The sequence below is a fragment of the Gigantopelta aegis genome, chromosome 1 (genome assembly GCF_016097555.1).
Source record: "Gigantopelta aegis isolate Gae_Host chromosome 1, Gae_host_genome, whole genome shotgun sequence".
Lineage (NCBI taxonomy): Eukaryota > Metazoa > Mollusca > Gastropoda > Neomphalida > Peltospiridae > Gigantopelta > Gigantopelta aegis.
Window position 1 is genome coordinate 40165253 of NC_054699.1, and position 72089 is coordinate 40237341.

Below are 72089 nucleotides of genomic sequence, written 5' to 3' on the forward strand. Positions count from 1 at the left end.
CGAGATGTGTGTGCCCAGGACAGCGTGCTTGAACCTTAATTGGATATAAGAATGAAAATAAGTTAAAATGAAATACTGAAAAACACTGACGGTCATGTCTCTATATGAAATAAGCAGGTCAGTATTTGTATGACCCCAGTGACAGGAGTTACAAATACACACTGTTGTTTTGCTCCAAATAAGTAAGAGTATTGTATTTAGTAAGAAAGCTCTTTCCATAAATAGACGTTGAGGTTCGGGCGGAACAAATCCCCAGAAGTGTTGAATTCAAGAAAATCAACAATGTGAAACGGGCTTTGGTAGTTTAAAGGGACATTCCTGAGTTTGCTGCATTGTAACATGTTTCCGACTAATAAAATATTTCTACGATTAAATTTACGTATTAAATATATTTTCTTGTTTAGAATATCAGTGTCTGTATATTCAATGTGTTTCTGGTCGTGTTAATATTTATAAGAAGCCCAAACTAGATTCTGTCTTCAAATAATTTCGTATGAACGAAAAAATTATATTTTAGGAAATAAAATTAATTTAACCTAGTATAAATATTAAAACGATCAGAAACACGTTTAATATACCACCACTAATATTTTATGCAGATAAATATATTTGATATGTAATTACAATCGTTAAATAGTCTCTGTTAGTCGATAACATCTTAAAAATTGCAGCAAACTCAGGAAAATCCCTATAATAAATGTTTACCGTCCAGAGAAATGTGTACGCTATACTAATATCTGTTTACTAACGCTGATGACGGTTATTTATTGACGAATTTAAAGTCACTTTATCATCCCACCGCGTAGCGGTATTTAACTCAGTCGGTTGAGTGCTTGCATGAGATATTTGCGTCACAGGATCGAACTAACTCGGTGGATCAATTCAACTGATTGGGGGTTTTTCCCGATCCAAGGCCGTGGTATGTGCTATTCTGTATGTGGGAAAGTGTATATAAAATTATCCCTTGCTACTAACGGAAACATGTAGCGGGTTTCATCTGATGACTATGAGTCAGTCTGACATCCAATAACTGATGATTAATTAGTGTGCTCTAGTGGTGTCGTTAAATAAAACAAACTTTAACATTATCTTTATCGTCGCTCATGAATGGAACTAAAGACCAGGACCCCGTTCCACGAAGCGATCTTAACCCTAAGATCAACTTAAGTGCATAGGGTAGCTATGCGCCTAAGGTAATCTTAGGGCTAAGGTCGCGTCGTTTACGTCTGCTACTAGCAGTTATACCGGAAGTACGTTTGCTCGTGTTTGGTATCAATTTCACGCAGAAAATTACATCATTACGAAAGATGGAGCATTTTAAAGACAAAAGAAAATTAAATATGTGTTCTTCAAACTATATTTGTTGAACTATATAGTAATAAGAATTGTGGTTTAGTCGTAGATTTACGATCACGTGCAAAACTAGGCTTACGATGTTTTGTGAAATCGGGCCCTGAAAAGAAGTGATGTGCTGATAATCGATGATAATCGATAATTGGTCGGCTTGACTCTACCACTGTGATGATCGATTATAAAATCCGTAATCGTTTGTGTGGGGAAAATGTTAATTGTTCTTCCAGTTTAGATGATGGACCTGATATATTGAACTTCATGTTCGTTTCCATGTAAAGATAAAGTAAAACGTAATTATATATTTATTACAGGTAAAGCTAGCCATTTAGATCGGGACATGGTCCTTATGATTCAAATCCTTCTTATGTTCATATAATTCTAACAACCACCTCATTTAATTAATTAATTAATTTATTTATTTATTAATTATTCAAATCCTTCTTATGTTCATATAATTCTAACAACCACCTCATTTTATTAATTAGTTAATTATTCAAATCCTTCTTATGTTCATATAATTCTAACAGCCACCTTTATTAATTAATTAATTAATTTATTTATTTTGTCTGTTTATTTTATTTTACTTTATTAGTTTGTATGTTGGTTTATTTAGTTATTAATAGATTAATTTATTTATTTGCGCAAAATGACGCACATCGACGCAGATTGATGCAGATCGACGCAGATTGACGCACACTGATGCAGATCGAAGCACACTGGTGCAGAATGACGCTCATGGACGCAGTCTGGTGGGGACTGAAGCAGACTGATTCATATGGACGAAAACTGACGCAGACTGATCCATATGGATGCAAACTGATTCACATGGACGCAGACTGATTTATATCGACGCAAACTGACGTAGACTGATTCGTATCGACGCAAACTGACGCAGACTGATGCAGATCGACGAAGACTGACACAGATCGACGCAGACTGATATAAATTGACGCAGACTGACGCAGATCGACGCAGACTTGTGTAGATTGACGCAGACTGATATAGACTGACGCAGACTAATGTAGACTGATGTAGATTGAAGCAGACTGACGCAGATCGACGCAGACTGGTGTATATTGACGCAGACTGACGTAGATTGACGCAGACTGGTGTATATTGACGCAGACTGATATAGACTGACGCAGACTGATGTAGATTGAAGCAGACTGACGCAGATCGACGCAGACTGGTGTATATTGACGCAGACTGACGTAGATTGACGCAGACTGGTGTAGATTGACGCAGACTAGTGTAGATTGACGCAGATCGACGCAGACTGATATAAATTAACGCAGACTGACGCACATCGACGCAGACTGGTGTAGATTGATGCAGATCGACTCAGACTGGTGTAGATTGACGCAGACTGATGCAGACTGACGCAGACAGTCTGCTGCAATCTGTGACGGATCGGGGGAGATGAAAGCTGCTGAAACCAGCGTCTGCTTTTATGGAAACCAGGGGCATGTTTCTCAAACAGTAAATAGCTTAACCAGTGGTTAATAGAACTTTTTCAAAACCAAGGACTGAATTAATCAAATAATAATTGAAAACACAGTGTTGAAACTTGAGTTATGAAGTTAAAGTGTGTTTTGTTTAACGACGTCACTACTTGAGTTATGACAACCAAAGGTATCCATACATAATGAAAGCTAAAGTTAAATTTCTATTTCTGCACAAATAATTAAAAGGAAAATATTACGCTAAACCAAGGTTAATTTAACCATGCTATCAACAACTGGGCACATATTTTACTGTATAACCTTGGCCTTATTAAATTTGCCAGATTCTTTTGCAGCTTGCCGCGTCAGCATTATGCAAAGCTGGGGTATAGACAACGGGACAATGCGATATAAATATAGCCTTGTAGCCTTCTAACTCGGCTAGTAGTAACAAACAAGTTGTTTTTAGTCAACAGTGGGCAAAATATGGGCTTATTAGATTCAAAGGACATCTATACCGAGAATCAGCCAACATTTAAAACAGATGAGTGAATAATTAGTTGAACATTGATTTTGCTTTGATTTTGTTTTGTAAAAAGACTTGTATGTAATATTGATGTTTTCACATTTATTTATATTGCGATTTATCATTGCTATTGGACATTATCACGTTTAACCGGCCTCGGTGGTGTCGTGGTTTGGCCATTGGTCTACAGGCTGGCAGGTACTGGGTTCGGATCCCAGTCGAGGCATGGGATTTTTAATCGAGATACCGACTCCAAACCCTGAGTGAGTGTTCCGCAAGGCTCAATGGGTAGGTGTAAAACACTTGCACCGACCAGTGATTCATAACTGGTTCAACAAAGACCATGGTTTGTGCTATCCTGCCTGTGGGAAGCGCAAATAAAAGATCCCTTGCTGCCTGTCATAAAAGAGTAGCCTATGTGGCGACAGCGGGTTTCCTCTAAAAAAACAGTGTCAGAATGACCATATGTTTGACGTCCAATAGCCGATGATAAGATAAAAAAATCAATGTGCTCTAGTGGCGTCGTTAAATAAAACAAACTTTTCTCTTTTTTTCTTAAATCTGTGACAATATGCTTTTAAGCATTTTAGCAAATAATGCAAAATAGAAACTGTTTCACCATAAGCGTATACAATTATATATGTGTATCTACTGTGTTCGGATCCGACGCCACATAACCGTAAATAAAATGTGTTGAGTGCGTCGTTAAATAAAACACTTCCTTCCTGATACTGTGTACGGAGGTGGGGGTGGAGTGGGGAGGGGAGGGGACGCAGCTCAGTGGTATAGCGCTCGCGTGATGCGCGGTCGATCTATTCCCGTCGGTTGGCCCACTGGGCTATTTCTCGTTCCAGCCAGTGCACCACAACTGGTATATCAAAGGCCGTGGTATGTATTATCCTGTCTATGGGATGGTGCTACTAATGCAAAAATGTAGCGGGTTTCCTCTCTGATGTCAGAAATATCTAATGTTAGACACCTAATCCCAGATGATTAATAAATCAATGTGCTATAGTGGTGTCGTTAAACAAAACAAATTTTAACTTTCATTCTCGCTTTGTAAATAAGGTACACACAAAGAGCGAGAGAGAGAGAGAGAGAGAGAGAGAGAGAGAGAGAGAGAGAGAGAGAGAGAGAGAGAGAGAGAGAGAGAGAGAGAGACACACACAAAGAGCGAGAGAGAGAGAGAGAGAGAGGGATACGAAGAGAGAGACACACACACAAAGAGCGAGAGAGAGAGAGAGAGACGGAGAGAGGGATACGAAGAGAGAGACACACACAAAGAGCGAGAGAGAGAGAGAGAGAGAGAGAGAGAGAGGGATACGAAGAGAGAGACACACACACAAAGCGAGAGAGAGAGAGAGAGAGACGGAGAGAGGGATACGAAGAGAGAGACACACACACAAAGAGCGAGAGAGAGAGAGAGAGAGGGAGGGATACGAAGAGAGAGACACACACACAAAGCGAGAGAGAGAGAGACGGAGAGAGGGATACGAAGAGAGAGACACACACAAAGAGCGACAGAAAGACACAGACGCGCGCGCGATCACACACACACACACACGCACACGCATACATACACACACAGACATACTCAGACACACACACACACACACACACACAAACACATACACAAACACAGATAGACACACACATATATAGACACACACACACACACATACACAGAGAGAGAGAGAGAGAGAGAGAGAGAGAGAGAGAGAGAGATACACACATACAGACACACACACAAACACACTCACACACAGAGAGAACACACACACATACACGCACACACACAGACATACAGATATACACGCACACACACGCATACACACAACACATTCATACACACACACATACGTAGACACCACACACACATACATACACACACAACATACACACATATATATTTAATAATCTCTGTTAATGTGTTTGTTATATACTACAGTATCTCGTTTCATTTCAACTTATTTTCGTGCTTATATCCAATTAAGGTTCAAGCACGCTGTCCTAGGCACACACCTCAGCTATCTGGGCTGTCTGTCCGGGATAGTGGGTTAGTTGTTAATTGTTAGTTGTTAGTGAAAGTGAACAGTATCCTGTAATATCCCGGTGTACAAACAGGAACAACATAGTGTTTTTGAGTCAAGAATTCGATTAATCCGTTAATCTGGCGAAAATCCTTTATCGTGTTTCACAAACCTGGGTGAACGTTCTCAACAATGACATTAAAAACACAGAAACAAAATGTGTTGACCGGAGAGGTGACTTTTAGAAAGTGATTCACCCCTTGCATAAAAAAAACCCCTCCTTTTTCACAAAACACATTTACTGTTATTCTCATAAGCGTGCGATACAGGTTTTAATCGACCCCTAGGGAGCGGGAATTAGCTCAGTAGGTTGAGTGCTCGCTTGAAGTGCTTACGTCGCAGGATCGAAACACCTAGGTGGATCCATTCAACTGATGTTTTTTTTTTTCTCTCATTCGAACCAGTGCACCACAACTGGTCAAAGGCCGTGGTATGTGTTGTCCTGTCTGTGGGAAAGTGCATATAAAAGATCCCTTGCTGCGTTAGGAAAAATGTAGCGGATTTCCTTTGATGTCTACGAGTCAGAATTACCAAATGTTTGACATCCAATAGCCAATGATTAATTAATCAATGTGCTCCAGTGGTGTCGTTAAACAAAACAAAGTTGAACTTCAACTGTATCGTCGTTAATGAACTGGAGGAGCGGGACGTAGCCCAGTGGTAAATCGCTCGCTTAACGGACACCTAGTGCTAGAGTAAATCCACAAATTCGGGCCACAACAATATATTTGAGACATCAAACGTTGGTAGGCTGGTAGGTACTGGGTTCGGATCCCAGTCGAGGCATGGGATTTTTAATCCAGATACCGACTCCAAACTCCGCAAGGCTCAATGGGTAGGTGTAAACCACTTGCACCGACCAGTGATCCATAACTGGTTCAACAAAGGCCATGGTTTGTGCTATCCTGCCTGTGGGAAGCGCAAATAAAAGATCCCTTGCTGCTAATCGGAAGAGTAGCCCATGTAGTGGCGACAGCGGGTTTCCTCTCAAAAATCTGTGTGGTCCTTAACCATATGTCTGACGCCATATAACCGTAAATAAAATGTTGAGTGCGTCGTTAAATAAAACATTTCTTTCTTTCTTTCAAACGTTGTTAATTCAGACATGGAGTCTCGCCCCACACCGACCGCGCATCAAGCGAGCGCTTTACCACTGGGCTACGTCTCGCCCCACACCGACGGAGATCGATCCTAGACCGACCGCGCATCAAGCGAGCGCTTTACCACTGGGCTACGTCTCGCCCCACACCGACGGAGATCGATCCTAGACCGACCGCGCATCAAGCGAGCGCTTTACCACTGGGCTACGTCTCGCCCCCTCTATTGATTGTGATAAATTGTATTATACAGGATGTATGATGTATTGCAGATCTAATGGAGACCCCCCGCCATGAAATCGTGGGCTGGCGGTGTCAGAACCCGAATCCATGGCGGGCGTGCCTGAACCGTAAGGATGTGGGCACGTTAATACAGTTCCCTTCCTTCTCTAATGGAGATACAGAATCAACATAGAAAAGTAAAACGTCCCAAAGTACAAGCCATCTGAGAAGATGTGGAGGATTTGGTATGTGTGTGAGGGGGGGGGGGGGGGGGGGGGGGCTAAGGGTTTTAAAAAATGTAGGCATAAAGATTGTAAACAATAAAGGTGCGTGACAACGTCATACATTTGTTTTCAAATATTTATTAATCAAAGGCGTCGAAAGAAGGGGAAAGACACAGCACCCCCCCCCCCCCCACACACACACACACACACAGCGGCGGCGCCGGATGTATAATGTATTTATGCATCCTGCGCCGCCGCTGAAAAGTGAATTAATATATAGCACTCACACGCGCGCATATACACATACACACACTCACATGCGCGCGCACACACACACACACAGAAGGAATTAACAAAACTCCACTTCCCACTAATACATAATTTAGTTCCCATTAATCAAAGCCGTTGATAGAGGGGGGTGGCAGAAGGGCACTGTCACCCCCCCCCCCCACCCCCCCGAATATTATGCACAGTCTCCCCATCACCGCCGCTGAAACGTGAATTAAAATATAGCACCCTCGGCTCCCTCCCCCGCCGCTGAAAGGTGAATTAATATATAGCACCCCCTCCCCAGGCATTGTTATCTACCGATGCCAATGTTAATCATTATGTTCATGATGTCACATATTAATGAGTTGGCAATTAGAAAACAAAAAGAAACAATAACTCGACTCTATACCAATATGTAATTTATTTCCCATTTTAAGCATAGGCGTCGACAGAGGGCGCTGGTATCTTGCGACGCCCATGCTAATCATTATTCTATCACACCTTAAGTTGGCAATTAGAAAAGGAAAAAAAAAAAAAAAGGCGAAGGAGAAACACCAACTCAGCTTTGTAGTAATACATAATTTAGTTTCATTCTTTAATATCAATGTTTGTCAATCACGGGAACGGACGTCACGGATCGGGGTTTTTTATCTAGCGGCAGTTTCACCGTGCTCAAGAATTCCTTTATTTTCGCGATGTCCGATGGGTAGATCCTGCAACATCCGCCGATCCACCTGGCGCCCAGCTGAATCCACTCGGCCACTTTCGGGGTCAGGTCAAAGTCCGCGGGCCGCCCACACCAACTGAAAATGGGTAAACCTAGGTTTAGTTTATCCTAAATAAAGGTGCGACCATTCAGCACAACTCTCTCTCTCTCTCTCTCTCTCTCTCTCTCTCTCTCTCCATCGCGCTCACCCCCTCCTCTCTCTCTCTCACTCACTTCTTCCATCGCGCTCACTCACTCCCTCTCTCTCTCCTCTTCCTCCCCCCCCCTCTCTCTCTCTCGCGCGCCACTCCACCCCCCTCTCTCTCCTCACTCAACTTCTTCCATTGCGCTCATCACATCCTCTCTCTCTCAACTTCCTCCATCGCGCTCACTCAACTCACTCCCTCTCTCTCTCCTCTTCCTCCCCCCCCCTCTCTCTCTCTCTCGCGCACTCACCCCCTCCTCTCTCTCTCACTTCTTCCATTGCGCTCACTCACTCCTCTCTCGCTCACTTCCTCCATCGCGCGCTCACTCACTCCCCCTCTCTCTATCTCTACCTCCCCCCTTTCTCTCTCTCTCTCCACTCTCCCACTCTCCCTCTCTCTCTCTCTCTCTCTCTCACTCACTCCTCTCTCTCTCTCACTTCCTCTCATCGCGCTCACTCACTCCCTCTCTCTCTCTTCTCTTCCTGCGCTCACTCCTCTCTCCTCTATCTCTCTCGCGCACTCCTCCCCTCACCCTCCTCTCTCTCTCTCTTCTCCACCCACTCCTCTCTCTCTAACTTCCTTCCATTGCGCTCACTCCTCCTCTCTCTCTCACTTCCTCCATCGCGCTCACTCACTCCCCCTCTCTCTCCTCCTCCCCTTTCTCTCTCTCTCCCCCCCCTCTCTTCTCTCTCCCCCCTCTCCTCCCCCCCCCCCCCCCCCCCTCCCTCTCTCTCTCTCTCTGTCCGTGGTGTTTGTAATGAAACGGAAGGTTGTGGTGCGATAATCGATGATATGTACCAAGACATGTTTAACTATATGTGTAATAATAAATGCTTCTATTTTGTGTTTCTAAAACAGCTGGCTAATCGTTTGAATAACTGGTCCGAAAATATCAATACAGGAGTTCTTGTATATGTGGTCTTGTGGCCTTACATGTAATGAAATCATTGAATACACGCGCGTTTGTTTTGGGCGGGGCTTTACTTGCTAGGTAGAGAATTATCTTCGTTTGAAAGCCAAATTATCTGGCACTTTTTGACCATTTAAAATAGATAATCTAACCTTAAGTTGTTGTTGTTGTTTTTGTCTTTTTAATTTTTTTTTTTTTTTTAAAGCTGGCGTTCGAGGCGGGCGTTTTCTTGGTCTATGCAACGACATTTTAATATCCAATAATTTTCCTAAATGGCTGACCAAAAAAAATAAAAATAAAATAAAAATGCTTGACTTTGTATTATTCTGAAGAATTCTTCGTACAAATACGGTCTTTAAATGATTAGTACCAAATGCATCCTCATAAAATGTAATGCACGAAGTAAAACGAGTTTAATTCATTGCTTGCTTGTAACCCCCCCCTCCCCAAACAAAAAAAACAAAAAACAAAACAAACCTACAAAACCCCCAGAGAACATGTTATCAAGGAACATATAGAAATAGTTCTGCTTGCCAATATAACGACAATTTTTTATTTTTTTTATTTTTTTTTATTTAGAGCATAATTAATTAGTTCCAGAGTGGGTATGCTAAGTATTTTAAAATATATTTTAATACTTGGAAATTTCTCTTTCAGGTGTTAAAATACGGTAGTTTCAGCCTTCAGAGCACAGCGTGTGCGATGCGTGCGTGTGCGTGCGTGCGTGTGCAGTGTGTGCGTGCGGTCCGGCTAAAAACAAATCGAAATACATTAGGCCTAGTTTCAATGAAAAAAAAAAAAGAGAGAAAGAAATGTTTTATTTAACGACGCACTCAGCACATTTTATTTACGGTTATATGGCGTCAGACATATGGTTAAGGACCACACAGAACCGAACCGAACCGAACTTTATTCACTCAGAACATATATATACAATACAATATCACACAGATATGAGAGAGCAAAACCGCTGTCGCCACTTCATGGGCTATTCTTTTCGATTAGCAGCAAGGGATCTTTTATATGCACCATCCCACAGACAGGGTAGTACATACCACGGCCTTTGATATACCAGCCATGGTGCAATGTCAGGTACCAGAAATAACCCAATGGGCCCACCAACGTAGTTTCAATGACAGCGTCTAAACCGAATGCGTGTGAAAGAAAGAAAGAAAGAAATGTTTTATTTAACGACGAACTCAACACATTTTATTTACGGTTATATGGCGTCAGGCATATGGCTATGGACCACACAGATTTGGAGAGGAAACCCGCTGTCGCCACTATATGGGCTACTCTTTCCGATTAGCAGCAAGGGATCTTTTATTTGCGCTTCCCACAGGCAGGATAGCACAAACCATGGCCTTTGTTGAACCAGTTATGGATCACTGGTCGGTGCAAGTGGTTTTACACCTACCCATTGAGCCTTGTGAAGCACCCAGTCGGGGTTTGGAGTCGGTATCTGGATGAAAAATCCCATGCCTCGACTGGGATCCGAACCCAGTATCTACCAGCCTGTAAACCGATAGCCTAACCACGACGCCACCGAGGCCGGTGAATGCGTGTGATGCGCGCGTCTGCAAATCGAATGCGGCCAGCCGCAATGAAATAATCGTATATGGTGTATAGGCCCAAAAACGCAAACCACAAATGCACGCACGTCCCGCATTCAGTCTATAAGGTAAGCTAAGATCAACTTCATTGCATGTAAACATTCCACATTTGGAACTGGGTGCATGGCACAAACAGAACTGTAACGTGGAAAGGTGTTTGGAGGCATGATCCTCCCAACCCCTCCCCCACCCCACCCCTACGTTCCTCGGCCCCCAATTATTGCAGCTGTCCCGTATTTCGAGGGCGTTGGTCCAACCGTTATTGTCTAGCACGGCATCCCGGTATTAAATGTCATACAAATGTTTGCAGGTTGTGACCCGCGGGTTAGCGATGACGTATGGATCCGTCATCTAACAGGGGCGGCATTGTGCAATTGAATGTCAGACCGTACTCATCTTTCGGGTGAACGGCGAAACACCGGCTCAAAGCCACGTACGTGGACCCGAGCGAATAAAGAGATGCGTCACGGGTTAGCATTTTAATTACACACTTAAAAGGCGTTTTGTCACAGACACTTGACCTATTTAATGACCCATCGAAGTATTACCTGAAAATATATATGCGTTTGATTTGTCCCTAAAAGTATTTTATTTAACCATAACCACCATATCCCACTTATTAATGCTATTTAATAAATAAAATGGAATTATGTCGACGGTCCATAATTAAAAAGACCAACAACAAAAAAACAAACAAACAAACAAACAAACAAAAAATACCTAAAATTGTCGAGAGGGTTGACATGGAGTTCCCAACATTACGGTTTAGTTTGGAAGATACAATAGCGAGGTTTGATATCACAAATGAATGTAATTTTCATTTATTATCAATTTTGAGAGAAATGGGGTCGTTAAATCCGTGACAATATGCCTTTAACGGTGCTTCATACGGTTTTCACGTGCAGAACTTATTCCGGACAGACGTAAAAAGAAAATGTGATTCTTAAGAAAAGTATTTTAATGTGCGTCCAGCACTAGTGCAGACCTGTCTGCTAATCGTACGATCCTAAAGATCGATATTGCATATTTTAATACTTAAAATGGCTGTAACTATCTTTAATAGGTGCCATTTCGAAGAATCTTAACAAAACTTTCCTTTATTCTAAAACAAAAGCGGTTTTTATTGATGACAATAAACTTGTAAATGCCATAAGCCAATTATCCCAGACAGAGGATCGCCATGTGTGTTTGTGTTATCACGTGACACTATCAGGCAGCCATTTGAGCGAGGATATCACGCGAAGCAATAGTAAACGATAAGAGAGATTTAATGAAAAATAATTTGTAAGAAAGATTAATATTTTTAACATTGAAAACATCTGTCAATTTATACATTTCTTTAACATAATATAGATATTAATTTTGTAAACAATAATCTGATAATTTGCATAGGTAGCCTAGAAGAAAATAAACAGCGATTGAGTTATGGTTTAGTTTAGACTTCAGCTGGCGGCAAATAGTCTTGATAATACAAGGCATTAGTTATAAGTAGGCGTCAAAACAACGGGCCGTATTGTTGATTGTCATAAATAATTACGAATAGATAACCTATGACCCGAATGGAAATTCTATGACCCGTACAAACCCTGTATATCTGGCCACTAACTTACTTCAAACTATTTGTATTAGTCCGCTATGTTAAAAAAAAAATCATACCACTGGCAAATATATTCCTTTGTTTCTCTTAATCATATTGCGCAACCGCCAACTGTTGGTCAGACTAGAGGAGCAATTAACAGTTTCAGCAACTCGTGGCAGTAGAGAGCGCGCACATGAAAGGGTGGAATTTCAGACACCGATCACTTAAATGTCTTGCCGATTGTGGAGTGACTGGACATGTCAAATCATTTGGTAGCCCGGCAGACTACCGGGGTTAGACAACTGGTAGTCCGAGTGAGAAATCGGTAGCCAAAACACCCCGGGCTACCGCTAAGGTCGAGCCCTGCTCGCTAGTCAGTCTTGCTCAGTTGCGGAGTGATTTTCTTGCTCAGTGGAGCCAGGGGCTACAGGATCGTTTGACCGCGACGGATAATGGATTTAGTGTCCTTACACTACCATCACCACCCGAACCCTGCAACTGGTACATCAAATTAAAAACCACCACCAACAACAACAACAACAACAACCAAAAAACCGAAAAAAAAAAAAAAAACCAACAACAAAACGTATTCATTCGTGGAGGGCGTAGGGGATTAATCATTGTAATCCACGTTAAAATGCTTACTAATTCGTTTGCAACCCTATATCGCTGTTTGACAGTCATGCTAATATGAATAAATGTTCGGGCATGTACGTTTAAGTTTAAGCAAAAGACAGCCTCCGCCCACTCCCCCCCCCCCCCCCCCCCCCTACAAAAATGGGAGTCCGTACGCTTATTGTTCAGGTGCTCAAATACGGTATTTGTAGCCTTCTGAGAACAACAAGAGGAAAAAGCGGGTTGGGGGCATGACCCTACCTCCCCCTACCCCGTTCAGCTTGGCGACGTAATATATCCACACTTTTCTTACACATCCAATGGATAATTTGTTTTAAGTTAGTTTTGTTTAACGACACCACTAGAGCACAATGATTAATCAATCATCCGCTACTGGATGTCAAACATTTGGTAACTCTTTGACATACCAGTCGTGGTGCACTGGCTGGGACGAGAAATATACAAAGGGAAGTAATGCTGTTCCAGTGATCGGTTGCGCTCTACCGATAATCGATTGGTGACAAGAAAGTTACTTATTTTTACTACAGTTTGGATGATCGAATTATATATATATATATATATATATATATATATATATATATATATATATATATATATATATATATGCTGTGGTTCGTGTTTATATTCATATGTACGTAAAGAAACCAGACACTGAATAGGTTTTAATGGGAAAATTCACTGACCTGAGTGCCATTCCACAAAACAATTGTAGCTAAGGTTAATTGTAGTGACTTAAGGTGAGTTTTATGGCTTAAAACCGTTTCACAAAGCAACCTTACAGTAGTCGTAACTGTCCCTATAGCGATTAAGATATTCTGTACAAAGACGTGCGAATTAGCTAAATTGCTTTCCGACTATTCGGAACATCTTGCATGTATTGACTGGTATCGGACATCCATGAGTAACATTGTCAGTTTATTTTGCTAAGCAATAATTGCTGAATGCATAAGACATCAGAGTTGTCTCCCATATTTTCGTATGAAGGTCGTATGGCCTAGAACGTTTGTCATCGAACGCCGAGTTTTATAAAAGGTATTATGTGTATATTAGATCCATTTTTACACAAAGAGTTCGTATACTTATTAGAAAATCATCAAGTCGTTATCTCACAGCCATTTGACATCAACGTTAGCGGCTTACACCTGTGATCGTACCCATGGGCGGATCCAGGAAATATTTTTAGGGGGGGGGGACCAAAAAAGAAGGGCACATTGACTCGTCAAAAGGGCACCTTACTACAAGTTTTGATATTTACAATTAATATGAATTCCTACAGTTCTACGTCATAATATACTAGCAATAATGAAGTAAATTGGCGTCACTCGCGTTAGAACCTCAATGGGGCCCCATTGAGACTCAATAACACAGACACATATCTGCAAGCTTGCGCATGTACACGAAAATCTTGATTTCATTTATCTACAATATAATTATTGTTTACTTAAAAAAAAAAAAATTCTACAAACAAAAAGGGCACTTGGACATTTTGAGGGCACTTGAACAATTTTTTGGGGGGGACGCGTCCCCCCCCCCCCCCCCCCCCCCCCCCCCCCCCCCCCCCCCCCCTGGATCCGCCCATGATCGTACCAATTATAAATTTGCACCGCAATTTACGACAGAAAGCTACAACGCTTCGTGGAACGGGCTGGCAATCGTAGAACAAAGGTTAAGGTCGCGATGGCAGGTATTTACGACAATAGTAGTGCTAAGATCACCTTATGTGCATGTGGTAGTTATGCAGTTAACGTGATCTTAGGGCTATGATCGCTTTGTGGAACAGGTACCTAATCAGACAGTTCAAATTTTATTTGCGCTTCCCACAGGCAGGATAGCACAAACCATGACCTTTGTTGAACCAGTTATGGATCACTGGTCGGTGCAAGTGGTTTACACCTATCCATTGAGCCTTGCGGAGCACTCACTCAGGGTTTGGAGTCGGGTACCTGGATTAAAAATCCCATGACTCGACTGGGATCCGAACCCAGTACCTACCAGCCTGTAGACCGATGGCCTAACCACGACGCCACCGAGGCCGTTGTCGCCACTTCATTGGCTACTATTTCGATTAGCAGCAAGGGATCTTTTATATGTACCATCCCACAGATAGGATAGTACATACCACGGCCTTTGTTACACCAGTCATGGTACACTGGCTGGAACAAAAAATAGCCCAATGGGGTCACCGACGGGGATCGATCCTAAACCGACCGCGCATCAAGCGAGCGCTTTACCACTGCGCTACGTCTCGCCCCAAGACTGGATGGGTGCGATGCGTGCGAAAGTGAAATAGTAATGTATGGTGTGTATGCCAAAACCCATAGTGTGTGTGTGTGTGTGGGGGGGGGGGGGGGGGGGGGATCCACCGACATTTGGTATGTATATACTTTTGTATGTATTTATAATTTTATAAAATTTCATTAAGGATTCTGTTTTTTCTTTTACGTTCATTTATTAATAATAATAATAATAAAATATATAATAATAATAATAAATAAAAAAAATTATAATAATAATAAATAGTAATTATCCATAAAACTGTGTGAATCGGCGAAGCCTTTCTCACATAAGCTTGCGGATAATTGTTTTTGTTCATACGCAGATTACTTATAGTTAAATTTCAATCATACTTGCTAATAATAACACAAAAACTTCATACTTTATTATGAATTATTTTTGGTTCATAAACAATAATGCTCAATAAGACAACTTGTCCATATGAAAAGACGTAATTTTTACGTCGATCGAGTAATGGACAAACTCTCGTTGTTACGTCTGGATTTATGGGATGACGTTATGTTGTAATGAATGTAACGGAAATTTAATTTTCACAGTTTAAAAAACAAAAAGGAGTTTGATTGGTGACAAGCCTAACACCTAAACCCCCGCCCTAATCATTTTCTGTCCCGGGTTAAGTCCCTTGGCTATCCAGAGACCAGCCTGAAACCTTAGTGGTATAGGGGCATGTTAAAAAGTTTTAAGTCAAGTCAAGTCTAGCACTACACTCACTCTCACACTCTCTCTCTCTCTCTCTCTCTCTCTCTCTCTCTCTCTCTCTCTCTCTCTCTCAGTGTATCTCTGTCTATCTGTCTCTGTGTCTCTCTGTCTGTCTATCTGTCTCCGTCTCTCTCTCTCTCTGTGTCTCTCTCTCTCTCTGTGTGTGTGTGTGTGTGTGTTTGTGTGTGTAATGTAATGGAAGGTTGTCGTGCGATAATCGGTGATATGTACCACTGCATTTAAAACAAATTGTTCTGTTTAACAACACCACTAGAGCAAATTGATTTATTAATCATCGGCCTCTCTCTCTCTCCTCTCTCTCTCTCTCCTCTCTCTCTCTCCTCCCTCTCTCCTCCCTCTCTCTCTCCTCTCTCTCTCTCTCTCTCTCCTCTCTCTCTCTCTCTCTCTCTCTCATGCTTATGATTACACACCCCTTTACTGGATCCCACTTCTCGCCCGAGTTCGGCTTGACGATCACTGGCTTGGACACATTGCCTAGCATCTTGAGGAGCGGCGAGATGAACTCGGGTTTGGTGCAGTTAACGCCCACGGCGATCACGCTGTCAGACTGGATGACGCTCTGGACAGCTGTTGAGAACACCTCCCCGTGGTAAATGTGCGCGTTGTCCTGGAGAAAGAAGGAAGGAAGGAAATGTTTTGTTTAACGACGCACTCAACACATCTTACTTACGGTTATATGGCGTACGGTTAACATATGGTTAAGGACCACACATATATTGAGAGAGGAAACCCGCTATCGCCACTTCATGGGCTACTCTTTTCGATAAGCAGCAAGAGATCTTTTTATATGCACCATCCCACAGACAGGATAACACATACCATTCGTGGTGCACTGGCTGAAACGAGAAATAGCCCAATGAGCCCACCGACGGGTATCGATCCCAAACCGACCGCACATTGAGCGAGGGCTTGCAGAAAGAACATTTGTTTCGTTTAACGACACCACTAGAGCATATTGGATTATCAATTATGAGGAGGGGCGGGATATAGCCCAGTGGTTTAGCGCTCGCTTGATGTTCGGTCGGTCTGGGATCGATCCCCGTTGGTGGTTCTAATAGACCAAATCAATTCCTATTGCCGATAATGTTAACGTTTACTAATAAAACTGATATAAGCAGCGTTTCAACACACCCAGGAAGTACAGCAATAGAAAGTGTGGCACCTCACATCTAATCTACCTGCAAGAAAATGGGGGGTCACGTATCATTTAAGAGATTTAATTAATGTTTTTAATAGTAACCGTCATATTTGCTGAAAATTGCAGTTCCATTGTTGGGGGTACCCAGCATTAGTTTCAACCTGTGATTTATACTGCATAACAACAGTATAACAAATAACAGTGTATTTATTTATTGTCAATGGATAATAGTATTTGCACAAATAATCAATGTCACACATATTACTACCAATCACACCCACAGCTGCTTTTACTTCATAAATATTTGACGGTGCACATCGAACTTTGACACGGAACTCTCTTCTTTGGTACCATGCAACCTATACCAAAAAATTATATTTTTTAAAAAGTGTCCAATTGGATGTTTTCATGACTATCAGGATCTTGTGTGTTCTGCTATGATGTGACATCATAATTGAAAGTGTTGTTCCTTCAGTGCAACCTGATTTAATGTACACCTCAGGAAGCATCAGTATTATGCAAAGTTGTATACAAATACCATGTATCATATTTAAAACAAATAATAAATAAAAGTACTACTATTGAAGATACATACTATGGGTTGGTTGTGTGTGCTTAGTTGTATATGAAGTGTGTGCATGCATAGTCTGACTAATTATTTATATATGTGGTACACATCATGATGGGGAAAACACCCAAGGTATGGAATATGCTTAGATGTCAAGTCACTGAATGCAATATTTTCAAACCCATCAGCCTAGTTGGTTTTTATGTATGCAATATTAAATCCACTGACAGCTACCAATATGTCTATTGATATTTTATTAATAATCTCCAGTGATTGGTGTTTACAGACATGTATCATATCTAGAGTTACCATTAGGGTTTTACATTTTTATTTTTATTTAATTATTTTCTGTTTTAACTGAATATAATATTCATATTGTATGATTACTACAATCTGTAATGTAACAAATCATTTACATAGTAATATTGGAAAACATAGCTTTACAGATGTGGTAATAATGGAAGATAATACTAACACACTTCAAGGTACATGTAGATTAGCAAATGTGTCAAAATTGCTCTTGTACTTGGTACATACTTCAAATACCCTTTACTATAGAAAACTCACTGAATATATGGACAAGATTTAATGAACTGACCTAAAGCTATCATTACCAAGCTTATACTTGTGTACAAATAAAGAAGAGAATGTAAAATGGCTACACAGAACCCACTTCTGTAGATTTTAATGTTTTTGCCAAACTCACAAAAACAATTGTAAAAAATTCCATATTTGCCTAAAACATAATTCACCAACCTAAAAAGTATGTTAAAATTACAGCAGAAATCAGGTTATTTAAATATAGTCATTCCAGAGTCAATTGCATTTAAATACACATTGTTAATGGAGATCTAAGCGATTAACCTAATATCAGAGCTCTAACATTCTTTTTTAATTAAAAATGAATTATTACTAATAGCTTATTTCATCTTGCCAAGACTTATTATCCTAAATAAGATTAGGGTTATATGACATGTCTGTCACCTTGGATAAATAAGCTTTAAAATATTTTAAGTAAAAAATATGGGCCAAAATCTCCAATTCGTCACCACAGACTTTTTTTCAAACTCTATTCTCAGCAGTGCACAGTAAATTAATGCCAAAGTCAAGGTCATTATGAACTCCCATGCCTGAGTGTAACCTAATTAAGCAATTATGTCTGTCAAATAACAGTAAATGGCACACAATATAAAATAATGATAATATAGTGAATATATGCTATAGTTTCTAATAGACCAAATCAATTCCTATTGCCGATAATGTTAACGTTTACTAATAAAACTAATATAAGCAGCATTTCAACACACCCAGGAAGTACAGCAATAAAAAGTGTGGCACCTCACATCTAATCTACCTGCAAGAAAATGGGAGGTCACGTATCATTTAAGAGATTTAATTAATGTTTTTAATAGCAACCGTCATTTTTGCTGAAAATTGCAGTTCCATTTTTGGGGGTACCCCGCTTTAGTTTCAACATCTGGTATATACTGCATAACAACTGTATGACAAATAAAAGTGTATTTATTTATTGTCAATGGATAATAGTATTTGCACAAATAATCAATGTCACATATTACTACCAATCACACCCACAGCTGTTTTTACTCCATAAATATTTGACGGTGCACATCGAACTTTGACACAGGACTCTCTTCTTTGGTACTATGCAACCTGGTGGGCTCATTTGGGCTATTTCTCTTGCCAGCCAGGGCACTAAGACTGATATATCACAGGCCTTGGTATGTGCTATCCTGTCTGTGGAAAAGTGCATATACAAGATCCCTTGCTGCATTAGGAAAAATGACAACATGTCAGAGTTACCAAATGTTTGACATTCAATAGCCGATGCTTAATTAGATTAATGTGCTCTAGTGGTGTCGTTAAGCAACACAAACTTTAACTTTTAACTTTACGTTTTGTTTAACGACACCACTAGAGCACATTGGTTTAGTAATCATTGGCTATTGGATGTCAGACATTTGGTAATTCTGATATATAGTCTTAGAGAGGAAACCCGCTACATTTGTTCCCATTAGCAGCAAGGGATCTTTTTATATGCAACATCCCACAGACAGGATAGCACATACCGTGGCATATGGCAACTGATTTAATTAGAACTGGGCTACGTCATGCCCCTGAATAAAGAAAATCATATGGTATGTATCACGTCGGCGGTACCATATTATATGGACTATGTTCTATTTAGGTGTGTCTCTTCAACACTTCACTGTACCGTTATATAACAGTAAAAAATGAACCTTCACTGAGGGGATTCGAACCATAGAGTCTCAGTACGAGAGCCCAGCGCTCTACCAACTGAGCTAATAGGAAAATTCCCACTAGCTACTGGCAGTAGGCGCACCTAAAAACAACACGATTACGGATAAGCAGGGGTGGATGCAGGATTTTGTAGCGGGTCGCCCACAAAATGCTGAAAAGAACAAGTTTGAGTTTGTCAAAGGGCAAATGAGACGAAACCAAAACAAGAGGGAGATCTGTATTGCAATTTAGTGTTGTATATTATTGTGAATGATGATTTGTTTAACACCACCACTAAAGCACATTGATTTACTAATCATCGGCTATTGGATATCAAACATTTGGTAATTGTGACATATAGTCTTAGAGAGGAAACCCGCTACATTTGTGTTAATTAGTAGCAAGGGATCTTTTTATATGCACCATCCCACAGACAGGATAACACATACTACAGCCATTGATATACCAGTCGTGGTGCACTGGCCGGAACGAGAAATAGCCCAAATGGGCCCACTGACAAGGATCGGTCCTAGATCGACCATGCACAGTCATAGAGATAGAGATATCCCTTGCTACATTTTTCCATTAGTAGCAAGGGATATTTTATATACAGCATCTCACAGGCAGGACAGCACATACCACAGCTTTTGCCATACCAATCGTGGTGCACTGGCTGTGACGAGAAACAGCCCAATGGGCCCACTGACGGGGATCGCTCCCAGACCGATCGGGCATCAAGCTAGCGGTTTGCCTCTGGGCTACGTCCTGCCCAACAATGGTGTTGTTTTCTTAAGGACTGGTCGCCCACGGTGGTCTAAACTATGTTTGCCATGCTGCTTTATTTGTAAAGGGTAGCCAACACTGGCGTAACCAGGATTTTATATTGAGGAGGGGTGGGGGGCGTAGCCAGGATTTTAGGTTGGGGGCCCATCCCATATGGGGGGTGGGGGAGGTGGGGGGCAATCCACACTGTGTATGTATGTATGTATGTATTTTATAAAATTCAAGAGGTTTTTTTTTTTATTAAAGTTTTGTGTGGGGACTTTTGCGCCCCCACACTTCACCTCCCTACCCCAACCCTACCCTGTAACTATTTCAGGACCAGCCCTCACCTTCCAGGAGTAGGTAACCCAGGCTTTGGCACCCCCACCCCTCCCCACTCCCTTGTAATTATTTTAAGACAAGCCGTCATCTTGCAGGAGTAGGTAACCAAGGTTTTTGCGCCCTCACCCTCCCCACCCCCTGTAACTATTTCAGGACCAGCCCCACCTTGGAGGCATAGATAACAGAGGTTTTGACGCTCCCACCCCTCCCCGCCCCCTCCATTACTATTTCAGGACCAGCCCTCACCTTACAGGCGTAGGTAACCCAGGCTTTTGCACCACCACACCCCTACCCACCCCCTACGTAACTATTTCAGGATGAGTCCTCACCTTACAGGCGTAGGTAGCACAGGTTTTGGCGCTCCCACCCCTCCCCACCCCCTGTAACTGTTTCAGGACCAGCCCTCACCTTGCAGGGGTAGGTAACCCAGGTTTTTGCACTTCCTGTAACTATTTCAGGACCAGCCCTCACCTTTGCAGGCGTAGGTGACCCAGGTTTTTGCCCCACCCACCCTCCTGGTATTTCAGGACCAGCCCTCACCTTGCAGGCGTAGGTAACCCAGGCTTTGCACACCCACCCTCCTGTAACTAACCCAGCCCTCACCTTACAGGCGTAGGTAACTAACCCAGGTTTTCCCCCCCCTGACCAGACCAGCCCTCACCTTGCAGGCGTAGGTGACCCAGGTTCTTGCACACCCACCCTCCTGTAACTATTTCAGGACCAGCCCTCACCTTGCAGGCGTAGGTGACCCAGGTTTTTGCGCACCCACCCTCCTGTAACTATTTCAGGACCAGCCCTCACCTTGCAGGCGTAGGTGACCCAGGCTCTTGCACACCCACCCTCCTGTAACTATTTCAGGACCAGCCCTCACCTTGCAGGCGTAGGTAACCCAGGCTCTTGCACATCCACCCTCCTGTAACTAATTCAGGACCAGCCCTCACCTTACAGGCGTAGGTACATGTAACCCAGGTTTTGGCACTCCCACCCCCTGTAACTATTTCAGGACCAGCCCTCACCTTGCAGGCGTAGGTGACCCAGGTTTCTGCACACCCACCCTCCTGTAACTATTTCAGGACCAGCCCTCACCTTGCAGGCGTAGGTGACCCAGGTTTTTGCGCCCGGGAACTCACTGAGCAAGTCGACAACAGCCTCCGCCTCCTTCTGAATGGGAAAAGTCTCGATAGCCAACATGTCTGGGCTGGCCTCTAACAGAGCTTTTATCCTCGGTCTGTGCCATCTCTTCAGTTCCTGGTGCCAAAAAAACATAAAGAATTAAAGTTAAAGTTGTAGGGCCGAATTTACGAAGCCTGTTTTAGACGTATACGCGTGTGGGATCGATCCCCATGGGTGGGTCAAATGGGTTATTTCTCGTTCCAGCCAGTGCACCACAACTGGTATATCAAAGGCCATGGTATGTTCTATCCTCTCTGTGGGATGGTGCATATAAAAGATCCCTTGCTACTAACTGAAAAATGTAGCGGGTTTCCTTTCTGTGACTGTGTTAAAATGACCATGTTTGACATTCAATAGCCGATGATTAATAAATCAAAGTGCTCTAGTGGTGTCGTTAAACAAAAGAACTTTGACACGCGTGTAACTACATACATTTACTATGTTTAAACGCCTGATTTTTTATTTTTTTTTGGGGGGGGGGGGGTTTTTGTTTTTTGTTTGTTGAATTTTTAGGTTACGGTTGTTGTTGTTTTGGGGGGGGGGTTTTAACGACGTCATTAGAGATCACTAATTTATTAATTATCAATTAGTGGATGTCAAAGATTTGGTAAATTTTGTATTGACATTTAGGGCCGAAATTACAAAGTACATAGGCTGTTTTAGACATACACGCGTGTACAAACATACATTTACTATGCCTAGACACATGCCTTTAAGAAAAAACAACAGGCTTCGTAAATTCGGCTCGTAGTCTTCAGAGGAAGCCGGTGATGAAATAATATACTTGTATACATAGATATACACGTACATACTCGAACACATCGACCTCTCATATGATGTCGGACATATGGTTAAGGACCACACAGATAGTCTCGACTAAAGTCATTTGTACCAAGGGCTACTCGTTTCCATTAGTAGCAAGGGATCTTTTATATTCACCATCCCACAGACAGGATAGCACGTACAATGGCCTTTGGTATACCAGTCGTGGTGCACTGGCTGTGACGAGAAATAGCCCAAATGGCCCACCGACGGGAATCGATCATATACCGATATACCGTCCCAGCCTGTTGTAGAGGGAGCAAAATAATAGAAAATATTCCGGATCGTCAACATAATGACCAACAGACACAATTTTCATTTTCACCAGTGTTGTATTTGTAGCTATATCTTTCATCCTCATCCTTGCGAAAATATGCGGCGTGTTACAGAGTTTATGGGAACCACGTCCAAGTTCAGCCCGACCGAGCAGATAAACGTTGGCTAGACTGGTTTATGCGGTTCACGTAAAACCAAATAACCATAGCATTGACTAGACAAGCTGTTTGCGAATGTTAGCGTCGCTCGCTGTTGCTGAACACGGGAAAAACTTTATGCCGACGCCACACGATACGACTGTCTCGTACGACAATAGCTGACTACATAGCGACTGAGGTTTCAGATGAAATCGCAATGTTTTCCTTGTCACAATCGGCTATTCTTGTGGTTATTCTCGTACGAAGCACTCCTATCGTGTGATGTCCCCTTTAGTCTGATAATAGAGAGTTTAAGATTTCTCTATGTAACGCGCCTCATATGTGTGACGTGTATCTAGATCGGGGAAATCCCTTTGCATGGGCGTGTGATTCGCGTTTTTACGCATAGAAGATGATCCACTCGTACGTTGATACATCTGTTCCCTCATCAAACTTCATATGGTAAACGAACATGTAATTAAGTGCGAAGCAATTTACATTAAGTTAATGTGTTAAATTATTAAACCCAAAAATCAATTTCGTTTTTCATAGATTTAGTTGGGTAACATCACATTGAAATCGTGTGACTTACTTCAACAGAATTTTCTCGTACCGTGTGGCGTAGCCTTTAGACGAGTAATATTACATTGAAATCATGTGACTTACTTCTTCTCATACTGTGTACCGACGCCTTTAGTCAGGGAATATTACACTGAAATCGTATGACTTACTTCAACAGTCATCTTTTCATACTGTGTACTGCCGCCTTTAGTCGGATAATATAACACTGAAATCACGTGACTAACTTCAACAGTCATCTTCTCATACTGTGTACCGATGCTTTTCGTCGGGTAATATTACACTGAAATTGTGTGCCTTACTTCAACAGTCATCTTCTCATACCATGTACCGTCGCCTTTAGTCGGGTAATATTACACTGAAATCATGTGACTTTCTTTAACAGTCATCTTCTCGTATCGTGTACTTCTGCCTTTAGTCGTGTAATATTACACTGAAATTGTGTGCCTTACTTCAATAGTCATCTTCTCGTACCGTGTACAGCCGCCTTTAGTCGGGGTAATATTACACTGAAATCATTTAACGTACTTCAACAGTCATCTTCTCATACTGTGTAAGGTCGCCTTTAATCATGTAACATGGTACTTACATCGTGTGACTTACTTCGTCATCCTCTCGTACCGTATAACGCCTCCTTTAGTCAGGTAATATTACACTGAAATCATTTGACTTACTTCAACAGTCATCTTCTCTGCATACGCGCCCGTGTATTCGGACCCGTCGTGTAGCGATGCGCCGTATGGCCCCACCGAGCCCGCCACCCTCTTTTTCTCCCCTGAAAAACACAGTCACACGTATTAACACTTATTTACAGCTTCCAGGTGTGTATACAGGGGGTGGAGGTTCGGGGGTCGACTCCCACCCTCGTGTCCACCCGCTCATCCCTAACACTGATTGGCATCTATTAATTAATTTTATTATATATATATATATATATATATATATATAAAGATATATATATATATATATATATATAAAGATATATATATATATATAGCGCACTGTTCCATTAGCCCAACTGGCCTAACTAACGGGCTACAGCTAGACTACATTTTCATTTCATTTCAACTTAGTTTCGATCTTATATCCAAGTAAGGTTCAGGCACGCTGTCCTGGGCACAAACCTCAGCTATCTGGGCTGTCTGTCCAGGATAGTGGGTTAATTGTTAGTTGTTAGTGGTTAGTGAGAGAGGAGAGGGTGTAGTGGTCTTACACCTACCCACTGAGTCATTAAAAAACGCTCTGGGTGGGAGCCGGTACAGGGCTGCGAACCCTGTACCTACCAGCCTTATTTCTGATGGATTAACCACGACACCACAAAATCCGACATTTTTTGGCAATGTGACCGCAGTTAAATATATACACGCCTGTAACATACATACACTCCACACACGCCTGTTTGTCAAGGTAAACGCAGTTAAATATATACACACCTGTAACATACATACACTCCTCACACGCCTGTTAGGCAAGGTGAACGCAGTTAAATATATACACACCTGTAACATGCGTACACTCCTCACATGCCTGTACGGTAAGGTGGACACAGATAAATATATACACACCTGTAACATGTGTACACTCCTCACAGGCCTTTTTGTCAAGGTGAACGCAGTTAAATATATACATGCCTGTAACATAGGTACATTTCTCACACGCCTGTTTGTCAATGTGAACGCAATTAAATATATACACACCTGTAACATACATACACTACTAACACGCCTATTTGGCAATGTGAACGCAATTAAATATATACACACCTGTAACATACATACACTACTAACACGCCTATTTGGCAATGTGAACGCAGTTAAATATATACACACCTGTAACATACATACACTCCTCACATGCCTGTTAGACAAGGTGAACGCAGTTAAATATATACACACTTGTAACATACATACACTCCTCACATGCCTGTTAGACAAGGTGAACACAGTTAAATATATACACACCTGTAACATACATACACTCCTCACATGCCTGTTAGACAAGGTGAACGCAGTTAAATATATACACACCTGTAACATGCGTACACTCCTCACACGCCTATTTGGCAAGGTGAACACAGTTAAATACTAGTATATACAGACCTGTAACTTGTGTACATTTCTCACACGCCTGTTTGTCAAGGTGAACACAGTTAAATATATACACACCTGTATCATGCGTACACTCCTCACACGCCTGTTTGGCAAGGTGAACGCAGTTAAATATATACACACCTGTAACATGTGTACATTTCTCACACGCCTATTTGTCAAGGTGAACGCAGTTAAATATATACACACCTGTAACATGCGTACACTCCTCACACGCCTGTTTGGCAAGGTGAATGCAGTTAAATATATACACACCTGTAACATGTGTACATTTCTCACACGCCTGTTTGGCAAGGTGAATGCAGTTAAATATATACACACCTGTAACATGCGTACACACCTCACACGCCTGTTTGGCAAGGTGAACGCAGTTAAATATATACACACCTGTAACATGCGTACACTCCTCACACGCCTGTTTGGCAAGGTGAACGCAGTTAAATATATACACACCTGTAACATGCGTACATTTCTCACACGCCTGTTTGTCAAGGTGAACGCAGTTAAATATATACACACCTGTAACATGCGTACACTCCTCACACGCCTGTTTGTCAAGGTGAACGCAGTTAAATATATACACACCTGTAACATGCGTACACTCCTCACACGCCTGTTTGTCAAGGTGAACGCAGTTAAATATATACACACCTGTAACATGCGTACACTCCTCACACGCCTGTTTGGCAAGGTGAACGCCGTTAAATATATACACACCTGTAACATGCGTACACTCCTCACACGCCTGTTTGTCAAGGTGAACGCAGTTAAATATATACACACCTGTAACATGCGTACACTCCTCACACACCTGTTTGGCAAGGTGAACGCAGTTAAATATATACACACCTGTAACATGTGTACATTGTCACACGCCTGTTTGGCTAGGTGAACGCAGTTAAATATATACACACCTGTAACATGCGTACATTTCTCACACGCCTGTTTGTCAAGGTGAACGCAGTTAAATATATACACACCTGTAACATGTGTACATTTCTCACACGCCTATTTGTCAAGGTGAACGCAGTTAAATATATACACACCTGTAACATGCGTACACTCCTCACACGCCCGTTTGGCAAGGTGAATGCAGTTAAATATATACACACCTGTAACATGTGTACATTTCTCACACGCCTGTTTGTCAAGGTGAACGCAGTTAAATATGTACACACCTGTAACATGTGTACATTTCTGACACGCCTGTTTGGCAAGGTGAATGCAGTTAAATATATACACACCTGTAACATGCGTACACTCCTCACATGCCTGTTTGTCAATGTGAACGCAGTTAAATATATACACACCTGTAACATGCGTACACTCCTCACACGCCTGTTTGTCAAGGTGAACGCAGTTAAATATATACACACCTGTAACATGCGTACACTCCTCACATGGCAATGTGACCGCAGTTAAATATCTACACACCTGTAGCATGCGTACACTCCTCACACGCCTGCCTGGCAAGGTGGACGCTGTTCCGGATCAGTCTGTACGCCTCTTCATCTGTCACCCCCAGGAAACCCTTGAACCCATCCAGTGACGCCTGGTATGAAGTGGCCACCACTACATCCGACCCTGCATCCAGGAAACTTAACAGTAGACACAAAAAACAACGAAGAAGATGAAATTAATATACATAAAGTTTGTTTTGTTTAACGACAGCCCTAGAGCGCATTGATTTATTAATCATCGGCTATTGGAATAGAATAGAATAGAATAGAATAGACTAGAATAGAATAGAACAGAACAGAATAGAAGAGAACAGAATAGAATGAATGCTTAACGACACTCCGGCACGAAAAATACATCAGCTATTGGGTGTCAAACGTTTGGTAATTTTGACATATAGTCTTAGAGAAGAAAACCGCTATAATTTATTTTCTATTAGTAGCAAGGGATCGTTTATATGCACCATACCACAGACAGGATATCACACACCACAGCCTTTTGTATACCAGTCGTGGCGTACTGGTCGGGATGAGAAATACCCCAATGCGCCCACCGACGGGGATTGATCCCACACCGACTGCGCGAGCGCTTTACGACTGGGCTACGCCCTAAATGAGTATGGCGATACCTCGGTATGTTTTAAACCTCAGTTATTTGGTATTTCAGATGCGGTTATTTCGATACCCTGTCGAGAGAAAAAAAAAAAGGAAACCAACTGGCGCCATAATATTATAGGCTACACTGTACTGATAAACATTCCGCCTCGGTGGCGTTCGTGGTTAAGCCATCGGACATGAGGCTGGTAGGTACAGGGTTCCCAACTCAGAGAGAGCTTTAACGACTCAATGGGTAGGTGTTAAGACCACTATGGCCTCTGTTCTCTCACTAACTAAACCACTGACCCACTGTCCTGGACAGACAGCCCAGATAGCTGAGGTGTGTGCCCATGACAACTTGTTTGAACCTTGATTGGATATAAGTACAAAAATAAGTTAAAATGAAATGAATGAATTGATAAACCAGTACAGAGTTTTGATACACGCTAGACGTCACAGAGCATTCAGGTTCGATCGTTTCTTTCTTTCTTTTTTTCTTTCTTTCCTTTTTTCTTTCTTTCTTTTTCTGACTGACTGATATGGCTGCTGCAACCGGGTCATCAACGCGAGGCAACCAATCACAAGTACTTAAAAAATTATCTCCAATTTAAGGAAGGAAGGAAGGAAATGTTTTATTTAACGACGCACTCAACACATTTTATTTACCGGTTATATGGCGTCGGATATATGGTTAAGGACACACATATACTGAGAGAGGAAAACCACTGTCACCACTTCATGGGCTACTCTTTTCGATTAGCAGCAAGGGATCTTTTAGATGCGACATCCCACAGACAAGATAGTACATGTCACGGCCTTTGTTTGAGAAATAGCCCAATGGGCCAAGCATATATAATTATGGATATCTCATTCATTTATTTATTCTTAATTAGATTGTATTATCTTATTCCCCCTCCCCACACTTCTTTTTACCTCAATCATATGGTAGGTTTAGTGTTACCATAGTTTTAATCTCTCTCTCTCTCTCTCTCTCTCTCTCTCTCTCTCTCTCTCTCTCTCTCTCTCTCTCTCTCTCTCTCTCTCTCTCTCTCTCTCTCTCTCTCTCTCTGTATATGTATGTATGTATGTATATATATATATAAATCACTTCACCAAACATTATATTTTTACAATCACTTACTTTTTGTGAGCTAGTTTCACAATGGCCGGACGTGACACCAGTAAGCTAGATGACCATAGCGGGTTGTCCTGCAGTGGAAATCAACAGGCACTGACACTCACAAACAAACAAACACACAAACGAAATAGAGAATACTACACGACTTTCAGTTTAATACCATTTTTATTGTACTCGTTCATAAAAAAAAAAAGGTTTTAAACTGAAATGTGTGTAGTATTTTATTTATTACCTACCTATAATTAATGGTTAGAATTCATCAAAAAGTAACAAAAGTAAATATTAAAGGGACAGACCCTAGTTTCAACCCGTGAAAATTAACACTAAGTTTAGTTAATCTACGAACCTATAACACATTTGGATAAAGTTACAACTGAGTGAAACATGAATCTGTGACTTTGAAATGGTGGAATACTCTGTAAAAATAGACTAAAACTCGACTCCATAACTGTTACTTTTCAGACGCACGTGCGTTTTTAAAAATATGAGAAATGCATTTTGTGATATTAAAAAAAACAGGATGACCAAAAACATTTCGAATGTACGGAAATGGATCATCTAAACAATAAAAACTAAGTAAAGTATGATTTCAGTTATCTAATAGTAAACAACATGCTTTAGTGTTTAAAAACTAGGGTATGTCCCTTTAAGAGCAGCTGGTATTCGAGTGTTGGCATAGGTCCCGCCCACAATCGAGGTTAATGACCCAGATTTGGATTTTCACAAATAGTTTATTCGACCGCGGTTTTAAAACTACTTCGTGTTACTGAGAGTAAAATCAGTCCTAAGTTCAGCCCTAAGTTCAGCCAGCCGTTTTTCGCTAACGTTTACGAGCTACTTTGACTGGTTTCCGAAGTGGTCATTATTTTTAACATGAAGCGCATAAACTAGTCAGGTGGACGTTTTCCTGCTCGGTCTGGCTGAACTCGGCACTGCTTTCAGTAAGAAAAGTACAAAATCTTACGTCACATTGTGTTGACCCCATTCTCCCTTAATGTGCTGTTGGCTAATCGTGTTAGGGTTTAAATCCCAGCTTTGGCAAGGGAAACGGTATCTCACAATCGATGTACGATTTTGTTCTTAAACTCCGTTATCTCTCACAGGTATGTAATATATAGAGGATTCGTCACGAGTGGGTTTTTTTTTAATACGGAAAATATCAACAGAGTCCATGTTAATCGATATTTATCAAGGCTCTGCCTCGAAAAAATACCGATTAACTAGACGCGATTGTTATTTTACATATTAAAACATACGAGTTGCGAATTCTATTTATCCTATAAAACTCCTAAAATAACATTTTAATAAACAATTTAGTAAATCCTAAAATAATATTTTAATAATTTTTTTTTTAATAAATACAGTACTAAAGTCGCCGCCATCTGTAATATGACGATCATCACGATTAGCACAAATTAGTTTGACGTCACGCTTAACTAAATCTTTCAAAACGTTACGCTCAGATATATAGGCCTTGTTGGCTTGTGAGCAAATGGCCCATCCACAGCAACACGTTACCTAGAGACTTTGCAGATTGGATACCATTATTAACCGGGTTGATAAATTAAATTATCACATGGGTTTATGACATGGATATCATGTGTAAGTTAGAGGATAAACACATTTATGATATGAAGGGTCCACAGGAATAACCTATGATGTCACAGTTTTGGTATTTTGAAATAATTGAAATTTTGCGTTTACATGTCTGTAGTAATGATATCGTGAAATAGTTATACTTAAACAAACGGGTTTTACCAACAACCATTAATGACACATGGTTGTTAACACCTGTACGTGTGTGAACAATTTCAAGACATACGACTGGCTGCTCCTATATAATCATCAAGTCACCAATGCCATACACCCAATGAAAAAACAGCACGATCGAAATTGATTACACAGTGACGTACATTTAACCTGGGCTGCTTTCAACCAGACCGAGCGAAGAAACGTCCGCTAGACTGGTTTAGGCCCCTCAATGTACGTTTAACCCAAATGGCCACGCCGGGAACCAATCAAATAGTTTGCGAACGTTAGCGAAACGTTTGATGGCTGAACTTAGGGCTGACAATAATTTGTCTGTGACGCTTAAGTTAGTTACAAATGCAAAGTCTATAAATAACTTTTAGACGAAAAAGATGTTAAAATGTACTTAAAACCTAAGAAATAGAATAAGACATCCCTGTCCGTTAAGTTACCATTTATCTTACAACTCGTTGATTAAAAACTTACTATTCTCTATATTTTTGTTTTATTGTGTTAAAGGGGCAGACCCTAGTTTTTAAACACTAAGGCATATTTTTGTCTAGGACCCTAGTTTCAATCCGGAAAAAATGGACATTAAGTTTAGTTAATTTACAAACCTGCAACAAATTTGGATACAGCAGAGTGAAACAAGAGTCTGTGACGTTAAAATACCTTTTAAAGTAGACTAAAACGTGACTACATAACCGTTACTTCTCAGACGCACGTGCGTTTTCAAAAATATGAAAAATGTATTTTGTGGTATTAGAAACACCAGGATGACCAGAAATACTTCGGTTGTACTAAAGTGGATAATCTAAACAATAAAATGTAAGTAATGTTTGATTTCAGCGATCATAAACGGCTCTAATAGTGAAAAACATGACGTGGTGTTTAAAAACTAGGGACTGTCCCTTTAATGTGACCTTGACATACACGGCTTTTATAAGAAATTATAACATAGACTCTCTGTTTGGACATAACAGGTTATTCCATTGTAATTTATGTTTTTGATAATATGACGTCAGGTCTGGTCCATATTATTTTCATTTCATTATTTACTACTTTCTATTTATTGACCAAATTTCCTACAATATAGAGGATATGACAATTAACTCGAGCTAACGTTTGGTGTATAACCATTACACGTTGAAAGTTCGCCCGTGTGATCTATACTGAGAAGCACAAATAACGTAATGTATATTTCACTGAATATTTTCTTATAGAATTGTCAAATCGTATATACTGAGTATGCGGGCAAATGACATATTGGTAACAACTGTAACTGAAAGACGATATTGTTTATTTATTATTTTGTTTGGCCTAAGAGTAATACCGCTGTGGCAGAGTCTTTGTAGAGTTTTTGTATAAACTAAAATGCAGTGTCATCTACTATACATCAGCCGTTCACATTTGCCTATAGGTTGCATAGTACCAAAGAAGAGAATACCGTGTCAAGGTTCGACGTGCACCGTCCAATATTTACGGAGTAAAAGCAGCTGTGGGTGTGATTGGTAGTAATATGTGACATTGATTATTTGTGCAAATACTATTATCCATTGACAATAAATAAATACACTTTTGTTTGTTATACAGTTGTTATGCAGTATATACCAGAGGTTGAAACTAATGCGGGGTACCCCCAAAAATGGAACTGCAATTTTCAGCAAAAATGACGGTTGCTATTAAAAACATAAATTAAATCTCTTAAATGATACGTGACCCCCCATTTTCTTGCAGCTAGATTAGATGTGAGGTGCCACACTTTCTATTGCTGTACTTCCTGGGTGTGTTGAAACGCTGCTTATATCAGTTTTATTAGTAAACGTTAACATTATCGGCAATAGGAATTGATTTGGTCTAATGGAACCTAAACCTACATGAAACTAAATAAAAGTACATAAAGTGCATGATATGTACGCTTCATCTTTTAAATAAATGTGTGAACGGAAATGCCACAAGAACTAAAATAACAGATGATTATGAGCGTTGGTTCAAGAAGTGTAATTTACAACACTAGACGCACATACATACTCCTACATATACACATACATACAGACAGACACATACACACACATACATACATACATACATACACACACACACACACACATACATACACATACACAGATACACACACACACACACACACACACACGTTGTTTCTTGTTTTAGCGTCTTTACTGTTAATTAATGGATGTGTGCTTCACAGTTTACTATAAATAAACTTTTCATATGTCGCCTCATTCAGGAAAAACTGCAATTGGAACGTATTACATTAACCGTCCTCAACCAGTTTGTTTTCTCTTTCCATTTAATTATTTAATTTCTACTTCATGAGGTGTATGAATATACAAATGTCAAGCGTAGCCTGCCCAGAGGCAATGAGATGCTTTCCATAGTCATACTTTCTTAGTTGATACATAGTAGAGATGTCGGGACTGAATGGGTACTAGTATTCCTGAAGGTGTGAAGACCGGTTATTTGCTGCACCTTATCGCTGTTGTTAAAATCTCCCTTTTATATAATAGTAAACATTTACTGTGGCCGCTTAATACAGGTATTTTAGCGATTTGGGATCCGATTTGGGTAGCCGCTGGCCGCTTAAGGCAGGTGACCGTTGAATACAGGTGACCGCTAGGACAGGTTTGACTGTATATATATATATATATATATATATATATATATATATATATATATATATATATATATACACACACACACATACACACCACATACACACAGACAGACACACATACACACACACTCATACAGACACACACACATACATACATACATACAGACACACACAGACACACACAGACACATACATACACTCACACACAAACACACATACACTCACACATATACACACATACAGACACACACTTATACACACGCAGTCACTCACACATAAATGCACACACATACACACACAATTACATACACAAACACAGGCACACACATATACACATGCACACAGAAACACACACATATACACACATGCACACAGAAACACACACATATACACACAGACACACATACACACACACATACACACATACAGACACACACGCATACATATACACACACACTCCCTCTCTCGCACACACACACACACACACACACATACAACACACATACACACACTTACACACATACATAGACACTCTTTGTTTTGTTTAACGACGCCACTAGAACACGTTGATTTATTAATCATCGGCTATTGGATGTTAATACATAGACACATACATGTACACACACCTTTCTAAATGTTCTGTTGATAATATTTTCACTGTTTTATTACCGTGGTAACCGTTTAATAAAAACAAAGTATGGGTTAATCTCGTTTTGTTTTGTGCATTAAATTTTTGCTCTAGAACGCATCATGTTCTCACCAACGGGTGTGTATGGAATAATAATAATAAAGTGGAAGTTTGGAAACGAACTTACGTCTATGGAGGTGTTACCCAATCGACTCAGTTCGGACCCGGTACCGCCGTCAAGTACCACAAATTGGTCGTCCATCCCATTAGTTCAGAGATCTGTAACACAAGGAAAACACTAGTGAATGGATGAATGAATCGATGGATGAATGAATGAATGAATGAATGAATGAATGGATGGATGGATGAAAGAAAGAAAAAAAAAGAAAGGAAGGAAGGAAGGAAGAAACAAAGAGGAGCTATGTAACACAAGTAAAATACCAGTGAATGAATGAATGAATGAATGGATAGATAGATGAAAGAAAGAAAGAAAGACAAAAAAAATAACCACCAGTTGGTCGTCCATCCCATTAGTTCAGAGTTCTGTAACACAAAAACAAACACCAGTGGATGGACGAATGGATGAATGAAAGAAAGAAAGAAAAAAAGAGAAAAAAAAAGAAAGAAAAGTGAGTGAATGGAAGTGAGAGAATGTAAGAGTGAGTGGGCGAATGAGTGACATGGTGAGTGAGTGAGTGAGCGAGTGGATGGTTAAACGTTTGTTTTGTTTAACGACACCTCAAGAGCGCATTGATTTATTTATCATCGGCTATTGGATGTCAAACATTTTGTAATTGTGACAGATATGGTCTTAGAGAGGAAACCCGCCGCTTCATGTCTCCATTAGTAGCAATGGATCTTTTATATGCTCCATCCCACAGACAAGATAGCACATACCACGGCCTTTGATATAACAGTCGTGGTGCACTGGCTAGAATGAGAAATAGCCCAATAGGCCCATCGATGGGGATTGATTCCAAACCGACCGCGCTTCAAGCGAGCGCTTTACCACTGAGCTACGCACCCGCCCGATTGAGTGGATGGACGAATGAAGGAAGGAAGGAAAGTGTGAGTGATTGAGTGAGTGAAAAAAAGAAAGGAAGAATGAGTGAATGGATGAATGAATGGATGAATGAATGGATGGATGGATGAATAAAAGAAAGAAAGAAAAAAATGAGTGAGTGAATGAAAAATTAAAAAGTTTATTTTGTTTAACGACACAACTAGAACACACTGATTAGAGAGGAAACACGCTACATATTCCGTCAGCCTTTGATATACCAGTTGTGGTGCACTTGCTGGAACGAGAAATAGCCCAATGGGCCAAACGACGGGAATCAATCCACTTGGCCCCGCCCAAGAAGGCGAATTAATGCACTACTGCTACCCGGCTATATCGGATGTAGCGGATAATGATCGGTGAATGGCAATGCCACGGATATAAATATTGGATGATAAAAACCAAACAGACAAAAACCAAACAGACACAAAAGTAAAAAAAAAAAACTTTAACTAAAAAAAACAAAAAAAACCCCCACCCCATTGGACATAAGGCTGGTAGGTACAGGGTTCGCAGCCCGGTACCGGCTTCCACCCAGAGCGAGTTTTAACTACACCGTTTTCTCTCTCGCTAATCTCTCTCTGCCTCTGTGTGTGTGGACCGGCCTCGGTGGCGTAGTGGTTAGGCCATCGATCTACAGGCTGGTAGGTACCGGGTTCGGATCCCAGTCATGGGATTTTTAATCCAGATACCGACTCCAAACCCTGAGTGAGTGCTCCACAAGGCTCAATGGGTAGGTGTAAACCACTTGCACCGACCAGTGATCCATAACTGGTTCAACAAAGGCCATGGTTTGTGATATCCTGCCTGTGGGAAGCGCAAATAAAAGATCCCTTGCTGCTAATCGGAAAGAGTAGATCATGTAGTGGCGACAGCGGGTTTCCTCTCAAAATCTGTGTGGTCCTTAACCGTATGTCTGACGCCATATAACCGTAAATAAAATGTGTTGAGTGCGTCGTTAAATAAAACATTTCTTTCTTTCTTTCTGTGTGTGTGTGTGTGCGCGCGCGTCTAGACAGACAACACAGATAGCTGAGATGTGTGCCCAGGACAGCGTTTTGAACTTTAACTGGATATAAACACTAAAATAAATTCAAATGAAACAGAAAAAAACCAAAACCTGTAAGATAGTTTACAGTTAACAATATCAAATTGGCTCTATAGCTCAGTTGGTTAGAGCGTCTGCCTAGTAAGCAGAAGGTCGAGGATTCGAATCCCTCTGGAGCCTTTAATATTTTATATCGTTTGTTTTGATATTTTTTGACGCGATGGGTCTTTATCATTAGTGATAGGAAAACTATATTAAAAGCCAAATGAGACATGCAATAAACATTATTGCCACCCCCCACCCCCTCAATCAAACTTGTTTTGTTTTTACTGTATTAAATTTCATAAAATCATACATACACACTGTGGGTCTCACCAGTTGTGGTGCACTGGTTGGAACGAGAAAAAACCCTCACATGATGAAGGCAGCGGGATTCTGTCAGGTCAGGTCAGGTTAGGTCATAGGTTTTTAACATGAACATTCAGAACAAGCTGTTCAAGCCTGTTGTAGCACACGCCTGTCATGGGCGCAGGTGTCGACTTTCGCCGGCTCCTCCGTCCAGGACAGGAAACGGTTTGGGGTGGTGGGAGAGGGGGCCGCCCGCGCTGGCATGTGCAAGGGAGCACAAGCAGTACTGCCGAAACGTTGGGCATACTTTATACTACTGGCGTAACCAGAGTAGGGCATGAGGGTGATTCCCCCCCCCCCCCCCCCCACACACACACACAATCACCCCCCCCCCCCCCCACACACACACACACACACACTGTGTTATAAGATGAGATAAGATAAACTTTATTGCATATTAACATTATTTGTAACTGGATACAAAACGTGTAATATGTGTACAAGTATGGCACAAACAAATTATATATCGTCAACGTCCCTAACTGCGTTATGCTTCCAATTCCGTTCACTTTGTTTTCTCGTGCACGGTTCGCGCAATCAACATCCGATTTGTTGTCATCGGCATGTAGTTCATTTATGAGGTTTTTCTCCACAGTTCAGGAACATTTTCATAAACAATAAAGTTTAGAAAAGTAAGTATCTAAATACAAAACTTTACAAATCACTAAAACCATTAATTTTAATAAGTCGTTTTTGTTTATTCCTTAAAATTATCGATATCGGGTCCACATGACTCATTAACATCAGTGCGTGTCACATGACCTCACACGTGCCAGATCAACAAGGCCACAGCATTTTATTTTTACGATGTTTAAGACCCATATTGTTAGAATTTGTTTTCAATTATTATATTCGATCTGCAAAAGGTATGCTACATAATTGTTGTGCCTCTACTGTAGTGGATAGTATTCATAATCCATTCATAACAATTGTAAATAATTTTGAGTGTATAAATTGTGTTAATTATGAATCAATTCATTAAAAAAAGAGACATTTTACAAACTATTCACTGGTATAAACGTAATGCCTATCACTGTATCAGCATTGACATCAGGTGTTAGCGATGGGTGTTGTTAAAACGCGGACCGGACGAGAACGCTGGACAAATTGAATTTTTCCTTTTTAAAAAAATATTAAACTAAGCGTTCGTCAACTGTGCATAGTTAAGAAACATATATGTTTCCATGTAGTGGCCTTAAAAATGGAAAAATGACGAACCGCACATGCGCGTTAGGATACTTTTTGCAAACGCATGCGCCTGAACGCAGTTAGAAACATCGCACTCTTTCCAGTTTACCGGAAGGTGTTTCACTTTTGTTTACTAGAATGGATTTGTTTTAAATGCACATTGTTGATTGTTTGCGTTAATTTGTTACGTATTGTAGCTGAAAAATGTAGAATAATATTTCCGTAAATATCGTATTCGTGTTTTTGTCGTTAGGTGAACGCAGTTTGGGACGTCGATGGTAAATTATTTTCCTGTCGCCCTATGACTAGACAAGTGTTGTTGACCCCTACCCCATCACCTCCCAATATTGGTGCCCCTAACCAATATAAAATTGTGACGAGAATGATAAAGTGTTTTCCCATCATCATGGGACTCATATTAAGCATTGAGGAATTTTCGTATCGTTATATAAACAAAAATGAAACGGCGAAAAATACAAATATGTAAATATAATTACCGTCTGCGTTTTAAAGGTATAATTTGCTTCCCTCACTTATAAAAGATCGAATCATGAATCGAACAACATAAAAATGTATAGAGTTTGTTAACCCGGAAGAAGATTGTTTACGTTAGAACTGCTGACGTAATGAAATATCAAAACATGACGGAAAATAAAAGTGCACAATGACGTCATAATGTAACCAGCAGTATCAAAGAAAGTTTATTTTTGATAACAACATCACTAGGGTACATATTCATTGATTTATTAATCATAGGCTACTGAATGTCAAACATTTCATAATGCTGATATAGTATAGTCGTAGAGAAAACCCGTTACATTTTCCCATTAGCAACATGGGATCTTTTATAACATAAGATAAGATAAACTGTAGTAATTTAATTAACATATTCGCCAAATTAAACTTTAATTCGCATTTGACGATCGAAAGCTTAAAGGTGCTGTGTAAAAGCTGCAATAATGGCGGTTACAGCCAAACATATTTATAAAGTTTTGCTTAGAAACAAAGTTTATACCTTCAGCTAACTAAATAATTCCATTTACTAGTAGAATTTGTTATTATTACTATTATTATTATTATTTTTATTATTTTTATTTTAGGTGGAAATCTTGAGAATCATGTGTGTAAAACTAATTACGTCACTGCTTTATGCGTAAACTTTCACCCAGAAATCTTTGTGGTCAACTGACAAAAGAAACAAAGAAGGTGGTCATGCTATATTTAGCCACACATTGTTTGGGAAACCCCTCTTGTCGTCCAGTGCAATACTTTTAAAACTTATTATTCTAGAGTTAATTATTGAAAGATTATGAGTGGAGTCGATTAATTTGTAGTTATTTATTGCAAATAAATGTGAAAATAACTAAATATAGTTTTTTCAACTTTGACGTAGGACCTTTAAACCATGAGTTTGTTGTTGCTGCGAATCCAATGGGAAGATCTGTCCCCGCTAAAAATATTCGAGTCGTATCATTTGTTTATAAATATACACTTCTAGTATTCAATCACTATACATTATTATGATATAAACATGAAAACATTTTAAACAGTTTTATAATAAGAAAGGCTCCAGGGGCCTTCTGCATACTAGGCAGACGCTCTCTTTTTATCGTTTTATTTACAACATCGACATAATACATAAATAAATACAGCATGTATATAATAAAATAAATAAAATCACACGCACAAACAACCACTCACTGACTCACACCAAGCACACTTGTATAATTATTTAAAACTTTATAAATTTCTTATAAAGTCTTGAGGAATATTGACTACTAATACTAATTATTAAGAGGATATTTAAACATTAATACATCATCATTCAAGTCAAGGAACCTATTATACTTAATATATGTATTAGTAAAAACAGAAAGTTTATTTTAAAAACAATATTGATTAAGACGTAATTCAAAGAACTGACGCACATAGTGCTTACAAAACCTAACAATATTGATATTTGACCCTCTTGATTCAGCTATTACACGTCTTTTAAAAACTGATATTCTATAAATTGCAGGCCCGTCTTATAATGCGAACACGGAAAACTGACGATACAACCATAAAAATGAGCCCCCCACTTTAAAAATCCGTCCTACGGGCCTGAATTGACAATACAATGTTTAAGAAATCATATGGACAATTTTGTATTCTAACATAACAACCAAATAGTAATAATATGTTTAGCTATTGCAAAGAAAAACCCATTTTTTTTAAATATTACAATAAACACTTCATGAAAGATTGATATTAAGTCATACAATTCTTCATCACAATATAAAAACAAATGACACAAATCTTCATCATCTTTCATACAAACGGGACAATGACTGGACAAAACTTTACCATATTTATACAATTTACAATATGTAAAAATAATATTATGCGCTATTTTAAAATACAAATCAATGAATTCAAGAGATTTATCACAATAATGAATGGATTTCCAAATTGGCTTCTATGATACATTAAAACTTAAAGGGACATACCCTAGTTTTTAAACACTACTAGAGCTGTTTTTGATAACTGAAATCATACTTTTACTTAGACTGTATTGCTTAGGTTATCCATTTCCGTACATTCGAAGTGTTTTTGGTCATCCAGGTGTTTTTAATATCACAAAATGCATTTCTCATATTTTTAAAAACGCACGTGCGTCTGAGAAGTAACAGCTATAGAGTAGAGTTTTAGTCTATTTTCAGAGTGTATTTCACCATTTCAAAATCACACTTATGTTTCACTCAATTGTAACTTTATCGAAATGTGTAACAGGTTTGTAGATTAACTAAACGTAGTGTGCATTTTCATGGGCTGAAACTAGGGTCTGTCCCTTTGAATCCTTCCATTTTTCAAAAAATGTAGGTAATTAGAGATTTTGAGCAATTAAAAAAGAATATATTAATTTTACAATGAATTTATTTGAATTTATTATTTCATTATTATAAATCAAAAATAAATTTTTAACTGAAGAGACATTTTTATTCTCACTAAAAATAACTGAAGATCTATCCGCAAAAAAATATTCGAGTCGTGTCATTTGCTTACAAATATACACTTCTAGTATTCAATCACTATACATTATTATGATATAAACATGAAAACATTGTAAAAAGTGTTTAAAATAAGAAAGGCTCCAGAGGGATTCGAACCCTCGGCCTTCTGCTTACTAGGCAGACGCTCTAACCAACTGAGCTATAGAGCCAGTTAGAAATAACAGTTGAAAAATAGCTTAGTGTACCTTAAGCCTTTTTTTCTTTGTAGTTTACTATTTTTGCTTCTTTAGAAATTAGTATGCAATGACAAATATTTAAGATAAAGTTAGGATACATTTCAAGTGATTTACTTTTTACATATTTTGAATGAATGATTAATATAAATATAAATAATAATTTGCTTACATTATGGTTATGTCGGATGTCACTCAATCCTGTGCCTTTAACTTTAAAACGTAAATCGTTGGTCCTTAGGTACTCCGAATGGTTATATGTTTCCCTGTGCTTAGAAACACAGTTGTGAAACTACGTGATGTGGCCTAAAAAAAAAAAAAACCCACTAGAAAAACACAACGCCGATGGAACGCAAGTTACTGTTCGTCAATAACATTTGAGTTATTTCCCTTGGAAGGGCATCTACGACCTACTATACCAAATCAAATTCCATAGGTGATAATGTTAACATGTCAACGCTCTCGTAGCCTGCTAAGATTTATATTGGGAGGAGGGGGGGGGGGGGGGGGGGGGTGGGGGGGGCAACCCTGTCCCCCATGTTGTGTGTGGGGAGGAAAACCCACACTTTGTATGTATATATGATTTATAAAATTTAACATTTTAAAAACAAAAGTTTCATTGGAAGGACCATGGCCCCCCCCACCCCCACCCCCCCCCCCAAGCCCGCCTACGCCACTGATCATCATATATGCGGCTAAAACTACCATCAAACAAATTATGATCCATAAATATGAATAATACCCCCAACGTTAGTTTTTAAAGGGATATTCCCGAGTTTGTTGCAATTTTTAAGATGTTATCGACTAACAGATACCGTTTAACGATTGTAATCACATATCAAATATGTTTTTCTGCATAAAATATTATTGGCTGTATATTAAACGTGTTTCTGATGTATCTAATATTTGTACTAGGTTAAATTTCATTTTATTTCCTAATTTGGGCTTCTTACAAATATTAAGACGACCTGAAATACATTGGATATACAGATACTGATATTCTAAACAAGAAAATATATTTAATATGTAAGTTTAATCGTAGAAATATTTTATTAGTCGGAAACATCTTACAATGCAGCAAACTCAGGAATGTCCCTTTAAAGCCGCACGCCCTAGTTCCATCCAGCGAAAATAAATTATAATTTAGTTAATCTACAAACCTGTAACACACTTAGATCACGTTTTTATCAAATGGAGTGAAAAAGCAGCTTTTATATCGATAAATACCATGGGAATCCCCATGTCCCAATTGCTTGAAATAATTTTGAAAGTTAGTATTCTGATGTCACCGGTAGATGTCGCTCGAAGCACAACAATGCCTACGTCACGACAAATTTCACAGACTTGGGGTGCGTTCGTTTCACCTCTCCTGGACATGTTCCAACTGTTCTGTCCTGGTTGTATCCCCTCTCCAGAAATCGTAAGACTTAGCAAAATTATTGGTTTTAAGGGTTTGTAACGTTTTGTATTGAGACACTTACTTGTCTGAACTTTATTGTTACTGAAAATGTTCACGAACTGTGAAGAAAAATCTCACAAATGAACAACAACAAATCGGATGTTGATTGCGCGAACCGTGCACGAGAAAACAAACCGAACCAAAATGATAACGGTCACGTGATATACCAACGTCTGTGACATTGAAATGGAAATATCCCCTCTAAAAATAGATTGGACCTCGCTTGCTTAACGGTTTTTTCTCGACAGAACGTCTTGTGAAAAAATGCAAAAAATGCATTTCGTGGTTTTACAAACATCATGATTACCAAAAAGCACTTCAGGTGAATGGAAATGTGTATTCTAAATAATAAAATGTAAGTAAAGTGCCATGTTATTTGTGAAAAATGGGGTTTAATAGCGAAAAACAACGCCGTAATGGTTAATAAATAGCCGTAACTAGGGTGTGTCCCTTTAAGAGCAAATAAAATCAGGGACCAACTATTGCAATAATGTTATAAAATCATACTTGTCTGTTTGTCTGTCTCTATCGATGTTTATATAAATGTAAATGTATTTTGTATACCTATATAACGTGTTATATAATTTATATAATTATTACTATATACGTTTTGGGGTTTTTGTGTGTTTATTATTATTATTATTATTATTATTATTATTATTATTATTATTATTATTATTATTATTATTATTATTATTATTATTATTATTATTATTATTATTTATTTATTTATTTATTTATTTATTTTACTTTATTTTCATTTCATTTCATTTCATTTCATTTCATTTTATTTGATTGATTGATTGATTGACTGACTGACTGTGTTTATATTGTATATCTTCATTATTACTACATACGTAATCAGAAGCGTACGAGACTGGGGTGGGGGGTGGGGGGTGGGGTGGGGGGGGGCTACACCCCCACCCCCACTCCCAGTGCTGGAGCAAATCATCAAATTCGGGCAAAAATTATAGAGAAATTCGGGCAAAATGAGCTAACGTGGGACCTTTTTACCATGTTTTTCCATCATTCTACCCACAATATTAAATTTAAGCCGTACAAAAATCGACCTCCCCCACCACCCTCCGTACAAGCCGTACAAAAATCGACCTCCCCCACCACCCTCCGTACAAGCCGTACAAAAATCGACCTCCCCCACCACCCTCCGTACAAGCCGTACAAAAATGGGAGACCGTACGTCTATGTACGTAACGTGCGCGACGTAGCCCAGTCGTTCGCTTGATGCGCGGTCGGTCTAGGATCGATCACCGTCGGTGGATCTGTTGGGCTATTTTTCGCTCCAGCCAGTGCTCCACAACTGGTGTAACAAAGACCGTGGTATGTACTATCCTGTCTGTGGGATGGTGCATATAAAAGATCCCTTGCTGCTAATCGAAAAGAGTAGCCCGTGAAGTGGCGACAGTGGGTTTCCTCTCTCAGTATCTGCGTGGTCCTTAACCATATGTGTGACGCCATATAACCGTAAATAAAATATGTTGAGAGCGTCGTTAAATAACACATTTCCTTCCTATGTACGTAATTATTTTCCGTTCATGTATGTATGGTTTAATAGGTTTATTTTAGCCATGTATTGATGTTTCATGTATGAATGTGGTTTTTAGATAGTGCTAAAGCGCTACCCATCATTATCAAATATTGTAAATATGTATTTATTATAATTTGCTGTATTTAGTATAAAGCTTATAAGTTGTATAACTTTAATGAAAGCAATACAAAACTTGAACTTGAACTGGTACTTGACTGATAGACCTCTTTCACATTCCACTGCGCAGGTGCCCGTTGCGCGGTAACTCGAGGACGCAAACCGCGAACTCACGCGAGATCTCGCAAAAATAGACCTGTGGACAACTTGTGGGGGCATAGACTATGGGAGGCCACGCAATAGGAATGTGGATATCTCCATGATTAATTATTCTATCAGTAGGGAACCCGAAAATTCTGTCGACATCCAACAAGACTTATTGGAGACATTTGTGAATTATTGCTTATCACGAAATAAAAAATATTTTGTTGTTAACGCCCAACAAACCATCGGTTCGGATTCGTACGCAATAAATATCGGATATGGGCTGAAATAATATTAATGTGTGCGCGCGTGTATGTATGCAGATTTTTGTTGTATTTAACATAATTTAAATATTTATAAAACATTATACAAATAAATACATTTAGGATTTCTTTTCACCAAGTTATTTAAAATTTTGTTCGGTATTTGGAATAAAATTAAATGATACATGTGAAAGTTGAGCTATGGTATATAAAACATTAAAATCAGGAGTTGGGGGAGGGGAGGGGGCACAATCTATAGTGGAGGGATACAGTCTAGTTGGTGAGCGGGGGGGGGGGAGCAAAATCCATATTTAAAACCGGGTTTACAAAAGTGGGGCAATAGTCCCCCCTCCCCCCCCCCCCCTCCGACTTCTTGGTTGCTACCGACCTGAGAATGGTCAGAAATATAACTGTATTGCATATACAGCTATTTAAAATCGGAGCAAGATTATTTAATCCTGAAAAGATATAAGATTGGACTAGCCGACAGCTTGATAATATAGCTACAAACTCAGGATGGTCTCTTTATTATAAACTCATGAGCGTTTATTATGCGCAGTCATAAGATACTTCGTTTGAATGTTTGAAGCAAAATATTAAGTACCATGTCAGGCACGTAGCCGGGGGTGGGTGGGGGGTGGGGGTCAGGGGGATCGGACGATTCGGACGATGCCCCCACGCAGGATTGAGAGTTCCACTCAAATGAAAAACAAAATCGGATGTTACATATAAAAGTTCTTGTCCCCAAATGACCGGGATAACGTAACAAGAACGTCTGTCTGAGGTTCCATTTGCTGAAAGTTCGATCCTCCTCAGTGGGCCCGTTTGATTAGTTCCCGTCCCAACCAATGATCCATCAAAGGACGTCGTGTGTTCTATTCTGTTTGTGGGATGTGAGAAGTATGCCATGTATCATTTATTATAAATACATTGGTACGACTGAAAACAAACGGTTTCTTGTCGTGGCTCTGTGACCAAGCCATTTTACATGCATACCACAACTTAATGCAACTTGTTAACGTATATTTCGCAACAAAAGTTTGTGTATTATTATCCGTAACCGGCGTCATCTCGCTGGCTACGGGCCTGAAGTTGTATACACTATTCTTAAGTTAGACCAAACATGAAATTAGGATCGTATCGGGTTGCATGGGTCTACCACTCTGGAAAAGTTGATGCACTTTATGTTATGTATAAACATGTATCATGTACGTTATAAAAACGTGTGATACTTGCATACCATATCGATATATAGGACTTCTCCGTATACTTGTAAATGTGTATCAAAGTGCTGATGGTATCGCTAACGATCTCGACCAATGTTCTCAGGTACAAAATACAAAATAGTAACCAAACACTATTGTACATACAGATATATGTTTACTTCAAACTGATCTTCATGTAAAGAAGATGTCATCTTCTAAATCCTTCAAAACAAACAACGCAAACAGCATGTCAACTTTTACTTTCGCGTTTACATCATACGTGTGATGTCAAACTTTGAGCCGCGTTTACTCGGTTTCGGACGTCATGCTAAGTTGTAGGCTTTTGCGTGTGACGGCTCATATATGTTTTAAAACTTCGTAAATATCAGATATTATTTCAAGTGAAGTTATATGTATCTGATATAAATGATAGTGAAATTTTTTTTATAAAAAAATAAAATAAAAATAATAATAATAATAATAATAATAAAAATTAATAAGTAAATAAATAAATAAATACATAAATAAATAATTTGTGGATAGACATGTAACATTAATTATTAGTTGTACGACTCTTTTTTTAATGAAACGATAATGGAAAAATAGAGCTATGATAAAGGTCTGTGTGAGTTAGGGGTTTTGTTGGGGGGTTTTAGGGGGAAGGGGAGACATGTTTTATTAAATTTTAAATACTAATACATGTGAAGAATTAAACATCACTGGAAATCCGCGTGAGTATTTAACTATAATTCTAATTGTTAAAAGTAAAAAACATATTCCACTAAAGTTAATTTTATTGTATGAATCTTTTAATTTTGCGTTGTTAAAATACCCTTGACAGCGGCTCCAGAGACTTCGTCTAAGTTAATGTTTCACTGCTTTTGGTCTTAAACCGTTCCGATGTAAACTTTAGTAGAACGTTTTTCGCAGCCATTTTAACATCTTATACGAAATATGTACGTTAGTCGCTAGAGATTCACAGCTCCTACGAAGCTACTCACGACGCTCATGACAACTGTCGATCATGCCCCCCAATTTGTATATAGCCTCGGTACCGTCCAATTCTGCAAGGGACGGTACTCTTCGCGCACATGCGCAGTGGGAATGTGAAAGAGGTCTATTTGGTGTTTATATATTCATTCAGCGCATACGCACATTTGTTTAATGATATACATCGTGAAAACAAAAGTATTTTTAAAAATGTGGCATTTACCGGCATTTGTAATGGTGGATTTTACTTGTAGAATGCAGGAAAATGCATTTTAGAACATCTATTAGAGGCGGATCTAGGGGGCCCCCCCCCCCCCCAAATTGTGTGAGTTATAATTTTATTATATATTAAAAAAAAAATTACGATCCCTCTCCAAACCTCCCCCAAAGTTCCTTGGCATTCCGCCTCATGTCATTGCCCCCCCCCCCCCCAATGGATTTTCTGGATCCGCCACTGTTTATACTCACAGGCAACGCATTTTTTATATTATTGAATTTATTACAATTTATTTATTTCTAAGCTGACTATTTTCTAAATTACAGACAAAAATAGTCTGGGTTTTTTTTAGGGGGGTTTTAGGTGGGTTTTTTTTTAGGGTAGTGGGTTTTTTTGTGTGTTTTTTTTGTGTGTTTTTTTTTTTTTTTTGGGGGGGGGGGGGGTATTTCCAAAACACTTTTATTTTTCTTCTTATATCAAACCAAACTGAAATTATTTATTTTTTGTTTTCTTTTGTAGGAGAATGGGACAGACTATATTATTTCATTTTTATGATTATTATTATAATTTGTTTTTTAATTTAAAAAAAAAAAAATCTGTGTGTGTGTGAGGGGAGCATGATTAATATATCAATGTGCTCTAATGTTGTCGTTAAATAAAATAAACTTTAATAAACGTTTATGACAACGACTACGGTTGCGAATGTTGTAAGATGTGCTCTATTGGTGTCGTTAAACAAAACAATTTTTGTTTTTTGAGGTACGTTTTTTTGATAAATTAAACTAGAAAACAGTAAGCAACGAAAATCGACTCACGTGTGACGGAAATATTAGCTTCTCATGGGAAATCCCAGCTGGTGTCAGTTCTATTAATAGATATTATTACACTAGATTTCGTCAGCAATACAAATCATTTTCTAAATAAGGATTTGTTTTCTGATTGCTTGTGCAAGCGACAGGTAATGTTGTGTAATTGGGTAATGTTGTCTATTTAAGTAAGGTAAAACGATGTTTAAAACGCAAAACAATAAGAGGGGTTTCCAGTAGGTAAATATTGGCGGAGATAATAACTATTATATAAGAAGATATATCGATAGTGCAAGGCGCACATTAAGTCAATACTTTTCTGCGTTCGTTTCGGATTAATATAACGAGAGACCACCGGAAAACATGGATTCGCAACGTAAGTTGGAGTGTTTTATACATTTATAATCTTTATTCATTATTTTTATTATATACATAACAATGTTACGCATCATACAAAGGGGCACTTGTAAGCACTTGTAAATTAAAACTTTAAAATGCACTATTCTAGCGACGGCTCGGTCTAAGTAGGGCAGTTATAAATAAAAACAATACAAAGGAGCACTTGAACTATTACAACTTTAAAGGGCACTATTCTAGGGACGGCTCGGTCTAAGTAGGGCAGTTATAAATAAAAACAATACAAAGGAGCACTTGGACTATTATAACTTTAAAGGGCACTATTCTAGGGACGGCTCGGTCTAAGTAGGGCAGTTATAAATAAAAACAATACAAAGGAGCACTTGGACTATTATAACTTTAAAGGGCACTATTCTAGGGACGGCTCGGTCTAAGTAGGGCAGTTATAAATAAAAACAATACAAAGGAGCACTTGGACTATTATAACTTTAAAGGGCACTATTCTAGGGACGGCTCGGTCTAAGTAGGGCAGTTATAAATAAAAACAATACAAAGGAGCACTTGGACTATTATAACTTTAAAGGGCACTATTCTAGGGACGGCTCGGTCTAAGTAGGGCAGTTATACATAAAAACAATACAAAGGAGCACTTGGACTATTTAACTTTAAAGGGCACTATTCTAGGGACGGCTCGGTCTAAGTAGGGCAGTTATAAATAAAAACAATACAAAGGAGCACTTGGACTATTATAACTTTAAAGGGCACTATTCTAGGGACGGCTCGGTCTAAGTAGGGCAGTTATACATAAAAACAATACAAAGGAGCACTTGGACTATTATAACTTTAAAGGGCACTATTCTAGGGACGGCTCGGTCTAAGTAGGGCAGTTATAAATAAAAACAATACAAAGGAGCACTTGGACTATTATAACTTTAAAGGGCACTATTCTAGGGACGGCTCGGTCTAAGTAGGGCAGTTATAAATAAAAACAATACAAAGGAGCACTTGGACTATTATAACTTTAAAGGGCACTATTCTAGGGACGGCTCGGTCTAAGTAGGGCAGTTATAAATAAAAACAATACAAAGGAGCACTTGGACTATTATAACTTTAAAGGGCACTATTCTAGGGACGGCTCGGTCTAAGTAGGGCAGTTATACATAAAAACAATACAAAGGAGCACTTGAAATATTACAACTTTAAAGGGCACAATTCTAGGGACGGCTTGGTCTAGGTAGGGCAGTTATACATAAAAACTATACCAAGGAGCACTTGAAATATTACAACTTTAAAGGGCACAATTCTAGGGACGGCTTGGTCTAGGTAGGGCAGTTATACATAAAAACAATATAAAGGAGCAGTTAAAAGGCCACTATTCTAGGGACGGCTCTGTTTGGGTAGAGCAGTTATACATTGTAAAATGTTTCCGACTAATAAAATATTTCTACGATTAAACTTACATATTAAATATATTTTTTTGTTTAGGATATTAGTGTCTGTATAATCAATGTGTTTCTGGTCGTCTTAATATTTGTAAGAAGCCCAAACTGGATTTTGTCTTCAAATAATTTCGTACGCACGAAAATAAAATATATTTTAGGAAATAAAATGAAATTTACTCTAGTACAAATATTAGAACGATCAGAAATACGTTTACTATACAGCCACTAATATTTTATGCTGAAAAATATATTTGATATGTAATTACAATCGTTAAAAAGTCTTTGTTAGTCGATGACATCTTAAAAATTGCAGCAAACTCGGGAATGTCTAAAAATGCTTACGTGCAAAACAATTTTTATTCAAACAAAAAGGGCACTTGAACATTTTGAGGGCACTTGAAAAAATTTGTGTGGGACACGTCCAACTGGTACCCTCCACTCCCGAAACCATAAAAGTGATATACGGTGAAAAGTCATATTTCCACTGTATTTTAACTTGAGTGAAAATATAGAAATCGTATTTGCTTGTTTTTGATAATTACCAATGCATCTGATCGTATTTGAAATATAGAATTTTTTTTTTTTAATAACTGTACTCTTAAAAAGGGATATGAAGTGGAATTACAATAAAATATACTCTGTAAAAAAAGAAACGCATAGGCGAAATATTCATGGAATTATCTCTTTAATACAAAGTGGCATAATTTCGTTATTTATGATGGGATCACAGTCACATTTGACATGAGTATGTAACAATGTTCTTGTTATGGACTGAGAGCAGAGGAGACGTTTTCGTCACCAAACAGCGTCGCACGAGGGCTCTGAAATCAGTACCTTGTGTGGCCACCACCAGCAGCAGTCACTGCGCGATATCTTGGCATAGACTGAATGAGTCTCTGAATCCGGGCACGTGGAATCCTAGCCCATTCTTCCTGCAGTGCATGTGACAGTTGCGGAAGCGTCTGAGGCCCCGGGTCACGCTGGCGTACACGTCTGTCCAGTTTGTCCCATATATGTTCAATGGGGTTGAGACCTGGCGATCTTGATGGCCATGGCAGCACATTAATGTTCTCATTCTGTAGGAAAACCATTGTTATACGTGTCGTATGCGGCCTGGCATTTTCCTGCTGAAAGAGTTCTCCAAAATGGGAAGCATGTGAAGACGAAGAATTTCATCCCGGTAGCATACAGCTGTCAGGTTGCCGTGTACGAACACAAGTTCACTTCTGCCGGTGTATGAGATGGCTCCCACTTGGGCGTCGCAGTTGTTGGCAAAACGTTCATTGCGGCGTCTGTAAACACGTTGTCGTCCATCACGTCGCTGTAGAAGGAAACGTGACTCGTCGCTGAACCATACTCGTGCCAGTTTCCCAAGTTCCACCCCTGTACATTCGTGCACCAGCGAACACGTAAATGTCGATGTTGACGTCGTAGGACGGGGCCAACATACAGTCTCCTAGCCCGTAAACCAAAGTCGGTTCCGAATGGTTTGTGCAGACACCCTTCTCAAACCAGGTATGCGTCCAGCAGTGTTCGTTGCTGTGGCAGTTCGGTGACGCAAGTGCGGAACCCGAATGTAGCGAACGTGTGCTGCAGTTGTTATGCGAAGTCTTCCACTTCTGGGCCGGTATTCAGCTGATTGAAACTGCTGGTACCTGTCCCAGAGACGTGAAATGGTGCTCTGATGGACGTTCATGTGGCGGGCGACTGCTGACTGCGATTCACCTAACTGGAGGCGGCTTATTGCAATGTTTCGATTCGGCAGGTTTAGTCTTGGCATCTTGTAACTCGTCTACGTCGAAATGGAAATGAGGCATCATTGCGAGCATTGCAGCTTTAAATACCCATCACTACCCCAATTTTTTCTCCGAGTTTCACGTGCATTCGCCAAAATCTGACCATTTCACGCCGATTTCCTGCAATTGTCGCACAACGTGCTACAACGTGCCATAACGTGCGTTAAATTTGTTTTAGGGTGCATTTGGGCAGTCTGTCCCATTCCAGGAACATTAACAAACATGGTCATTCAGCAACATTGTACAAAAAACACACGATATTTTGTAAAATCAAACACTTTTCTTCTTTCCCTATCACCTATGCGTTCCTTTTTTGACAGAGTATATCTAAAACGAATTGAATACGAAGCTAAATAATGATGACACAATGTCCTGTCATGTCAATGAGTGTAAGCTAAAAGTAGAGGGCTAGACGGACATTTGGACAGATACTGAGCCCTTAAATTACCAAAATTACCAAATGTTTGACATTATGCTCTAGTGGTGTCGTTAAACAAAACAATTTTTTTTTTTTTATCTTCTATTTTAAAACAGATAACTTATCAGAGATGATTGGGACCAGCGTCTTTCCAGATTCGAAGAAATCACAGTTCGTTTTGGTGACAACATTTACTAATCAGCACCTGTCAGCGCAAACCACCCCCCTAGGGCCGACACTGACATTACAGACCGGTACAGACAAACTGCATCAAGGTAATTTATACGAAAACAACGCGTGTTGTGGAATCGTATTGTTTAACCCTTCAGTTTTTTGCAGTTATTTTTTTTTTTTTCATAAACGAATTGATGAACGAAAGCTAAAAGTAAAGTTTGTTTTATTTAACGACGCCACTAGAGCACATTGATTTTTAATCTTATCATCGGCTATTGGACGTCAAACATATGGTCATTCTGACACTGTTTTTAGAGGAAACCCGCTATCGCCACATAGGCTACTCTTCTTTACGACAGGCAGCAAGGGATCTTTTATTTGCGCTTCCCACAGGCAGGATAGCACAAACCATGGCCTTTGTTGAACCAGTTATGGATCACTGGTCGGTGCAAGTGGTTTACACCTACCCATTGAGCCTTGCGGAGCACTCACTCAGGGTTTGGAGTCGGTATCTGGATTAAAAATCCCATGCCACGACTGGGATCCGAACCCAGTACCTACCAGCCTGTAGACCGATGGCCTGCCACGACGCCACCGAGGCCGGTGAACGAAAGCTGTGCATAGTGTACATAATTATAGTACTTGAGGTATAAAACGAATGAATGAATGAACGGACAAATGAATGAATGAGCGAATGAACGAATGAATGAATGGATGAATAAAAAATGAGTTGGCGAGTGAATGAGCGAGAGTGCGAACCAACGAACGAGCTCATTCATTCGTTCTTTCATTCGTTCGTTCGTTCATTCATTCATTCATTCATTCATTCATTCATTCATTCATTTGTTGTGTGTACATATGCATTGGCCTACGTGTGCGCATTTCTGTGGAGTTGGAATTCCAATTTATTATATAAAATTTCAACAAAAATGTAATATTGCGTTTGTTTTATCTTAACAGAAACGTTTCTTTTGAGAACTGAACGGGTATTACTACACAACGCTGACGTCACTTCACTCCTGTTAGTTTCATTAGAAAAGAAAATTAATCAAGTGACCTATTACGTCACAGTCCAGGAGACGACCGAGGAAATTAAACTTCAGGTAAATATATATTTTTAAATCATAAGTGACTCTAAATAAACGAATGAACAAATAAATGAATTAATGAATGAATGAATGAATGAATAAATAAATAAATAAATAAATAAATAAATAAATAAATAAATAAATAAATAATATAAATATGTGAAATACTGCTGATTATTAAATTCTTGAAATACATGACATTCATGTACCAGATTGTGTGTACCTGTTTTTATCTTACTTGCAAAACAGTATATATTCGTGGGACAAGTTGTACAATCGTTTTAAAAAGGAGTAATATTTAAAGGTACATACCCTAGTTTTTAAACACTAAGGCATATTGATTTTACTATTAGAACCGTTTCTAATAACTGAAATCATACTTTACTTAGATTTTATTGTTTAGATTATCCATTTCCGTACATTCGAAGTGTTTTTGGTCATTCTGGTGTTTCATTCAGTTGTAACTTTTACCAAATGTGTTATAGGTTTGTAGATTAACTAAACTTAGTGTTAATGTTCATGTGTTACAGGTGTGTAGATTAACTAAACTTAGTGTTAATTTTCACGGGTTGAAACTAGAGTCTGTCCCTTTAATCAAAATATTGAAAAATTTCTTGTCATTAAAGATCAGACTATTTAAATACATAATTATCTGTAAAACAAGAATAAACTTGTATTAATTCGGAGAAAAAGCTTTCGTATATTCTTACTCTCCCTCTCTCCTTTCGTATAACTCCCATGCAATATACATTTTTTATAATATACATAGCATGAAATATAATACTAGTATATGGATCTATAGAAACCATAAAAGTGATATTTAGTGAAAAGTAATATTTTCAAAGCAAGACTTATACTTTGACTGAACTTAGCATATTGTACATATAATCAATGTAAAGCAGGGGTCCATCTCGCTGGGTCCAAAATCCGTTTACGTCCCTTCTCCATCCAATCCAAAAGACAAAAAACTTTGTTTTGTTTAACGACACCAATGGAACACATTGATTTATTTATCATCGGCTATTTGATAGGAAGGGATATTTTATATGCACCATCCCAGACAGGATACCGTCCAAACCATTGCAACATGACTGATATATCAAAGGTTGTGGTATGTGCTGTGCTGTCTTTAGGAAAGTGCATATAAAAGATCCATTGGTGCTAACGAAAAATTGAAGCGGGTTTCCTCTGCTTACACAAGATAACGTGTCCTCTGATGACCACGAGTCAGAATTACCAAATGTCTGACATCCAATAGCCGATGATTAATAAATCAATATGCTCTAGTGTTGTCGTTATACAAAAACAAACTTTAACTTATCTTTCAGCAATTTCCAGAGCGACCCGATCCAGCACACCCAGACGGAAGGTTGTTTATCCTGGAGATGGCAAACACGTATTGCTTTCTACAGTCTTGGAAACGCAGAGGTAAAGAAGGAAGAAAATATTTTATTTAACGACACATCCAACACATTTTATTTACGGTTATATGGCGTCGGACATATGGTTAAGGACCACACATATACTGAGGGAGGAAAGCCGCTCTCGCCACTTCATGGGCTACTCTTTTTTGATTAGCAGCAAGGGATCTTTTATATGCACCATCCCATACACTGGAATTCATTTAAGTGGGATACTAAATTCTCAGGTGGGATAGCAGATTTTGAAATGTTAGTATCCCCGTTGGATACTGCCCAAATCTTTTAAGCTCGAACACCGGATATATATATATATATATATATATATATATATATATATATATATATATATATATATATATATATTAAATATTGCTAAACAAAAGTATACTTTCTATAGACTTGCGGACTAGTGGACATTCTGGCGGGCTAGTAAATTTTAGTTGATTCTGGTCCGGCGGGCTAGTGAACTATTTTCCATTTTTGCACCCCTGCATACCACGGCCTGTGATGTACCAGTCGTGTTGCACTGGCTGTAGAGAGGAATAGCCCACTGGGCCCAACGACTGGGGTCGATGCCAAACCGACCGCACATTCAGCGCGTTACCACTGAACTACGTCTTGACCCACAGCCCTAAGGATGTCTGAATTATTATGTGCATTTTGTCACAGACACGATATCACATACCACGATGATTGATATAATATGCCAATCGTTGCCTGGAACGAAAAATGACTTGGACTATCGCATATTGTACATTAGACATGACATCTGTATAGATATATATATTTTTTTTTTTTTTTTTTTTTTTTTTTAGGATTGTACGTAAAGGACAACAAATCAACAATTACCATACAAAAACGAGTTGATCGGAAGCAATTTCTATTCGACTTCCTTCCGCTCCGTGTTGAGAATGACTGCATCAAAAACCCGGAAACGTAACATGCTTTGTTGCAATTTTGATTTCAGTATTATCATGAACATATTAAGAAGCGACCCGCTTTGGAATGTTCATACAGCAAACACTTTTTTGTAACCCGATAAGGACTGGATACATCAGATAAACGACATCGAAGAATGACGTATTATGTGAAGTGTATCATGCTATGATTTATAATTATGCTAGATATTACATCTTTAATTAGGTGGCTTTGGATACACATTTCGAACTAAGGGTATTTTGAACGACACCTCTACACAACCAACGATGTTGATTCTGTGAACTGATACACGATTTCAGTATAGCAATAAATGTACAGGACAAATTACTTTTTGAAAGATCTGAAGCAGTAAAATTAACTGTGTGACGAAACAGTAAAATTAACTGTGTGACGAAACGGTAAAATTAACTGTGTGACGAAACAGTACAATTAACTGTGTGACGAAACAGTACAATTAACTGACGAAACTGCAATTAACTGTGACGAAACAGTGAAATTAACTGTGTGACGAAACAGTGAAATTAACTGTGTGACGAAACAGTAAACTTAACTGTGTGACGAAACAGTGAAATTAACTGACGAAACAGTGAAATTAACTGTGATGAAACAGTAAAATTAACTGTGTGACGAAACAGTAAAATTAACTGTGACGAAACGGTGCAATTAACTGACGAAACAGTAAAATTAACTGTGTGACGAAACAGTGAAATTAACTGTGACGAAACTGAAATTAACTTTGACGAAACAGTAAAGTTATCTGTGTGACGAAACAGTGAAATTAACTGTGACGAAACTGAAATTAATTGTGTGACGAAACAGTGAAATCAACTGTCACGAAACAGTAAAATTAACTGTTTGACGAAACCGTGAAATTAACTGACGAAACAGTAAAATTAACTGTGACGAAATAGTGAAATTAGCTGTGACGAAACTGTGAAATTAACTGTGTGACGAAACAGTAAAATTAACTGTGTGACGAAACAGTAAAATTAACTGTGTACCGAAACAGTAAAATATGTTGCTTGATGGAGAGTAATGAGTTCTCCGCTGCTCGATCAAGTAGAAATGGAAAGGAAATGCAACTGGGATTGTTTGGGAGAGAAGATCGTCGATAAAAAATTAAAATATTAGACGCGGTTTGTGAAATTGACATGATTCAGCGTCATTGCAATTCACATCGTTGAATGCTATTAAGAATCGATTGTGTAGCAAATGCAATCATATTTAACATTTGTTATATAACTCACAGTTTGTGCATAATAAATAAATTATAACATTCGCTGGAGTGCGAAGGAAAATATTTAAAAGAAATAGCAAAAATGAGATTATGTGCACATAAATTAAATATCGAATCTGGTAGATACAGGAACATTAATAGAGAGGAAAGAGTATGTGCACTTTGCAACAGTAATGAGATAGAAGATGAGTTTCATTTTATATTGCAATGTCCACAATATTACGACCTAAGAAAAAAGTATATAAAAAGTTATTACTATATGCGGCCCAGTGTTTTTAAACGTTCACAACTTTTAACCACTGGAAATAATAAAGACCGTAACAATCTTGGGAAATACCTAATAACGGCAAATATAATAAAGAATTCTTTAATTAATTAATAGAATAAAAAAAATAGTGTAATTTTATAGTAATTTAATGAATAGTGAAATATAATTATTGTTATTTATAAGTATGTATTGATCATTTAAATATTTTAATTCGATGTTACTTAATTATCTTATTGATTAATTAAGTAATTGAATGATTAATTATATTATTTATTATTATCCACCATTGTTTGTACATATTGTATATAGATGTATTTATATTTATGTTATTATTAATGCTGATAAGATGTAAATCTTAAGGCAATAAAGAACTTGAGCGATACGAAATTCAAGAAACTCGTTTGGGAATTATTTTATACGCTCTCGCTCGGGAAGGAAAACAATTACCAACCAGTCCACCACAACTGGTCAAAGGCCGTGGTATGTGCTGTCCTGTCTGTGAGAAAGTGCATGTATAAAAAATCCCTTGCTGCATTAGGAAACCTGTAGCGGGTTTCCTCTGATGACTACGTGTCAGAATGTAGCATTCTATTCTTAAGACATCCCAAAGGACCAGCGCTAAGTTCAGCCAGCAAACGTTTAGCTAACGTTCGCGAAATACTTGATTGGTTCCCGACGTGGCCATTTGTTTTAGCGTGAAGCGCATAAACCAGTACAGCGAACGTTAGAAATGGCCATAGACCGATAGAGGAAAAAGTAGGAAAATTATAACTATTATAAATATGCAAGCATAAAATTATGTTTGAATTTAGATGCGTACATCCTTGTCTATTCATACATTAATGAAAGGAAATAAAACTTAATGACGCGCTCGACACGTTTTTATTTTCGGTTATATGGGGTCGGACATACTATGGTTATTGACCACACAGATAATGAAAGAGAAAAGCCGTTTCCGCCAATCAATTGACTATCTGTCGATTGGCAGTATCCCACAAACAGGATAGCACATACCACGGCCTTTGATATGCCAATTGTGGAGCACTGGCTGGAACGAGAAATAGACCAATGGAGATCGATCTTGCATTGATCACAAATCATGTGAGTGCTTTACCACTTGTCTAAAAAAAGAGTTTGTCTTGGTTAACGACACCACTAGAGCACGTTGATTAATTAACCAATGGATGTCAAACATTTGGTACTTCTGATACGTATTCTGACACGCCCGCTACATTTCCCCATGAATTGTTGTTATTGTTGTTTTGTTGTTTTAGTTGTCGGTTTTTCGAAACGCCACAAACATTTAACACAGAGACAAAGACATTTTTTGTTTTCACATTACAAACATGGATAATGGTAAGATGAATGGTGTAGCTGCAGTATTTCCATTTCGGTATGGGCCTATTTGACAGGTCCGTGCTCCACGCTTGCTGTCGGTTAGCTATCTCCGTATCACCCGATACCGGGGTACACGGAACCTGCAGTCTGTGCCGGGCAATCATCCCCCATCCATGTGGGGTTAATACACTCGGGAGACACACCCATAATCACACCCGTGAAGTAGGTGAAACTCGGTATATGTGGCCTTGCACCTACCAATGCACGCACTCTGGCTTGAAAAATACCCCATTGCCTCAGGTGGGATACGAACCCAGTACCTGCCTGCCCCAAGTCTGATGGCCTAACCATTACACCACTGAGGCCGGCATTGGTTCCATTAATAGTAATGGATTTTTTAAATGGCAATATTTCCTCATAAAACAAAGACTACAAAATTCTGATATGCCTTTTAAAATCTTTCCTTGATGTTTACAGGTAGGCTGACTTCTGTAGTATTTAAATGTACTTTCCCACAAACAGGATAGCACGTACCACAGCCTTTGTTATACTAGTCGCGGAGGTAATGGTTTGGACTGAAAAAAAACAACAACCAACCAGTGGGTCCATCGAGGAGGATAGATCCTACGAGCCAAGAATTCCAGGCCATCGTTGTACCGACTGAGCTAAATCTCGCCTTAAACAATGGACTACGTCCGGCCCTCCAACCATGGAACAAACGGGACTCCGAGGGAGGGGGGGGGGGGGGGGGGGGGGTGTGGAAGGGGGGGGGGGGGGGGGACGTCAGAGTGTATGGCTTATTTTTTCCGGCTGGTAGCTATAGACATTTATTTAAAACAACACACCGCCATTTTGTCGTATCGTTAATATAGTCCGGTTTAAGAAATAGTTCCCCATAAAACAAATACTTCAAAATTCTGATATGCTTTTTGAAATCTGTCTTTGATGCTTATAAGTAGGTTGTCCTTTGTAGTATCTAAATAACGCATTGGTTTCAAGTTGCTTGTTATATGTAGTACTAACTGATAACAAATATGCAAGTGGCATGGTGCCATTTGTATAACAGTAACACAAGGCGGTTGTCAGGCTGTTATCTGAAAAATGTCGTGGTCGACCTATGTTGTTGTTTTTTACACAGTACTTGTCTTTTGAGAGCACTCCCTAAAATTAGTAGTCACATGACCCTCTCAAGAGTGTTGTATTTTTCACAGAATATATTCTGACATAGAGATTGTATTGAACTGTATGGAGTAATTAATGGTGGTGTGTAACCATAATGTTTAACAACACAACAGAGGCGCGTGTAGGCTTCTGGGAGTCGAAACTCATCGTCCCTACTCAAGTAAATGTACTTTTATCACTATGCATTTATTTTTCTTGAAAGTATGTTTCGATTATTAAAAAGTGTGATGTGAGACCATGTTTACTTTATATTTTCATGGAATATTGCTCGAGTTTTCATTCGGCTTATAAGACCGAATGTCCGGCAGGAATTTCAGCCAATTTCGACCCATGCTAATATAGTAAGATGAATCAGTATATAAATGGCGTAGCCAGCATGAGGCAGCCGAGGCGCTTGCCTCGTTTGTAATTTCCTTCTATTTATTTTATTTCTCCCATGACACTGATATTTATTTTACAGGTCTGGGTTTGCCTCGGAGTTTTTTCCTCTCTGGCTACGCCCCAGTATACCCTTTGTTCCCTGTCGTTTGTGCCTAGCAGGGAATACAAGACTCCCTCAAAATGTCAGTTTATTATAATGATCTAGATGAATATTTCTGATATAATTTATTCATATTTTTAAAATATATTTTCAAGGTGTTATATGTTTGAGGCTGTTCACTTAACCTAAAAAAAAAACCCCATAAAAATAAAATCCCATAGACATTTCCGGTTAAACGGTATTCTCTTTCTTTCATATCCTAAAACTCGTGCTTACGGTGTTTCCAGTTAAAGGGACATTCCTGAGTTTGCTGCAATTTTTAAAATATGTGATCGACTAACGGAGACTTTTTAACGATTGTAATTACATATCAAATATTTTTTTTTGCATAAAATATTAGTAGCTGTATATTAAACGTGTTTTTGATCGTTTTAATATTTGTATTAGGTTAAATTTCATTTTATTTCCTAAAATGTTACTTTTTCGTTCGTACGAATATTCTAAACAAGAAAATATATTTAATATGTAAGTTTAGTTATAGAAATATTTTAGTAGTCGGAAGCATCTTACAATGCAGCAAACTCAGGAATGTCCCTTTAAATATTCACCACAGAGAAATCCGTTTCATAGATCGTCGTGTGAGAACCAAAACGACGTAAGTGCACCAGACTGTGGTTTTAAAGAGCCGAGATAATTAAGAAAAACTGATTTTCTTCTTCAGTAGTTAAGATGTCGAATTTGTTTTAATATCAACGCAACTTGAACACGTTTACGATTTATCTGAGTAATTGCGATATTTATAGCATATTAGGTGTATTAGTTATTTCCGTAAAAAAGACACATCGACTTTCTTCTTCCGGCATGTTCAAATAAGCAAATCGTGTTCAGTTAACCCTTTTGCATTTGCAAGTGATACAGACTATGATTTTGTGGCAGCTGTAAGTGGTATTTACGACAATTATTAAAGGGACATACCCTAGTTTTTAAACACTAACACGTATTTTTTTACTATTATAACCGTTTTTGATAACTTAAGTCATATTTTTCTTAGATTTTATTGTTTAGATTATCAATTTCCGTACATTCTAAATGTTTTTGGTCATCCTGGTATTTTTAATATCACAAAGTGCATTTCTAATATTTTTAAAAACGCACGTGCGTCTGAGAAGTAACAGTCATGGAGTCGAGTTTTAATCTATTTTTAGAGGGTATTTCACCATTTCAAAGTCACAGAATCATGTTTCACTCAATTGTAACTTTATCCAAATGTGTTACAAGGTTTGTAAATTAACTAAACTTAGTGTTAATTTTAGGGGGGTTGAAACTAGGGTATGTCCCTTTAACGGTCGTATCTGCCACTTACGACCTACATCACACACAATGATATAATTACAAACTTTTCGAATTTATACAATTTACTGTATTCTGATTGGCTGACGTCACTAAAAAACCAAGCGTTATACTTCCATAAACCTCATAAAAATACGTCATCACGGAAGACCAAGATCGATTGGAACTATTTTTAGCTGGATGGGCGAGAAGACCAATGACCCAGTTCGGTGATCGTTTTAAAAATAGAACAAGGAAATGACCTGTTTTCTCGATTAAAAAATAAGGGAAACTGGATGAGATATTCATGTTATAAATAATGTTTTTTTACAATATTATATTTTTTATTTGTTTTTATTCTGTTAAAAAAAAAACCCAAAACATCCAATAGTATGTATACATGTATTCCTACGCTTATTTACAGAACATGTTTGACGGTAAGAACGAAAGAAATTATTTTTGAGTGTTTTAAGGTACACTTCTTGTACTGTTTGTAATTATAAGAATTGTTTCTAATTTTTTAGGAATAACGCGATGTATAAAAGTCACGCGATTTTATACCATTTGTGACTTTTATACATCGATAAATTCCTAAAAAATGAGAAACAATTCTTATATAACGAATCATATTTTTATAAGGGTGTATCTGCCACATACGACTATTTAATGGACAGTATGAAAATAGGAGAAGGAAGGAAATAGTTTATTTAACGACGCACTCAACACATTTTATTTACGGTTATATGGCGTCAGACATATGGTTAAGGACGACACAGATATTGAGAGAGGAAACCCGTTATACCAATTGTGGAGCACTGGCTGGCGCGAGAAATAGCCCAATGGGCCCACCGACGGGGACCGACATGTTCAAGTAAGCAAATCATGTTTCGCTGTTGTAAGTGTCAGTTCTACCCTTTTGCATCTGCAGGTGATACAGACTACGATTTTCTGACAGCTGTAAGTGGTACGTACGACAATTATTAATGGGTCGCATCTAACACTACCTAAATCACACACAATGATATAACGAATCATATTTTTAAAGGGACATTCCTGAGTTGCTGCATTGTAAGATGTTTCCGACTAATAAAATGTTTCTACGATTAAACTTACATAATAAATATATTTTCTGGTTTAGAATATCAGTGTCTGTATATTCAATGTGTTTCTGGTCGTCTTAATATTTGTAAGAAGCCCAAACTGGATTTTGCCTTCAAATAATTTCGTACGTACGAAAAAGTTATATTTTTAGAAATAAAATGAAATTTAAAGGGACATTCCTGAGTTTGCTGCACGTTTTAAGATGTTATCGACAAATAAAGACTTTTTGACGATTGTAAATACATATCAAATATATTTTTCTGCGTAAAATATTAGTGGCTGTATATTAAACGTTCTAATATTTGTACTAGGTTAAATTTCCTTTTATTTCCTTTTTTTTTTTTTTTTTTTGAAGACAAAATCCATTTTGGGCTTCTTACACATATTAAGACGACCAGAAACACATTGAATATACAGACACTGATATTCTAAACAAGAAAATATATTTAATATGCAAGTTTAATCGTAAAAATATTTTATTAGTCGGAAACATTTTGCAATGCAGCAAACTCAGGAATGTCCCTTTAACCTAGTACAAATATTAGAACGATCAGAAACACGTTTAATATACAACCACTAATATTTTATGCAGACAAATATATTTGATATGTAATTACAATCGTTCAAAAGTCTTTGTTAGTCAATAATATCTTAAAAAAGTGCAGCAAACTCAGGAATGTCCCTTTAATAAGACTGTATCTGCCACATACGACCGGTCGTGTTCATTTAATGTACAGCATGGAAATAGAGGAAAGTCGTGTGTGTCAGTTGTGTCTATTTTTCTTTGAGTCGATTTGTAATTTCATAGCTATTATTCACTTACGACCATAGAAATCATTCTATATAAGCAATGCTTTTAACGGTAGAGCTACGATGTTTTTTTGACAATATGCAAAAAACAACAACTAATAATTAATAATAATTTAAAATAATAATAATAATAATAATAAATACGTTTTAGGCTCTCACGCGACGATATATATTGAATACTAAACGAGCTATAATAATTATTATATTGATAAATAATATTTAGGATAATATGGATAATAGAGAAATTATTACACTCGCTTGTGAATCGTACTGCTTTGACGAAACTCGGGTCACGATTCGTGTATACTATTCGCTCTCGTTCAGGCAACACAAGAATCCTGACACTCGTGTAATAATTAGTACGACACACAAGCTCGTGCAATAATATAGTGCGTCACAGAGCAATAAGTTTCGGTCGTGCTATTTTTATTCGATGACATGGCTGTGGCGACCAGGTCATCGCCGTGGAGCAACCAATCACTAGTCTCACAAACTGATCTCCAACGAATGGAAGGAAGAAAGGAAATGTTTTATTTAACGACGCACTCAACACATTTTATTTACGGTTATATGGCGTGAGACATATGGTTACGGACCACACAGGTATTGAGAGAGGAAACCCGCTGTCGCCACTTCATGGGCTACTCTTTTCGATTAGCAGCAAGGGATCTTTTATATGCGCCATCCCACAGACAGGATAATACATACCACGGCCTTTGATACACCAGTTGTGGAGCACTGGCTGGAACCGACGGGGCTACAACGAATGGTGCAGACGAAAATGGATCTCCAACAGGTGATCTCTCCCATGGGTGTGTACGAAATAACATGTCCAAATACAAAAAAGTCTACCAATTTCCTCCGCGGGCTACCAGATGTCGAAACCCGGCAGTCCGTCGGGCTACTAGATGTTGTTTTTGCACATCCAGTTACTAGTACTTCGCAATCAATAAGACGTTTAAACATCTATAAAATCCCACCTAAAACAATAATTATGTTGAAATAAATATAAATGGTTTTGCTTTTATCTCTATGTCTTAAAATTATTATGTATTAAAATTACGACGTAGCCCAGTGGTAAAGCGCTCGCTTGATGCGCGGTCGATTTGGGATCGATCCCCATCGGTGGGTCCATCGGGATATTTCTCGTTCCAACTAGTGCACCACGACTGGTATATCAAAAGCAGTGGGATGTGCAATGCTGTCTGGGTTATGGTGCCTATAAAATATCCCTTGCTACTAGTTGAAAACTGTAGCCGGTTTCCTCTCTATGACTGTGTCAAAATGACCATATGTTTGACATCCAGCAGCCGATGATTAATAAAAAAAATCAACATGCTCCAGTGGTGTCAGTAAACAAAACAAACAAACAAACTTCTTATTAAAAGTATGAGGCTACCACTGTTTACTGGGGGCTTCCAGATTTTATAACCTGGTAGCCCGATAGGCTATCACTAAACAAAAAAGAATTAAGGTCGAGTCACTCCCTCGCGATATACGTGCAGTCAGGATTTTAGTTCGCCAACCTCTTATCAGGAAAGGTGGAACTCCGTCACACTCGGATATCTAGATCAAGGTCTCCCAGATAAACTAACCCTTTGCTCTGAAAGGGCAAAACAAACACTTCAGCATTCTTTCGCCTGTTTGTTGGGAATCGTAGCTGTCGTGCGCCGCTCTGGAGATAAATAAGGTTAAACTAATTTTATATATTTAGTTTTGGTCTAGCATTGAACATTAGTCTTCACTTTGTCTTGATTGGGTCTTTAATCTATTCTTGGGGCGAAACATAGGCGTATGGTCTGCGATTTTTGTAGGGGTGGGTGGGGTGATTTTTGCCCAAATTGAATGAGCATTCCCGAATCTGGATAACAACATTTATTTATATTAGCATTGCTGCCGAACAGTTATATAGGGTTGTATACAAATCAGTACGCATTTTCACATGGATTACAACTAACATTGTGGTTAGAAAAAAAGAAATGGTTTATTTAACGACGCACTCAACACATTTTATTTACGGTTATATGGCGTCAGACATATGGTTAAGGACGACACAGATATTGAGAGAGGAAACCCGCTGTCGCCACTTCATGGGCTACTCTTTTCAATTAGCAGAAAGGGATCTTTTATAGGTACAATCCCACAGACAGAATAGTACATACCACGGCCTTTGTTATACCAATTGTGGAGCACTGGCTGGCGCGAGAAATAGCCCAATGGGCCCACCGACGGGGACCGACATGTTCAAGTAAGCAAATCATGTTTCGCTATTGTAAGTGTCAGTTCTACCCTTTTGCATCTGCAGGTGATACAGACTACGATTTTCTGACAGCTGTAAGTGGTACGTACGACAATTATTAATGGGTCGCATCTAACACTACCTAAATCACACACAATGATATAACGAATCATATTTTTAAAGGGACATTCCTGAGTTGCTGCATTGTAAGATGTTTCCGACTAATAAAATGTTTCTACGATTAAACTTACATAATAAATATATTTTCTGGTTTAGAATATCAGTGTCTGTATATTCAATGTGTTTCTGGTCGTCTTAATATTTGTAAGAAGCCCAAACTGGATTTTGCCTTCAAATAATTTCGTACGTACGAAAAAGTTATATTTTTAGAAATAAAATGAAATTTAAAGGGACATTCCTGAGTTTGCTGCACGTTTTAAGATGTTATCGACAAATAAAGACTTTTTGACGATTGTAAATACATATCAAATATATTTTTCTGCGTAAAATATTAGTGGCTGTATATTAAACGTTCTAATATTTGTACTAGGTTAAATTTCCTTTTATTTCCTTTTTTTTTTTTTTTTTTTTGAAGACAAAATCCATTTTGGGCTTCTTACACATATTAAGACGACCAGAAACACATTGAATATACAGACACTGATATTCTAAACAAGAAAATATATTTAATATGCAAGTTTAATCGTAAAAATATTTTATTAGTCGGAAACATTTTGCAATGCAGCAAACTCAGGAATGTCCCTTTAACCTAGTACAAATATTAGAACGATCAGAAACACGTTTAATATACAACCACTAATATTTTATGCAGACAAATATATTTGATATGTAATTACAATCGTTCAAAAGTCTTTGTTAGTCAATAATATCTTAAAAAAGTGCAGCAAACTCAGGAATGTCCCTTTAATAAGACTGTATCTGCCACATACGACCGGTCGTGTTCATTTAATGTACAGCATGGAAATAGAGGAAAGTCGTGTGTGTCAGTTGTGTCTATTTTTCTTTGAGTCGATTTGTAATTTCATAGCTATTATTCACTTACGACCATAGAAATCATTCTATATAAGCAATGCTTTTAACGGTAGAGCTACGATGTTTTTTGACAATATGCAAAAAACAACAACTAATAATTAATAATAATTTAAAATAATAATAATAATAATAATAAATACGTTTTAGGCTCTCACGCGACGATATATATTGAATACTAAACGAGCTATAATAATTATTATATTGATAAATAATATTTAGGATAATATGGATAATAGAGAAATTATTACACTCGCTTGTGAATCGTACTGCTTTGACGAAACTCGGGTCACGATTCGTGTATACTATTCGCTCTCGTTCAGGCAACACAAGAATCCTGACACTCGTGTAATAATTAGTACGACACACAAGCTCGTGCAATAATATAGTGCGTCACAGAGCAATAAGTTTCGGTCGTGCTATTTTTATTCGATGACATGGCTGTGGCGACCAGGTCATCGCCGTGGAGCAACCAATCACTAGTCTCACAAACTGATCTCCAACGAATGGAAGGAAGAAAGGAAATGTTTTATTTAACGACGCACTCAACACATTTTATTTACGGTTATATGGCGTGAGACATATGGTTACGGACCACACAGGTATTGAGAGAGGAAACCCGCTGTCGCCACTTCATGGGCTACTCTTTTCGATTAGCAGCAAGGGATCTTTTATATGCGCCATCCCACAGACAGGATAATACATACCACGGCCTTTGATACACCAGTTGTGGAGCACTGGCTGGAACCGACGGGGCTACAACGAATGGTGCAGACGAAAATGGATCTCCAACAGGTGATCTCTCCCATGGGTGTGTACGAAATAACATGTCCAAATACAAAAAAGTCTACCAATTTCCTCCGCGGGCTACCAGATGTCGAAACCCGGCAGTCCGTCGGGCTACTAGATGTTGTTTTTGCACATCCAGTTACTAGTACTTCGCAATCAATAAGACGTTTAAACATCTATAAAATCCCACCTAAAACAATAATTATGTTGAAATAAATATAAATGGTTTTGCTTTTATCTCTATGTCTTAAAATTATTATGTATTAAAATTACGACGTAGCCCAGTGGTAAAGCGCTCGCTTGATGCGCGGTCGATTTGGGATCGATCCCATCGGTGGGTCCATCGGGATATTTCTCGTTCCAACTAGTGCACCACGCTGGACTGGTATATCAAAAGCAGTGGGATGTGCAATGCTGTCTGGGTTATGGTGCCTATAAAATATCCCTTGCTACTAGTTGAAAACTGTAGCCGGTTTCCTCTCTATGACTGTGTCAAAATGACCATATGTTTGACATCCAGCAGCCGATGATTAATAAAAAAAATCAACATGCTCCAGTGGTGTCAGTAAACAAAACAAACAAACAAACTTCTTATTAAAAGTATGAGGCTACCACTGTTTACTGGGGGCTTCCAGATTTTATAACCTGGTAGCCCGATAGGCTATCACTAAACAAAAAAGAATTAAGGTCGAGTCACTCCCTCGCGATATACGTGCAGTCAGGATTTTAGTTCGCCAACCTCTTATCAGGAAAGGTGGAACTCCGTCACACTCGGATATCTAGATCAAGGTCTCCCAGATAAACTAACCCTTTGCTCTGAAAGGGCAAAACAAACACTTCAGCATTCTTTCGCCTGTTTGTTGGGAATCGTAGCTGTCGTGCGCCGCTCTGGAGATAAATAAGGTTAAACTAATTTTATATATTTAGTTTTGGTCTAGCATTGAACATTAGTCTTCACTTTGTCTTGATTGGGTCTTTAATCTATTCTTGGGGCGAAACATAGGCGTATGGTCTGCGTTTTTTGTAGGGGTGGGTGGGGTGATTTTTGCCCAAATTGAATGAGCATTCCCGAATCTGGATAACAACATTTATTTATATTAGCATTGCTGCCGAACAGTTATATAGGGTTGTATACAAATCAGTACGCATTTTCACATGGATTACAACTAACATTGTGGTTAGAAAAAAAGAAATGGTTTATTTAACGACGCACTCAACACATTTTATTTACGGTTATATGGCGTCAGACATATGGTTAAGGACCACACAGATCTTGAGAGGAAACCCGCTGTCGCCACTACATGGGCTACTCCTTCCGATTAGCAGCAAGGGATATTTTATTTGCGCTTCCCACAGGCAGGATTGCACAAACCATGGCCTTTGTTGAACCAGTTATGGATCACTGGTCGGTGCAAGTGGTTTACACCTACCCATTGAGCCTTGCGGAGCACTCACTCAGGGTTTGGAGTCGGTATCTGGATTAAAAATCCCATGCCTCGACTGGGATCCGAACCCAGTACCTACCAGCCTGTAGACCGATGGCCTAACCACGACACCACCGAGACCGGTGACATGGTTAAAATGATGGAAATAAATGGTGAAAACGTTTTAGGTTAGCTCAACTTGCCCGAATATTCCTATCGTTTTTGTCCGAATTTGAGTATTTTCACCAGCGTAAGATGTTCGTACGCTCATGGGGCGGAATCTAGCCCAGTGGTAAAGCGCTCATTTGATGCCCGGTCGCTCTAGGATCGATCCCCATCTGTGGGCTCATTGGGCTAGTCTCGTTCCAAATGCTGTGGCATGTACTGTCCTGTCTGTGGGATGTTGCGTATAAAAGATGCCTTGCTGCTAATCGAAAAGAGTAGCCCATGAAGTGACGACAACGGGTTTCCTCTCTTAATATCTGTGTGGTCTTTAACCATATGTCTGACGCCATATAACCGTAAATAAAATGTGTTGAGTGCGTCGTTAAATAAAACATTTCCTGGGTGGATTCGATCCCCGTCGGTGGGCCCATTGGGCTATTTCTCATTCCAGCCAGTGCACCACGACTGGTATATCAAAGGCCGTGGTATGTATTACCTTGCCTGTGGGATGGTGCACATAAGAGGTTCCTTGCTGCTAATCGAAAGAGTAGCCTATGAAGTGGCGACAACGGGTTTCCTCTCTCAATATCTGTGTCGTCCTTAACCATATGTCTGACGCCATATAACTGTAAACAAAATGTGTTGAGTGCGTCGTTAAATAAACCATTTCTTTTGTGATCCAGTTTTCATTTAGTCTTTATCTTATATAGATTTTGTCACTATTGAACTAATTCATTCAGGACCGAATTTACAAAGCCTGTTTTAGACTTAGACGCGTGTAACTACGTACATTTACAATGCTTAAAGGGACATTCCTGAGTTTGCTCCATTGTAAGATGTGTCCGACTAGTAAAATATTTCTACGATTAAACTTATATATTAAATATATTTTCTTGTTTAAAATATCAGTGTTTGTATATTCAATGTGTTTCTGGTCGTCTTAATATTTCCAAGAAGCCCAAACTGGATTTTGTCTTCAAATAATTTCGTACGTACGAAAAAACAATATGTTTGGAAATAAAATGAAATTTAACCTAGTACACATATTAGAACGATCAGAAACACGTTTAATATACAGCCACTAAAAATTTATGCAGAAAAATATATTTGTTATGTAATTACGATCGTTAAAAAGTCTCTGTCATCTTAAAAAGTGCAGCAAACTCAGGAATGTCCCTTTAAACACCTGCGTTTAAGAAAAACAGGCTTCGTAAATTCGGCCCTCAATCTTCATTCATTGTCGATCCAGTCTCCCAGAAGACTCATCATGAGAGACGTTCTGGTCCTAGCTCTGACCATCATCATCAGCTTCATCATCGACTCATGCCAAGCGGCTGAGCGTTGCTATGGAGATCTGGGCTGTTTCTCCACTCTGCTGGGTCTCCCCGCTCTACCACAGAGTCCCGATCACATCCGAACCAATTATCTTCTGTTCACGAGAGCGTCCAAGACGCATCCGACGCACGTGGTGGCGCGAGACGAAAGCACGTGGCACAGTTCGCTAAGTCAAGGTCATTTTTCTAAAAACAAGGGCACCAAGTTCATAATCCACGGGTTTATCGACAACGGCAATAAACAATGGTTGAAGACAATGAAGGACGAGCTACTTAAAAAGGTTTGCTTATAAAGATTAAGTTATGGGATTACAATGATTGATGGTGATGACCGTGATCATGATAATGGTGTTGGTGGTGATGATGATGATGATTGGTGGTGGTGGTGATGATGATGATGATGATGATGGTGGTGGTGGTAATAATGGCGATGATGATGATGGTGGTGATGATAATGATGATGATGATGATTGTGACGATGGTGATGGTGATGGTGGTGATGATAATGGTGGTGATAATGATGATGATGATGGTGGTGGTGATGATGATGATGAATGTGGTAGTGGTAATAATGGCTATGATGATGATGATGATGGTGGTGGTGATGATGATGATGATGATGGTGGTGGTGGTGGTAATAATGGCGATGATGATGATGGTGGTGATGATAATGATGATGATGATGATTGTGACGATGGTGATGGTGATGGTGGTGATGATAATGGTGGTGATAATGATGATGATAATGGTGGTGGTGATGATGATGATGAATTTCATAATATATGTACGTACAAATTCTTGTGAACGTCAGTATATATTCAGTGTTCGAGATTAAAAATTTTGGCCAGTATCCCAGTTGGATACTAACATTTCAAAATCTGGTATCCCACCTGAGAATTTAATATAATATGGCATCCCGGTGGGATACTGGGTTCTTGAAGTCTGGTATCGAAAATTAAATTCTGGTAAAAAGCCGCGTGCACTCGAGAAAAAAACCGTTACGCAAGCGAGGTCCAATCTATTTTTAGCGGGAATCTTCCTGTGTAAACGCCACAGACGTTGGTATACCACGTGACCGTTATCATTTTAGTTCGGTTTGTTTTCTCGTGCACGGTTCGCGCAATCAACATCCGATTTGTTGTCGTTTGCTTGTTGTTCATTTGTGAGATTTTTCTTCACAGTTCGTGAACATTTTCAGTAACAATAAAGTTCAGACAAGTAAGTGTCTCAATACAAAACGTTAGTTCGTAACGTTTTGTATTGAGACACTTACTTGAAACCAATAATTTTGCTAAGTCTTAGATATCTGGAGAGGGGATACAACCAGGACAGAACAGTTGGAACATGTCCAGGAGAGGTGAAAGGAACGCACCCCATGTCTGTGCGCACTCTGTGAAATTTGTCGTGACGTAGGCATTGTTCTGCTTCGAGCGACATCTACCGGTGACATCAGAATACTAACTTTCAAAATTATTTCAAGCAATTGGGACATGGGGATTCCCATGGTATTTATTGATATAAAACCTGCTTTTTCACTCCATTTGATAAAACGTGATCTAAGTGTGTTACAGGTTTGTAGATTAACAAAATTATAATTTATTTTCGCTGGATGGAACTAGGGCGTGCGGCTTTAAAGTCAAATAATCTTGGATATTTTATGCCTTTGCTATACGTTTTTTACCAGCAACCAAACAAGCTGTGAGTACAAGGCTCATGCACATGCGATCTGAAATATTTAATTCCTGCTTCCTAACCTACTTTTCAACCTGCGAC

General features: G+C 38.9%; 3 protein-coding genes, 1 long non-coding RNA gene and 2 other non-coding genes across 7 annotated transcripts in view; 4 read left to right on the forward strand and 2 right to left on the reverse strand.

The window, feature by feature from the left end:
- Window positions 1-7628: 7628 nt before the first annotated feature.
- LOC121374963 (homocysteine S-methyltransferase YbgG-like) lies at window positions 7629-41515 on the reverse strand. Of its 2 annotated transcripts, none has more exons than XM_041502130.1 (8): window positions 41360-41515; window positions 34445-34536; window positions 29249-29316; window positions 27488-27651; window positions 24620-24720; window positions 22045-22206; window positions 16300-16496; window positions 7629-8027 (listed from the first exon to the last, which is right to left on the reverse strand). In XM_041502130.1, the coding sequence occupies exons 2-8, from the start codon at window positions 34517-34519 to the stop codon at window positions 7826-7828; spliced, it is 969 nt and encodes a 322-aa protein (XP_041358064.1). In that variant the 5' UTR covers window positions 34520-34536; window positions 41360-41515; the 3' UTR covers window positions 7629-7825. The 2 variants fall into 2 exon arrangements, with proteins under 2 accessions (XP_041358064.1, XP_041358055.1); XM_041502121.1 differs by lacking the exon at window positions 41360-41515 and adding an exon at window positions 38459-38597.
- On the forward strand, window positions 36472-36545 carry Trnat-agu. Its single transcript has one exon. It is a non-coding gene; the product is annotated as a tRNA-Thr (tRNA).
- On the forward strand, window positions 38613-39329 carry LOC121374972. The gene is made up of 2 exons (XR_005958265.1): window positions 38613-38688; window positions 39062-39329. It is a non-coding gene; the product is annotated as an uncharacterized LOC121374972 (long non-coding RNA).
- Trnat-agu lies at window positions 41090-41163 on the reverse strand. The gene has a single exon. It is a non-coding gene; the product is annotated as a tRNA-Thr (tRNA).
- Window positions 41516-47986: 6471 nt separating the features above from the next.
- On the forward strand, window positions 47987-57284 carry LOC121374976. The gene is made up of 5 exons (XM_041502151.1): window positions 47987-48310; window positions 52064-52222; window positions 53082-53224; window positions 54538-54637; window positions 55446-57284. Exons 1-5 carry the CDS (start codon window positions 48298-48300, stop codon window positions 55568-55570), a joined length of 540 nt encoding a protein of 179 aa, XP_041358085.1. The 5' UTR covers window positions 47987-48297; the 3' UTR covers window positions 55571-57284.
- A 12965-nt stretch (window positions 57285-70249) lies between these two features.
- LOC121380511 (inactive pancreatic lipase-related protein 1-like) overlaps window positions 70250-72089 on the forward strand; it is a 16918-nt gene continuing 15078 nt past the window's right edge. Inside the window, exon 1 of the mRNA XM_041509388.1 lies at window positions 70250-70597. Within this exon, the coding sequence (XP_041365322.1) occupies window positions 70250-70597 (348 nt within the window). The remainder of the gene's footprint in view (window positions 70598-72089) is intronic.

Coding starts and splice junctions, on each gene's coding strand:
- LOC121374963 (XM_041502130.1), bottom strand. CDS start 34,519: ATGGACGACCAATTTGTGGTACTTGACGGCGGTACCGGGTCCGAACTG. Junction 29,317..34,444: donor TGGGTAACACCTCCATAGAC/GTAAGTTCGTTT, acceptor TTTCCACTGCAG/GACAACCCGCTATGGTCATC. Junction 8,028..16,299: donor AAGTGGGATCCAGTAAAGGG/GTGTGTAATCAT, acceptor ACCCATTTTCAG/TTGGTGTGGGCGGCCCGCGG.
- LOC121374976 (XM_041502151.1), top strand. Junction 52,223..53,081: donor TACAGACAAACTGCATCAAG/GTAATTTATACG, acceptor TTATCTTAACAG/AAACGTTTCTTTTGAGAACT. Junction 53,225..54,537: donor CCGAGGAAATTAAACTTCAG/GTAAATATATAT, acceptor CTTATCTTTCAG/CAATTTCCAGAGCGACCCGA.